Raw genomic sequence first — 69,741 nt, 5'->3', positions numbered from 1 at the left:
TCGCAGTCAGACGTGACTCTCAGCCAGCCAGTAAAACAGAAGGTTTATTAGACTACAGGAACATGGTCTAAAACAGAGCTTGCAGGTGCAGAGAACGGGACCCCTCAGCTGGGTCCATTCTGGGGGGCAGTGAGCCAGACAACCACGTCTGCACTTCACTCCATGTCCCAGCCAGCCCCAAACTGAAAACCCCTCCAGCCCCTCCTCCTCTGGGCTTTGTTCCTTTCCCGGGCCAGGTGGTCACCTGATTCCTTTGTTCTCCAACCCTTCAGCTCTCACCTTGCAGGGGGGGAAGGGCCCAGGCCATCAGTTGCCAGGAAACAGGGTGTCGGCCATTCTCTGTGTCCAGACTCCTGCACACACATGCCCTCTAGGGCACTGCAATGATCATACACCCTTACCCCACCCCCTAGATACTTAAGAACTGCCTAGGGGAAACTGAGGCACCCCCACACTATTCAGAGGAAACATTAAGAACAGTCCCACTTCGTCACACCTGTGAAACCTCAATTCCACCTCCTTGCGCCTGAGCGTCAGGAGAGTCACTAATCGCTCCCCGGCGCAGGTGCAAACTGAAATTTGCAGTCTTAGAAGGTGCCCAAATGTGGGCAGATTTTCCCAAGGCTCAGCCCTGAGCCCAGGCGAGCTCCCTGTAAAACTGCAAGTCCCCGCTCCAGGCAGGCATTAGAGCTTCCCTGTGGAATGGTTTGAAAGCTTTAAACATATCTCATCCCAAGGCAGATGGCTGGCCTGGGACATCTCAGCCCAAAGGGTTAAAGCCCGGTAAAGTTATAAACAGCTGAAAACTAGGGGCTTATAATGGAAAGGGTTGGGGGACCAAAGCTCCAGGGGGTGCTCCCATCTCTGCCTGTAGAACCAGGGCACTCTGGGGCTGTTTGGACAAGACCCTGTGCTGTGAGTCTGTGCTAGACACAGGGGCACTCATTCATTTTGACATTCCCTTTTTATCCACAGACCACAAGAGTGGCCAGACTGGGTCAGACCAATGGTCCATCTAGCTCAGTGTCCTGTCTCTGACAGTGGCCAGTGCCAGGTGCCCCAGAGGAAATGAACAGACCACGGCAATTATCGAGTGATCCATCCCCTGTCGTCCAGTCCCAGATTCTGTCAGTCAGAGGTTTAGGGACACCCAGAGCATGGGGTTGTGCCCTTGGCCATCTTGGCTAATAGCCATCAATGGCCCTATCTGTCTTGAACTTATCTCATGCTTTTTTGAGCCCAGTTATGCTTTTGGCCCTCACAACATCCCCTGGCAGTGAGTTCCACAGGATGACTGAGCGTTGGTTGCAGAATTACTTCCTTGTGTTTGTTTTAAACCTGCTGCATCTGCCCCGGCACTGCAGGATACCTCCCTCGCCCTGACTGCCTGAGCCCACTCCTAGCTGTAAGAGCAGGATGAGTCTCCATGGGGGAAGATTGTGGAATGTCCCCCACCCCTTTCCCCAGAGGCCAGCAAAGTGCTGCTGATGAGAGGGCTCCGCCGGGGGAGCTAGAAGTTGGTGGCTGGGGTTTCCCAGGTGACTGGGTCCCAGTCTGGAACCAGCGAAGGGCCTGATTCTCAGAGGGCGTGTTCCGAGCCAGGCCCCTTCGAGGTGTGTCAAGTGGGGCCCCAGAATCTTTGGGGAGTCTTGGCCCACGGTCCCGTTGGTCCCGTTTCCAGCTCCCCAAGGCCCCCAGCTGTGTGGCTGCAGAGACCCTTTGTGCTGTTGTGGCAAGTTCATGGAACTGATTGCGGCCTGGCTCTGGTGTGTTTCATAGTAGCCAAGGAATACATCCAGCCCCTCGCCATAGATTCCCCCGACCCCACCCTCTGTCACCGTAGGTCCTGTGTCACCTGCCAACCGTCTCCAGGAGTGGGGGGATCTGGAGCCTGCTGGCTGTGACGAACAGCTCCTGGGCTCGCTCGGCCGTCAGCACCAGCTCCTCCGTGTACAGATAGCGCAGGATGCTCTGGAGGACAGAGGGCGACACATCCTGCAGCTGAACCTCCCCACCCCGGGACTCCGTGGAAGCCATCCGGTCCCGTAAGTAAGGGCTGACTGAGCCCAACACCAGCCTGCAGGGAGAGAGGCAAGGGGTACTCCACCAGCTCCTGGCATGGCACCATCCAGAGCCTCCATGTGCTGGTCACCGCACATGCCGGCAGGCATGGTGTCCCCCGGAGAGCCTGCAATCCCACTGGGGCAGCCGGGGTGTGGCTGCGGGACAGGGATAAAGGGCCAGCTAGTGCGTAGTGTGACGGGTTCAAATCATCTCACAAAAATACACCAACGTCCCCTTATCTCCCCAGTCGCAGCGCCTTGATCAGTGCCGTGATCCCGATGCACTCCTGGCCCAGGCAGCACCGGGAGGGCCCTATGGAGTCATTCTGGGAGCGGCATCCCATACAGCGGTCGGGACCAGTCTCAGCTAAAGTCACTGTTGGATGGGAGACGGTCAAAGGAAAGCCCGGGGCTGTGGAGAGCGGGGCGGCTCTCCCCTCGCCGTCACTGCCCAGCACTGTACTGCAAGGAACCAGGTTCTCTGGGGAGACGGCCAAAGCCCTGACTGGTTGTGGGCTCCACAGGCTCCAGCCAGCAGGAACCAGCTTCGCTCTCTGACCCCAGTGCAGTTTGTGGCACGGGCAGATGGGGGGAAACGCTCCATGTTTTCCCTTGTAAATGGGGCAGATCTCACCAGCAGAGAGCCAGAATTCCTGGGGCCCCACAGGGCCAGCACGGCAAGTACTTTTCAGAAGCAAAATTTTGCTTTAAAAGCTAAAGCCCCTTGTCTGCCTTGCACAGACATCACAGATCCCAGGGGTCAGAAGGAACATTTTGCCAAAGACAGAGACAATCTGCTGTGGCAGCGCTGAGTGCTTGGCACCCATCAGCTGCTGCCCTCCACCCCAGAGGTGGCTGCATTTCAGCTCCAGGTGAAACAATCCCTGCAGAACCCTTGGGCCCTCCCGTGCTGCTCTGGGCTCTCTGCACCAGGCCAGGCAGTGTCACCTTCCCAGGCAAAGAGTCCCTGCAGCCCCACAGCTGACATGGGGTGTCTGGTCCTTCTAGCAAGGGGGAGCGCAGAGCAGAAACCTATCTGTGAGAGGGGAAGCGCTGTCCTGCAGCCACCAAGGCAACGTCGCAGAGCTGCTGGGCCTGGTACAGCTCCTGGAAACCTGCAGGGATGGGGAGACAGAGCCCAGGCTCCTGTTAGACCTGGGGGGCAGGAAGCAGGGAGACAGTGCCATCAATGGGGTGGGGGCGTTGTCTCAGGGAGAGGGATGGATGGTGCTGTCACCACCCCAGAGGAGCCAGGGGTGGTTGTTCCCGTCCAAAGGGCTATGTGTATGATGAGTTTGGGAGGCCAGGCCAGGAGAGGGTCACGTGGCTCATGCTGGTCCTCTCCACAGAGCCCTCCAGACTCCCGGGCCACCAGCCCAGCTCCGGCACCAGTTCCAGGGGAGAAACAACCCCTGAAAATGCCTTTTCCCTCCCAGCAGCTCCCGGGGTGCTGGTTGCAGCTCCAGCCTCTCCCCTCCTACGAAGGAGCCCACGGGGTGCTCCTGCAATGCTCCAGAGCAGGGACCCATCCCCATTCCCATCGCCCTGGACAGCAGCCGACCTACCCTGCCGCATGCAGCTCCCCAGGGACACAGGTGTCGCTCTGGGGTCAGCCTCGGGCCCAGCCATCGGGAATCCAGGATCCCAGCCACGGAACCAGGCTTCAGAGTTTCCAGGAACGAGATCAGCCTCAGGGGGACCCTCCGAATTGGGGCCAATCCTACAGGAGAGTCCAGTCACCCTGCCTGGCCCCAGGACAGACAGCTCCTTTGACTCCCCCCTGAGGGCAGGGGAACATGGCAGCAGGTGCCCTCAATCTCTCCCCTCCTTCCTCGGTCCCATCAACATGCTCCCCGCGCCCGCCCAGGGGCTCAGCCCCCGCCTCTCCCCAGGGATCCTGCAGCGTAACGGGCAGCTCCTTTGATTCAGGACCGGACGTCAACTCGCAGAGCAACCAGCCTGGGCCTGGGCCTTGCTCAGGTCAATCCCCGGCTACACAGCACTGTCGCCCAGTAGCCGTCCAGACCCCGCTCCCTCACTCAGGTGGCCGAGCAGAGTTAGGCGCTCTGGGTTTGGCCCCGGGGCACTGGCGTCTGTGCCCACATCGCCCCTCGGGGCCAATCGAGTGATTGATTCTGGAGGTTGGGGTGAATTTGCCGGGCACCCGCCGCCTGTTCCCTTTGCACCCACGCTTGCGCCATCCCTGCTCGCTGGCACGAGGGCGTTGGGAGCCCGGGCTGAATTCGCTTTCCGACGCTCCTCCCCCATCCTGCGGCAGGGTCATTCCCAAAGCTGGTGACCCTGCACCCTGTCTGGACCCCTGCGTCAGGAATGGGGGTGACGGGTGCTAGGCCTGACACCCCCCCTAACCCCAGCCCTCACCCAGCCCCTGCAGTCGCCTGTTTCTGCTGGGCCCCTGCACCACCTCCCTCTAGTGCAGGAGGGGACGTAACTGCCCGTCGCAGGCAGGTTCCAACTGCCCCCAATGGAGCCCCCAGCCTCACGCTGCCTGGGTAGCTCTTAAAGTGACAGGGCCTCCCCCCGACCCCCCACTGAGCTCACCAGGCACTGCCCGACCATCACAAGAGATGTCCCTGCACCATACAGCCTGGACAGACACGGCAGAGAGAAGCGGGGAGCATGGTCACCCCCTTTCCTCAGAGCCCTCAGTGAAAGGGATTGGGGGCCCTGAGGAGGGGATTGCTGCAGGGTGGGGTGGCCCCAGGGCTCAGGCCCCCACAACTCTATGCACCTGCTGCTCCCCCCAGGGGAGCTTTTAATTCATGTTATCCCCCAGACATGGGTCCATGGCCACATGCCAGCCACTGGGTTGAAGCGGTCGTGGCGGGGCGGCCCAGCAGATGCCCTGCCCCCGAGGAGGAGGAGAGCAAGGAGGGTGTGGCAGAGGGGGAGAAAGAGGGGAGATGTCTCCCTTACTCTGCCCAGTGCAGGGGCGTGAGGGGAGCTGACCCCCCACCCATAGCAGGCCCAGCTGGGGGATGGGGAGGAAGGGAGCTGACCCCCACCCATAGCAGGCCTAAATGATATCAAGTTAGTTTGACAGGCTCTATTTACCATAAACCTCTGCTGATTGGCATTGATTATATCACCCTCCTTTAGTTCTTGATTAACCAAGTCCTGCATCAGCTGCTCCATTATCTTGCTCGGGATCAATGCCAGGCTGTGTCAGGGTTCCCTCCCCATTCTGAACTCTGGGGTACAGATGTGGGGACCCGCATGAAAGACCCCCTAAGCTTAATTCTATCAGCTTAGGTTAAAAACTTCCCCAAGGCACAAATTCTTCCTTGTCCTTGGATGGTATCGCTGTCACCACCAAGTGAGTTAGACAAAAATTCAGGAAAAGGACCACTTGGAATTCCTGTTTCCCCAAAATATCCTCCCAAGCTCCTTCACCCCCTTTCCTGGGGAGCCTTGAGAATAATATACCAACCAAATACGTAAACAAGGTGCGCACCGACCAGACCCTTGGGTTTTTAGGACACTAAAAACTAATCAGATTCTTAAAAACAGAACTTTATTATAAAGAAAAAAGTAAAAGAAGCACCTCTGTAAAATCAGGATGGAAGATAATTTTACAGGGTAATCAGATTTAACACACAGAGGACTCCCCTCTAGGCAAAACTTTAAAGTTACAAAAAACAGGAATAAATCTCCCTCTTAGCATAGGAAAAATTCACACGCTGAAACAAAAGATAATCTAACGCCTTTCCTTGTTATTACTTACAATTTGTAATCTTAGATGCTTATTTCAGGTAGGATTTTAGGAGATGTGTTTTTCCTGCCCTGGTCTCTTTTTGTCCCTGAGAGAGCAACAAAAGACCACACAAACAAAGCCTCCCCCCACAGATTTGAAAGGATCTTCTTCCCTTATTGGTCCTTTTGGTCAGGTGCCAGACAGGTTATTTGAACTTCTTAACCCCTTACAGGTAAAGGAGGGATTTTATGCTACCCTTAGCTATATGTTTATGACAGGCTGACAGGCCTATAACTACGCAGGTCACCCCATCTGCCCTTTCTAAATATTGGCACAAGATCCACTTTCTTCCAATCTCCTGGAACTTCCCAGTGCTCCAAGACTCACTGCAAATCCACATTACTGGTCCAGGGAGCTCCTCAGCCAATTCTTTTAAACCTCTTGAATGTAAGTTATCTGGACCTTTTGATTTAAAAATGCCTAGTTCGAGTAGCTGCTGTTTAACACCCTCCAGAGATACGAGTGGAATGATGAGACTGTATCATCTGTTCCCCCCCAATACAGAACAGAAACATTGATTGAACATGGGGTCTGCCTTTTCCGCATTATTATTGATATTTCTACCAGGTTCCCTCAGTATTCCCCACCTCTCTCCCCGGTCTCACCATCTCACTCACCACTCCCTGCTCCCCTCCCCCTGAGTGGCTCAGTCCAGGAGTTGCAGCCACCTGGGCTAAAAACTCACTTCGTTTTACTAAACAAGAGCCAAGAATCCCAAGCCTGCGTGCGCTGCAGGTACCACATAATTACAAAGCTGTTTGCTTCGTCAATATCTTGGTACAAAACTTCAAAGTGCAGTTCTGATTTTAGAAGTTTATTGGCAGGAGACACCTGTTGCACCATCTGTGTGGGAATTAAATATTATAAATAAAACCCTGCCTTCTAGGTTGGCTTTTTTTAGGTCCACAGCATCACCAGAACCTTGAACAGCGCTGCATGATAATTATAGAACAAATATGGTTTCAACTCCATCCTTAATAGCATGTTTTAATGAGAAGGTTAAGAGGTAACTTAAGTACGTGGGGAGAAAAATTCTGACAGTTGAAGACTCTTTAATCTGCAAGACAAAGATATAATGAGATCCAATGGCTGGAAGCAAAAGCAAAACAATTCAGATGAGGAATAAAGGCCTTTTTTAAAGCGAGGGTAATTACAGAACAACTTTCCAAGGGGTGTAATTCTCCATCACTTGTAATGTTAAAGTCAGGGTTGGGCTCCATTTCAATCCGAAGTTAAAGACTTGGTGCAGGAATAAAGGTGAAATCCTACAGACTGCCCTGCAGTAGGTCAGATTAGATGGCCATATACTCCCTTCCGGTGTTCGAATCTACGAAAAATACTATGAAAATCAGCTGTTGCGAGACTCACAGGACCACAGGGGGTGGCAGTGTGACACCCCCAGCGGTCATGGGCAGGGCTGGGACTAGCCCCTTGCCCCAGAGGCAGATTGCTCCAAGAGAGTTGTGAAGCCAGGCACCAGCATTGGGTAGGGGGGTAGCAGCCGGGGGTTACTGCTGTTCTTTGGCTGCAAAGGGCTGAGGGGCCATGGGAGACCTCTGGGTCGGCCAGGCCCTGTCCGACTGGTCTCAGCCCCAGCCCCCCAGCTTTGAGTTCTGCGTTTTGAGGCAGTGACGGTTCATGAGGAGGCCTGGATGTGCTACCTTAACACCAGAACTGCTGCTGCCATGGCTCTGCGGGGACAGGCCTCTCCTGGACAAGGGCCAGTATCACCCAGTCGGGTTTGTAACTGGTTATTTGCACACGTCCCATTAACGCCAATGTCACAACTACCCGCCCCCCGGCCAAGGGCTCAGCCTGGGAGCCGAGTCCGGCCTGTGGCATCGGTGGAGGCCTCTGCGGGGGCTATAATCAGGATTTACCTGGGATTGCTCCAACAAAAGCTGTGTCCAGCCAGCCAGCTCCTGTCCTCTGGAGTCAACCCAGCAGGGAAGGCCTGATCCCCCCACAGCCGGGGAGGGGCCTTATATAGCAGCGTTAGGAGGTGGAGTTGGGAGGAAAGGGAAGGAGTCACCTGAGGGGGCAGAGCTACAACAGGCTCATGATGGGACCTGGCTAGGGGGAAGCTTGGAGCCCAGAGGTAGCAGTGGGGGGAGGCCCAGCGTCGGGCCCATCACGTCACTCGCACTCGAGCCCCGTGCGCAAAGGTCTCTCCGCAGCCCCGAGAGCGAGGAGCCCCTTGTAACTAGAAGCAGAGATGCTGGAGCGTCTGAGCATGGGAGGCAGGGCACCGCGCAGGGCAGGTCCGGCCCCAGGCTACGTGTCCCATCCCTGCCGGAGGGGGGGGGCCGCTGTCACAGGGGCTACCTCACCAGCCCAACCCGAACTGTGCCAGGAACGTCCCTGCCCCCGCAGGGACACACACGGGACCCTCTGCTCACCCTCAGCCTCTGTGCTCTGAGCTCCCCCACCCAGACCCGCCCCCCCTTGGGTGACGCCACCCCTTTCCTTCCAGCTCCACCTCTTCCCTCTCCTTTATAAGTGCAGAGTGGGCCCCTTCCTCCCCTATTAGGGGAGTCTGTCTGTCCGTCCTGGTTGGGAAGGGCAAAGCCTGTATCCAAAGGAGACCGTCTCGCAGGTAGGAGTTGGCCTAGGGTGCCCCAGAGATTTCCCCTGGCCCTGCCACAATGGCCTCTCTGTGGGATGGTCTGTGTCAATTATTTGATAGGTGTATTTGCATAGAGACATAAACCGCAGCTTCTGGTCAATACAATCTGGCCCCAAGCTGGGTGGTGGGGGGCAGGGTAGAACTGGTCTCTCCCCTTGCTGCTGCCTGCTCTGACTATCATGGCCAGGGAACCAGTGAGGTGGGAGCCGGGACGGCTACCCGCTCAGCAGCGGCCCCCCTAGCTAACAGAATGCTGGGAAGGAACCAGGCGGAAAGGGGCAGCTAAGACAGTAAATATCATAATGCCGGGGTGGCAGGTTTGTATAATTTCTGGGGGTGCCCAGTCCTTCCTCCGCCATATCTGCCTAAGGCTCTGGGAAGGGGTTTGGGTGTGGGCTCTAGGAGGGAATTTGGGTGCTGGGTGTGGGCTCTAGACAGGGACAGGGGGTTGGGGTGCAGGAGGGGATTTGGGATGCTGGGTGCGGGAGGGAGTTTGGGTACTGGGTGCGGGCTCTGGGAGGGGGTTTGGGTGCTGGGTGCAGACTCTGGGCTGGGACAGAGGGTTGGGGAGTGCAGGGGGGTGTGCGGAGCATGGGGTTGGGCCGTGGATGAGGAGTTTGGGGTGCAGTAGGCAGGCTGCTCTGGGGCTGGGGTGGGGGGCCAGAGAGGAGGACTCCCCCCAGCCCTCTCCCTGCCAGCAGCAGAGAGCTCCGAGGGGGAAGGGGGCATTTCCCAGGTTACTGGGTGCGGGCTCGAGCCAGTTCTGTGTTGAATCAATGGAAAGGAACCCCTAGATACTGAACCTGGCCCTGGCTGCTGCTGGTTCCACCCTGCAGAAGGGTTACACGCGTGAGGAGAGATTAGAAAGACTGGGGCTGTTCAGTTTGGAAAAGAGATGACTAAGAGGGGATATGATGGAGGTCTATAAAATCATGCCTGGGGTGAAGAATGTGACTAGGGAAGTGTCATGTCCTCCTTCACATACCACGAGAACCGGGAAATTATTAGGCAGCGGGTTTAAAACAAAGAGAAGGAAGTACGTCTCCACCCAAAGCACAGTCAACCTGTGAAACTTGATGCCAGAGGATGGTCAAAAGTATAACTGGGTTCAAAAAGGCACGAGATAAGTTCCTAAGGACAGGTCCATCGATGGCTATTCGCCAAGATGCTCATGGATGCAACCCCATGCTCTGGGTGTCCCCAAACCTCTGACTGCCAGACACTGGGACTGGACAACAGGGGATGGATCACTCACTAATTGCCCTGTTTTGTTCATTCCCTCTGAAGTATCTGGCACTGGCTACTGTCAGAAGACCGGACACTGGGCTAGCTGGACCATTGGTCTGACCCAGTCTGGCCACTCTTATGTTCTTAAAAAGAAAAGGAGTACTTGTGGCACCTTAGAGACTAACCAATTTATTTGAGCATAAGGTTTCGTGAGTTACAGCTCACTTCATCGGAAGTAATTGTTGGCATTCCCATGGCCCTGCTGGATGCTTGAGCTCTTGGCTGGCCTGGGGGATCTGACAGTACTGCCAAGCACATGCACTTGGGGCTGCTGGATGCTTGGCGGCCCTGGGTCACGCCCAGTGGAATCCACTGTTTGGGATGGGTTGACTGGGTGCCTGGGATGGACCAGACTGAGAATGCCACACACAGGACAGCTGTGTATCTTGGGCGAAGGTCCCGAATATGGAGCCATTCGCTCTGCCTATGGCTGACACAGGAGGGGTCGGGGTGGCTGGAGCTGGCGTTCTCCAGGATATCAGCTTTGATGTCCCTTTGAGACAGGATCCAGCCCCTGCGTCTGTAACAGCCAAGGATTTGAATCCAGGGAGCTGAGGCTGAGGATACCAGGTAGTGTCAGGCTGGCGAGAAGGGGACAATTTTCCCCCTGGCTGGTACCTAAAGGAAGAGCTGCTAAGCTGAAGCTCAAGACACCTGACACACCAGAGCCCCAGAGATATGGCCCCGTTAAGATCCTACACGGAAGGGAATCACCCCCTATTCTAACCTGGGGTGAGGATACCCCAGGCTGCGGCAGGATCATTAACACAGGAAGGGATGTGGGCTCGCTGCCCTACCCACTCGCTGGCAGACAAGAGAGAGGAGGCTGTGGCAAGACCCTATCCCAGTTTGAAAACCAAAGGTTTTGGGGTGGCAATAGGGCACGGGGCCTCAAAAAAGCTCCCCATGTGCCCCCTGCGAGTGTCATCACTGGTGGACCAGACCTAAGGGAGGATGTGCAGCTGCTCTGAACTGTGTATGGTAAACTGGAATTGTAACTGCAAAGGTGCTGAGGAAATCTTGAAAGGGCCTGATATAACAATTGCCAAGGGAATGGGAAAGGTGCTGTGGCATCTATGGGTAACATTGGTGGGTTTGAACTTCTTCAGGTCACTGGCTAAAGTGACCCTGCTCAGTTCAGTCTCAAAGGGGGGAGGGCTGCGAGAAAGTGGGATATTTTCAGAATATTTTGTATGAATATTGTGTGTGCCTCAGTTTCCCCTATGTGTTGCATGATTAACTAGGGGTGTAGGAGGGAGGTGTTTTCTTTGCAGAAGAAACCAGAGGTCCAGTAGGGCCTGGGCCCAGACAATGGCCGGGGGATTTGTTACTTTGAAACTCTGCGAGAAGCCAACCAGTTTGAGCAGCTAGAGAACAAAAAGCAAGTCAGGAGGCGACCAGGTGACCCTGTTTGCCCAGGAAGAGGAAGTAAAGGCTGAGCAAGAGCCAGGGGGTGGCGATGTATGGGCTATGGGCTGCTGGAGACACACTTCTGGACTGGGGGAAAAAAGAGGGGTCTGAGTACATCTGGACTCTGGACCCACCAGATGGACTTTGCTGTAACTTTTCCGTTCTCTGTGCTAACCATTATCAGGAGCTACATGGAGGAACAGATCGGACCAGGACAACCTCTGCAGGGTGAGACCAGCAGAACAAGCCCAGAGCTGCTGATCCTGGAGCTGCTGCTGTGGCTGTTTGCTGGCAGGAACCAGGGGCGAAACCCGTAACAAATTCTCTGATTCCATTTACGGGGAGCCTGGAGCCTCCAGCTGGATGCAGTGCCAGGCAACCCTCCAATGGCCTGCCGGGACATATTCACAGGCATGCAACTGTACATTTTGCATGCAAAATAGCGTCCTCCGCACACCATGACCTCACATTCCCCATGCAGAGATGTCCCAAAGGGGTGCAATCCAGCGCAGCGAGGATTGTGTCACTGCCTGCCCTGCAACCCTGGGTGCCTTAAATTGCTCTAATGGTGCAGCGCCCTGTCCGGATGCTCCCAGTCAGCAGACAAGCATGCACCGAGTGTCTGGGTGATAAGTAAACTGGGCCCGGCAACTCTGATACCAGCAGCCTGCTTGCTGCACCCCAGCCACACTCTGGTATCCACCAGCTTTTTGGTTATACCCGGCAAGGTGACCCCAGCACCGCCTAGTCCCCAATGTTCCCCAAACCCTGTGCTCTACAATGCCCAGCCCTCTCCTGGACTAATCAGAGGAATAATTCATTTTGTTTGCTCCTCTAAAGAGACAAAATGCACAGCTTAGCACTGGAACTGGAGTTCGCCATCATTCGGTTCAAACCCAGCACCGGGCTGCTTTAGATTAAAAATAAGACAGGGTGTGAAGCGAGTTCAGGTATGAAGGACAGAGTTAGAAATGGTCAGGAGCACCATAAAAGTAAAAAAACACTTTCTAGAGACTAAGACATAACAAAACCACAGTCCTGGTTCAAGGTAAGATTCTTACCACACCTCCAGCAAGATGGCTGATCACCCCCACAAAGTGCTCAGTTCCTTTGTCGTCTGAGGTGAAAGATAATTGTGGGGGTTTGCCCCTCTCTTTTAGGTTCCAGGGAAGCTTTGGAGTGGATTCTTTGGAAGGTTACCCCTACACAAGAGTAAAGTTAATTGAAGCTGTGAGGAAGGAGACATAGTCTCCGGGTGAAGGAAGTTCCAGACTGGTTTCTTTCTCGCTGGTGTTTGCTAAAATGCAAAATGATTTGTTCCTGTAGTCTCCCACTGCTGCCATGAAATTGACTGGTGATCTCCTCCCCTTGTTAGCTTGATGGTTTTGTTTGCCTTTTATGTAAATGCATTCCCATTGCCTCTTACTGTATCTTAAAAGGTACCTTCAAAGGGGCAGAAGCAGAACCAAAAATTCTTTGTCTAGGGTGGGGTAACTTCAGCCCTGCCTAGTAGACTCACTTTAAGAACATAATTTCCACTATGTTTGTAATTTTGAATTGTGGTGCACACACCACACAAGAATAGTAATGATCAGTGTGATATTAGCTTGTTACCCGCACAAAATTCTCTGTTACTCACACACTCTAGGGGTACCTACCTTTACCCAGTTCCTAGGGCTCAAGGTGTAACCCTCTAAATTTAGGCACCCACCCTTCCTCTTCTGTGGGCTCAGGCATAACCTTACACTCTAGGGCACCCACCCTTACCCCGTTGCTAGGGCTCCGACGTAACCCTGTCAATTTAGGCACCCATTCCCTCCGGGCAAACACCCATTCCCTCCAGGCTCCGGGCTTAATCTTTTGCAGATTTACGGGGTCTTTTACCAGTGAAAGAGCCTTACACAGTAATATCTGTCTTAACCTCTATTTATTAACAATCACCAAAACAGAATGCACATGCTACACATACAGTGCTCACCACTCCCAATAAGGCAGATGAACTTTTCTTCATGGCCAGTCAGGATCAGGTCCATCTGGGGGACTCCAGTTTCTGCACGGTGTCATTGGCAGTGTTGAGGTCTGGCAGCTCTGTTCTTGGGGCTGTGTCCTGGAGTTGGTTCCCCAAGAACTTCCTTTTGGACCCCAGTTTCTATAGTGAAACTTGAGTCCTGCTTAGCTCTACCTTAACCAATCGTTATACTAACCGATCCTAACATAGTGTAACAAAATTCTCTAACCAATCCTACCCCACCACCTTAATTCATTTACACCTAGCACAATTAATTGTGTAACAGACAGAAACAATCAAAGAACCAGACAGAGACCATACAGTCAAACAATAGACTGTATTTCTGTATTTCTGGCTGTATTTCAAGGAATCCCTGTTGAGGTTACAGGGACAAACCATCCCGATGAGTCGAAAGAATAGTAAATATGGCAGGCGACCAGCTTGGCTTAATGGTGAAATCCTAGCGGATCTTAAACATAAAAAAGAGGCTTACAAGAAGTGGAAGGTTGGACATATGACCAGGGAAGAGTATAAAAATATTGCTCGGGCATGTAGGAATGATATCAGGAGGGCCAAATCGCACCTAGAGCTGCAGCTAGCCAGAGATGTCAAGAGTAACAAGAAGGGTTTCTTCAGGTATGTTGGCAACAAGAAGAAAGCCAAGGAAAGTGTGGGCCCCTTACTGAATGAGGGAGGCAACCTAGTGACAGAGGATGTGGAAAAAGCTAATGTACTCAATGCTTTTTTTGCCTCTGTTTTCACTAACAAGGTCAGCTCCCAGACTGCTGCGCTGGGCATCGCAAAATGGGGAAGAGATGGCCAGCCCTCTGTGGAGATAGAGGTGGTTAGGGACTATTTAGAAAAGCTGGACGTGCACAAGTCCATGGGGCCGGACGAGTTGCATCCGAGAGTGCTGAAGGAATTGGCGGCTGTGATTGCAGAGCCATTGGCCATTATCTTTGAAAACTCGTGGCGAACGGGGGAAGTCCCGGATGACTGGAAAAAGGCTAATGTAGTGCCAATCTTTAAAAAAGGGAAGAAGGAGGATTCTGGGAACTACAGGCCAGTCAGCCTCACCTCAGTCCCTGGAAAAATCATGGAGCAGGTCCTCAAAGAATCAATCCTGAAGCACTTGCATGAGAGGAAAGTGATCAGGAACAGCCAGCATGGATTCACCAAGGGAAGGTCATGCCTGACTAATCTAATCGCCTTTTATGATGAGATTACTGGTTCTGTGGATGAAGGGAAAGCAGTGGATGTATTGTTTCTTGACTTTAGCAAAGCTTTTGACACGGTCTCCCACAGTATTCTTGTCAGCAAGTTAAGGAAGTATGGGCTGGATGAATGCACTATAAGGTGGGTAGAAAGCTGGCTAGATTGTCGGGCTCAACGGGTAGTGATCAATGGCTCCATGTCTAGTTGGCAGCCGGTATCAAGTGGAGTGCCCCAAGGGTCGGTCCTGGGGCCGGTTTTGTTCAATATCTTCATAAATGATCTGGAGGATGGTGTGGATTGCACTCTCAGCAAATTTGCGGATGATACTAAACTGGGAGGAGTGGTAGATACGCTGGAGGGGAGGGATAGGATACAGAAGGACCTAGACAAATTGGAGGATTGGGCCAAAAGAAATCTGATGAGGTTCAATAAGGATAAGTGCAGGGTCCTGCACTTAGGACGGAAGAACCCAATGCACAGCTACAGACTAGGGACCGAATGGCTAGGCAGCAGTTCTGCGGAAAAGGACCTAGGGGTGACAGTGGACGAGAAGCTGGATATGAGTCAGCAGTGTGCCCTTGTTGCCAAGAAGGCCAATGGCATTTTGGGATGTATAAGTAGGGGCATAGCGAGCAGATCGAGGGACGTGATCGTTCCCCTCTATTCGACATTGGTGAGGCCTCATCTGGAGTACTGTGTCCAGTTTTGGGCCCCACACTTCAAGAAGGATGTGGATAAATTGGAGAGAGTCCAGCGAAGGGCAACAAAAATGATTAGGGGTCTGGAACACATGAGTTATGAGGAGAGGCTGAGGGAGCTGGGATTGTTTAGCCTGCAGAAGAGAAGAATGAGGGGGGATTTGATAGCTGCTTTCAACTACCTGAAAGGGGGTTCCAAAGAGGATGGCTCTAGACTGTTCTCAATGGTAGCAGATGACAGAACGAGGAGTAATGGTCTCAAGCTGCAGTGGGGGAGGTTTAGATTGGATATTAGGAAAAACTTTTTCACTAAGAGGGTGGTGAAACACTGGAATGCGTTACCTAGGGAGGTGGTAGAATCTCCTTCCTTAGAGGTTTTTAAGGTCAGGCTTGACAAAGCCCTGGCTGGGATGATTTAACTGGGAATTGGTCCTGCTTCGAGCAGGGGGTTGGACTAGATGACCTTCTGGGGTCCCTTCCAACCCTTATATTCTATGATTCTATGATTCTATGAATAGGGAAGTGGGGACCATAAACACAAAACAATAAAGAAATGAGAATTTCACAACCACAACTATAAGTGATTGCTTGCCAGACAGGATGCTGTCAAACTAAGTTTTCTTTAACCATCTTAAGATCTGTTTCTTTACCTGGTGATAGTGGGAGCCATTAGGACGGGGATTCCTTCTTAACAGCCTGATATTACATTGTTTTAATGCAATTTAGATGGAATGTGAGGGTGTGACTTCCTGCTTCTCAGCTAATGGCTGCTGCTCTTGTAAACTGGCTGGAGACAAAGGCCTTACAATATGGCTACAGGAAAAGGCCTTATCCTTCCAAGTTTTCTATTGATTTTCTTATGTGATACCTTTTAGATCAGGTTATGACATTAAGTTGGGGTACACTGGTCAGGCTAGTTGAAACTCACTAGCCAATAGCAGTGAGCCCAATGCCCTCTTGCATTAGGATCCTGCTAGGGTCACAAGAGGACGCCATTTTGTTCGTGCATTGAGGGGCCGGACAGAATCGTCCTGTGGGCATGACCAGTCCTGGAGCGTGCAATGCATGCCTTGCATACGACAGCATCCCTGTTGTAGTTGAGGGCTCCGACACAGCTGGGGCCACTGACAGGTTTGAGTGAGAGGCAGCGTGCAGAACCCAAAAGCACATCCCCGCCCCTCTCCAAAGGCTGCCTGTAGCTGTTGTGGCTCCCAACGTGGCAGAGAGCTTGCTGCGCTCCAGCAACACTCGCAGCCAGCACTGAAACGCCTTCCTGGAGATAATCCCTTCCTGTAGAAAATATCTGCCCTTCCTACCATGGGCCCGTTCCCCTGGGAGCCAGAGGCTGCATTTGAAAGGGAGATACGGCCCATTGCATCAGCCAAGGATAAACCCATCCCCATGTTTGGACAGTGGCTTTATCTCCTCTAAACCCATTAATTAAAGGATCCAGGTTTGGTCTCCCTCTTCCAACCTCCCTGTCTTTTTCCATTCTCCCTCCCCCCATTTGAAAGGACAAGGGTTACTGCATCAAATCCTCTCTGGTATAACGGCTGTGAATCACCAGAGGTGAACGTGGCCCAGTGTCCCCTGGGGCATAGCTTTGCTCCCCCATATCAATGTAATTCTATCTCTTGAAATGATTCCCGATCGAATCTGCCGGCTGCTCCCTGTTGGACCTTGTAGCTCTTGGGCCAAGGCAATCATAGAATCATAGAATATAAGGGTTGGAAGGGACCCCAGAAGGTCATCTAGTCCAACCCCCTGCTCGAAGCAGGACCAATTCCCAGTTAAATCATCCCAGCCAGGGCTTTGTCAAGCCTGACCTTAAAAACCTCTAAGGAAGGAGATTCTACCACCTCCCTAGGTAACGCATTCCAGTGTTTCACCACCCTCTTAGTGAAAAAGTTTTTCCTAATATCCAATCTAAACCTCCCCCACTGCAGCTTGAGACCATTACTCCTCGTTCTGTCATCTGCTACCATTGAGAACAGTCTAGAGCCATCCTCTTTGGAACCCCCTTTCAGGTAGTTGAAAGCAGCTATCAAATCCCCCTCATTCTTCTCTTCTGCAGGCTAAACAATCCCAGCTCCCTCAGCCTCTCCTCATAACTCATGTGTTCCAGACCCCTAATCATTTTTGTTGCCCTTCGCTGGACTCTCTCCAATTTATCCACATCCTTCTTGAAGTGTGGGGCCCAAAACTGGACACAGTACTCCAGATGAGGCCTCACCAATGTCGAATAGAGGGGAACGATCACGTCCCTCGATCTGCTCGCTATGCCCCTACTTATGCATCCCAAAATGCCATTGGCCTTCTTGGCAACAAGGGCACACTGCTGACTCATATCCAGCTTCTCGTCCACTGTCACCCCTAGGTCCTTTTCCGCAGAACTGCTGCCTAGCCATTCGGTCCCTAGTCTGTAGCTGTGCATTGGGTTCTTCCGTCCTAAGTGCAGGACCCTGCACTTATCCTTATTGAACCTCATCAGATTTCTTTTGGCCCAATCCTCCAATTTGTCTAGGTCCTTCTGTATCCTATCCCTCCCCTCCAGCGTATCTACCACTCCTCCCAGTTTAGTATCATCCGCAAATTTGCTGAGAGTGCAATCCACACCATCCTCCAGATCATTTATGAAGATATTGAACAAAACTGGCCCCAGGACCGACCCTTGGGGCACTCCACTTGATACCGGCTGCCAACTAGACATGGAGCCATTGATAACTACCCGTTGAGCCCGACAATCTAGCCAGCTTTCTACCCACCTTGTAGTGCATTCATCCAGCCCATACTTCCTTAACTTGCTGACAAGAATACTGTGGGAGACCGTGTCAAAAGCTTTGCTAAAGTCAAGAAACATTGACTTTATGTCCGCTCCCATGTGCTGTTGGGGTTTCTGCTGCCCTGAGATACAAACGTCCTGCCTCATAATGGTCAGAAATAAGAGTCTGGCCGGAGCTGCTGCTGCTGCTGCTGCAAGGGTGCAGCTGAATAAAGAACATTATTGAACAAATCGAAAGGCGGTGTCTCTTTACTTAAATCACGGCACTTTGGGAACAGGAGTTGGAGCCCTGCAGGACCTGCTTCCCCTGTGTGCATGAACCACAAGGCCTGAACTGGTCACAGAGGCCAAAACCTCTTTCCTGGCCTCTGCTGCATGTCCTGCGCATGGGAATAGGGGATCCACCAAGCAACAGCACACCCCACATTGGGATAAGGGGGACGGCCCGTGGTTGTAGGGCCACGCCAACACAGGCCCTGGGAAGAGTCCTGGCCCGTGCTGCCTACTGGGGGCTGGCCTGCAGCTTCATGGAGCACAGGGTCTGGGACGGGGGTAGGAGAGTTGGGTGCATGGGGGGAAGTTGGGGTGTATAGGAGAGTTGGGGGGGGTGCAGGGCAGTGGAACTGGCAGAGGTGTAGAAGGGAGAGTGTGTGTGGTCTTGGGGCTGTTGGGGGAAGGGTCATTTTGGGATGCTGGGGAGGAGGGGTGCTGGGGGTCTCTGGGGTGCTGTGGGAGAAGGGCAATGTGGGGGAGGGGTGTTGGGGTCTCCAGGGTGCTGTGGGGGAGGGGCAATGTGGGGGAGGGGTGTTGGGGTCTCCGGGTGCTGTGGGGGAGGGGCAATGTGGGGGAGGGGTGTTGGGGTCTCTGGGGTGCTGTGGGGGAGGGGCAATGTGGGGGAGGGGTGTTGGGGTCTCTGGGTGCTGTGGGGGAGGGGCAATGTGGGGGAGGGGTGTTGGGGTCTCCAGGGTGCTGTGGGGGAGGGGCAATGTGGGGGAGGGGTGTTGGGGTCTCTGGGGTGCTGTGGGGGAGGGGCAATGTGGGGGAGGGGTGTTGGGGTCTCTGGGTGCTGTGGGGGAGGGGCAATGTGGGGGAGGGGTGTTGGGGTCTCCAGGGTGCTGTGGGGGAGGGGCAATGTGGGGGAGGGGTGTTGGGGTCTCTGGGGTGCTGTGGGGGAGGGGCAATGGAAGGGGAGGGACTTGGCGGAGGTCTCGGATGCTCGGGGGAGGGGCAGGGGGTTCATGGTCCCACCGAAACCCCCGGAGCCTGACAGACCCACTCCGCTGCCGGGAGGGCGTCGGCCCCTTTACGAGCCGGCGCAGAGGCCGGGCTAAGCCCCGCCCCGGCTGAGCCTGACGGGCAGCGGGTCGCTCCAATCGGGAGCTGGGAGCCGAGCAACGCGTGGCCGTTGGGGCCGACGCGCCCCCCCCCCCGCCCCCCAGCATGGAGCCGGCCGCCCGCGCGGGCCCTCGCGCAGGTGAGAGAGCGGCCGGGGCTGCGGCGCGCGGCAGTGTGACGTCGCGCCCAGCGATGGAGTGACGTGGGCAGGGGCAGGCCCAGGGAGGGTAGAGACAGGTAGCGGCCCAGGGGCAGGTGGGGACAGGAATAGGGACAGGGACAGGGCCAGGGGCGGGGGCAGGGCCAGGGGTTAGGGTTAGGGCCTGGCAGGGAGTCGGCCCAGGGGCAGGTGGCGATAGGGGCTGGCAGGGAGCGGGGGCAGGGGCAGGGGTTAGGGCCTGGCAGGGAGTAGGGGCAGGTGGCGATAGGGGCTGGCAGGGAGTCGGCCCAGGGGCAGGTGGCGATAGGGGCTGGCAGGGGCAGGGGTTAGGGCCTGGCAGGGAGTAGGGGCAGGTGGCGATAGGGGCTGGCAGGGAGTCGGCCCAGGGGCAGGTGGCGATAGGGGCTGGCAGGGAGCGGGGGCAGGGGTTAGGGCCTGGCAGGGAGTAGGGGCAGGTGGCGATAGGGGCTGGCAGGGAGTCGGCCCAGGGGCAGGTGGCGATAGGGGCTGGCAGGGAGCGGGGGCAGGGGCAGGGGTTAGGGCCTGGCAGGGAGTAGGGGCAGGTGGCGATAGGGGCTGGCAGGGAGTCGGCCCAGGGGCAGGTGGCGATAGGGGCTGGCAGGGAGCGGGGGCAGGGGTTAGGGCCTGGCAGGGAGTAGGGGCAGGTGGCGATAGGGGCTGGCAGGGAGTTGGCCCAGGGGCAGGTGGCGATAGGGGCTGGCAGGGAGCGGGGGCAGGGGCAGGGGTTAGGGCCTGGCAGGGAGTAGGGGCAGGTGGCGATAGGGGCTGGCAGGGAGTCGGCCCAGGGGCAGGTGGCGATAGGGGCTGGCAGGGGCGGGGGCAGGTGGGGATAGGGGCTGGCAGGGAGCGGGGGCAGGGACAGGTGGGGTTGGGGCAGGCAGGGGCATGTGGGGATTGGGTATAGGCGCTGGCAGGGGCCCAGGAGTAGGAGCAGGTGGGGATAGGGGCAGGCAGGAGATGGGGTTGGGGTAGGGACATGTGGGGATAAAGGCTGGCAGGGGCTCTGGGGTAGGAGCAGGTATGGATAGGGGCAGGTGGTGGCATGTGGGGATAGGGACTGGCAGGGGGGTGGGAGTAGGGGCAGGGGCATGTGGGGATAGGGTACAGGGGCTAGTAGGGGCTATGGGATAGGAGTCGGTGGAGATAGGCGCAGGCAGGGCCCAGGAATAGGGACAGGTGGGGATAGTGGCAGGCAGGGGTTGGGGTAGGGGCATGTGGGGATAGGGTATAGGGGCTGGCAGGGGCTCTGGGGTAGGAGCAGGTGGGGATAGGAGCAGGCAGGAGATGGGGTTAGGGGTAGGGACATGTAGGAATTAGGGCTGGCAGGGGCTCAGGGGTAGGAGCAATAGGGGTGGGTAGGGGCAGGCAGGAGATGGGGTTGGGGCAGATGGTGGCATGTGGGGATAGGGGTTAGTAGGGGCTCAAGGGTAGGAGCAGGTGCAGATAGGGACTGGCAGAGAGTCGGGGCAGGGGGGTGGGATTAGGGAAAGGTAAGGGCATGTGGGGTTAGGGTATAGGGGCTGGTAGGGACTATAGGGTAGGAGCAGGTGGGGATAGTGGCAGGCAGGGGGTGGGGTTAGGGGCAGGTAGGGGCACGTGGGGATAGGGGTTGGCAGGGGCTCCAGGGTAGGAGCAGGTGGGGATAGGGCCAGGCAGGGGCAGAGGCAGAAGGGATAGGGGCTGGAAAGGGCCCGGCCGAGGGGTAGGCGGGCAGGGCCCAGGGGGACACTGGCGGTCTCTGTGGTGGCTGTGCAGTGACCGAGGGGCGGCACAGGGCTCCCTGCCAAGGACCCCAGGGATGGTGCTGCTCCCTGGGCTGAGTCTGCTCCCCTTGGAACACCAGCTCAGCACCGGTCTGAGTGTGGAGCCCCCCCAATGCAAGCTCGGAATCTCTTGGACAGCAGCATCTGTAGGGGTTGCACATGCACTGTGCACTTGTGAGATCATAAAGGGTAAAGTGGCTACAATCGTTCCTCAGTTTTCTCTTCCCATCTGTGGCAGCGAGAAAGCTGTTGAGTTCGCCTCCTACCCTGTAACAGTTTTTCTCTGAGCTCTCTTTGGATCAAGACCTATCCTGTATTTTGTCTTATGTTAACAATTTTGAATTTCTGATAATTTTAAAAACAAAACAAAAAATCCATTTTTGTTTTGTGCCCTGTCCACATGTAATGGCAGACTTGCAGGCTTTGGGCTACAAGGCCTGTCCATCCTGTGATGGATTCATCCTGTTAGCTGTCAGCCACAGCTGGTCTTTTTTGCCTCAGGGAAATACATATACCTGGCCGGTGCTCAGTGTGAACACGAAAATCCCATGATACCTGCCTCAAGTTTTACCTGCTGGAGAAATCCATGTGGATCATCTCCATTCCAGAAGAGAGAGGATCTTCCTCTAGATTGGACCAGGCTCCCATGAAGTCATCCTCTGATAGTGCCCATACTTGCTGGCGCACCACTCCTATAACCACTGTGGACAAGAAGTTGATACCAGAGAGAGACTCCGCACTAGTGACGTCTGCGTTTGTAACCCTGGTTTCAAATCCGGCACCAAGAGACGAAGGAAGTCGGAGTACAGAGGCAGACATGGATCCAGGAACCACTCAGTGTCCTTCCATAAGGAGAGGTGGAGACAAGGATCAGCCCTCCAGGGACAAGACTACTAAGCTCTCTACAATTGCAAAGGCTAGTGAACCTCTCTCAGTCATAAGCTTGGCTCTGGAGAAACATGTCCCAGTACCCGATCTTAACACCATCCATAGGACTGGTACTGACATCAGCAACACAGTTGTGAATGGAACCTGCGGACTCCTTATTAGAGGAACCAGTACTGACAATGTCCTAGGTACCACTGCCTCAGTTGGCACCAATGCATGCTCCCATCACAGCACTGAAATCGCTGTACAAGTTGGCACCAATCATTGAGGACATTTCTTCATCATCCCTATCTCCAGGGCACTCATGCTTGCTGATCTCATAGAGAACCCTTCCCTCTGAAAACCAGGGAAGGCTCTATAGAATGGTCTAGAGGCTTGTCCCTCCAACCCCTCTATGGGTGGCACTAGACTGGCCAACCACAAGCAAGCTAACCATATCGATATAACATACCACCATGGACATGCTGGGGACTCCCATGCCATGCCTCCGGGAGCGGTTCTTCCCAACCTAGAAAGAGGAGGTTAAGGTCTGCCTGTGCACCCATAGTCAGGTTGCTATCATCTTTCTTGGGAGAACAGAAGCAGGGAGTTGAGGTGAGTGCATCTGAATGGGGGCACCCTCTCTTCGTGTCCAGATGAAGCTGTCATCTCTGCCAACATCAGCTCTGGACAGCTTCAGGGCTTTCCAGGAGCTGCTTTCCAGAATTGCAGAGACCCTGGATATAGAAACCTCTTTAGAGGTTTGACAACCTGTGCTCAGCTATACCAAGCAGAGTCACCCTTCCGATTAACAAGAGTATCCTAATAGTCACAAAGTCACTGCGGCAAACGCCTACCACCGTACCCCGCCCACAGCCAAACAAGCAGAAAGGCACTGTGTGGTGCCACAAGAGGGTTTTGAACAGTACTTTATGCACCCAGTGCAGTGACCCAGGCCTCAGCTAGTCTATGCCTACTGTGAGGTGAGCAGAGGCAAACCAACACACTGGAGGGTTACCTTAAATTTTAAACTGTCCAACTGAAAAATCCCAGAAATTTGGCAGGAACAGTAATAGAATATAAATAATAGAATATAATATAAATAATGTAAAGTAGCATCAAATACTTGCTCAGGAAAATAATAAACTTTAAATTACCATCACAATAAGTTTTTTTTTTTACAACACGCTGTGTCACCCCAAGAGGGAATTGACGACTCCTCTCCCTGGCTGCAAAGTCCAGCTTCACCCCAGCTGTCCCATCTTTTCCTCTCTCTGGCTTTTGATGCTCCATTACTTCAATGCTACAATGACAGCAGCTCTTTCCAACAGATGCACCCGCGAACAACAGCTCCTCAGCTGGAGGGCCATACAGCTTCCCAGGCACCCAAACTGTATTCCTCTGTCAGCGTCTCAATGGTTACCTCACTGGCCATACGCTCTGTGCCCCTTGTGGCCAGGCTACTTGTACACTGCCTTTCATGGTCCAACGTCCTCTCCCCAGCTTCCTCAGCAAATCCCCTGTTTGCCTCAGTGCAGTTTCTTTTTACCTCCTTCTTCTTGAACTGCCTTCCCATTGCCAATTCTGCGGCAGATTCCAAGCCCCTTCTCCAGCTTGAGCAGCCCTCTTGTCGACTGTCTCTTCCCCCCAGGACAGCACTCTATGCTGCTTCGTGACATATGCAGGCCCTAACATTGCCCTGTTGGTCAAAACTGCAGCAGGTGCTAGTGCCAAGGCCAGGATTATTACATCCAGCACTAGGCTCATTGGTAGTATCTGCTGTTTGTGAAAAATCAAAACAAACAAAAAGTAGCCCCCAAGATGAGGATCCAAAACAGCTGGACCTTTTTGGGAGGAAGGTGCATAGCTCTGCCTCACTCCAACTTCATATTTCAAACTGCCACTCCACACTTGGTACGAGGCAACAGGTTTGAAACGAGAGTTGAATGCCACATTCACACCAGTGGAGAGTTGACCCTTCCTTTGGATGTCACTTTTCCCCATTCCATTGAATATGGGCCGTCATAGCAACAGACGGATGGATGCCAGACATAGTTGCCTGTGGCCACTCTGTCCAATTCCAACCTCTGCCCCTTTCTCATAAGAATACTGGGGGTGGGGGGGGGAACCCAACGTTGCCTCCTGCTTTGTCTAGAAGCCATAGATGAAGTACCTCGGGAGTACAGGGGAAGAAGCTGCTATTCCTTGTATTTTCTTATCCTGAAGAAGAAAGGGGAGGTCTGTGTCCTATCCTAGACCAGAGAAGATTGGGGATGGTAACACTTGCCTTCCTTGGCCCATCCCTTCAGGCTCAAGATTGGTTTGTGGCTCTATTACAGTGTGGTCTTGGTCCATGACTAGGGCATCTAGGTGCTACCATAAAACAAATTATAATAATACTTACAAAGACACCATAATAGAGGCTCAACTTAAATGTATGCCTAAAATTAAAAAAACACAGTAAAAGAACTAAAAAAGAGCCACCATGGCTTAACAACCATGTAAAAGAAGCAGTGAGAGATAAAAAGGCATCTTTTAAAAAATGGAAGTCAAATCCTAGTGAGGTAAATAGAAAGGAGCATAAACACTGCCAAATTAAATGTAAAAAATGTAATAAGAAAAGCCAAAAAGGAGTTTGAAGAACAGCTAGCCAAAAACTCAAAAGGTAATAACAAAATGTTTTTTAAGTACATCAGAAGCAGGAAGCCTGCTAAACAACCAGTGGGGCCCCTGGACGATGGAGATACAAAAGGAGCACTTAGACGATAAAGTCATAGCAGAGAAACTAAATTAATTCTTTGTTTCAGTCTTCATGGCTGAGGATGTTAGGGAGATTCCCAAACCTGAGCCGTCTTTTGTAGGTGACAAACCTGAGGAATTGTCACAGATTGACATGTCAGTAGAGGAGGTTTTGGAATTAACTGAGAAACTTAACAGTAACAAGTCACCGGGACCAGATGGCATTCACCCAGGAGTTCTGAAAGAACTCAAATGTGAAATTGCGGAACTATTAACTATGGTTTGTAACCTGTCCTTTAAATCAGCTACTGTACCCAGTGACTGGAAGATAACTAATGTAACGCCAGTATTTAAGAAGGGCTCAAGAGGTGATCCTGGCAATTAGTGACCGGTCAGTCTAACGTCAGTACTGGGCAAATCAGTTGAGACAATAGTAAAGAATAAAATTGTCAGACACATAGAAGAACATAAATTGTTGTGCAAAAGTCAACATGGCTTCTGTAAAGGGAGATCGTGTCTTACTAATTTATTAAAGTTCTTTGTGGGGGTCAACAAATGTGGACAAGGGGGATCCAGTGGACATAGTGTACTTAGATTTCCAGAACGCCTTTGACAAGGTCCCTCACCAAAGGCTCTTATGTAAATTAAGTTGTCATGGGATAAGAGGGAAGATCCTTTCATGGATTGAGAACTTGTTAAAAGACAGGGAACAAAGGGTAGGAATAAATGGTAAATTTTCAGAATGGGGAAGGGTAACTAGTGGTGTTCCCCAAGGTTCAGGCCTAGGACCAATCCTATTCAACTTATTCATAAATGATCTGGAGAAAGGGGTAAACAGTGAGGTGGCAAAGTTTGCAGATGATACTAAACTGCTCAAGATAGTTAAGACCAAAGCAGACTGTGAAGAACTTCAAAAAGATCTCACAAAACTCAGTGATTGGGCAACAAAATGGCAAATGAAATTTAATGTGGATAAATGTAAAGTAATGCACAATGGAAAAAATAACCCCAACTATATATACAATATGATGGGGGCTAATTTAGCTACAACTAATCAGGAGAAAGATCTTGGAGTCATGGTGGATAGTTCTTTGAAGACGTCCACGCAGTGTGCAGCAGCAGTCAAAAAAGCAAAGGGGATGTTAGGAATAATTAAAAAAGGGATAGAGAATAAGACAGAGAATATCTTATTGCCCTTATATAAATCCATGGTGCGCCCACATCTTGAATACTGCATGCAGGTGTGGTCTCCTCATCTCAAAAAAGATATACTGGCATTAGAAAAGGTTCAGAAAAAGGCAACTAAAATGATTAGGGGTCCCATATGAGGAGAGATTAAAGAGGCTAGGACTTTTCGGCTTGGCAAAGAGGAGACTAAGGGGGAATATGATAGAGGTCTATAAAATCATGAGTGGTGGGGAGAAAGTGAATAAGGAAAAGTTATTTACTTGTTCCCATAATATAAGAACTAGGGGCCACCAAATGAAATTAATGGGTAGCAGGTTTAAAACAAATAAAAGGAAGTTCTTCTTCACTCAGTGCACAGTCACCCTGTGGAACTCCTTGCCTGAGGAGGTTGTGAAGGCTAGGACTATAGCAGGGTTTAAAAGAGAACTGGATAAATTCATGGAGGCTAAGTCCATTAATGGCTATTAGCCAGGATGGGTAAGGAATGGTGTCTCTAGCCTCTGTTTGTCAGAGGGTGCAGATGGATGGCAGGAGAGAGATCACTTGATCATTACCTGTTAGGTTCACTCCCTCTGGGGCACCTGGCATTGGCCACTGTCCATAGACAGGATACTGGGCTGCATGGACCTTTGGTCTGGCCTTTCTTATGTTCTTATGCTACCATCCACCTGGATCACAGGAAGTACCTAGGGAGCTCAGTCATTACATGTGAAAGGGGCCAATTTTATGGCTTTGCCGAAGTGGCAGGTAGATGTTAAAGCTGAAACCTAACAAATTAGATTTGCCAATTTGATAAATATTATAGCCAATATTTTAATGGAATCTAATAATGATAACCCCTTTTCATTGAGTCTGGGGTTTACTAATTTTAACATTGGATTTTTCTCAGGTCTGTATTTACCTTGTACAGTACTTTTCAAGTCAGGACATTTAGTTATTCTTAACCAATCAACAAGTTCATTAATTCATCAACAACCACATAGATATGCAATCAGTAGTTTTATAGATTAAGTTCAGATATCAGAGGTTCTAGGCATGTACTGAATAAAACAGACTCTCCTGCAAATATTTTATATAAACAGCATTGAGGCCATGCAGTTATAGTAGAGAACAACACAAATCACTAAGATTTCTTATTACATTTATTTATCAGCAATCAGTTCTTTAGTATCTCTAATATGTTTATCACACTTTAAGTAGTTCTCCAAGGAGTAAGGATGCACTTAGGGCACGCTTATGGTGAGGTCCTTGCTATTTCTAGTGTTTGGTTTGGACTAGTATAAAACATTAAAAGCAATTACTTAAAGTTAAAGGGCCAATTTACTCGGTCTTACAAAGAAGAAACATGTATAGCATTACTTAATTAAAATCCAACATATGGTTCTTTAGGGTCTTACTTGAAAGAGAACATATGGCAGCCTGCATATATGTGATGCTGCTTGGCAGACTTCACTTGAGGCCATTGCAGGCCTGGCTGAGATCTGCCTATTTTACTGAACACTGCATGAGCAAAGGGTGTTCCCCCACCTGTCCTGTCAGCTTTCCCCAAATAATTCCTAGAGGAGCTCTTTTAGAACAACATCCAATCTTGATTATAAAATTGCCAGTGATGGAGAATCCACCATGATCTTTTGGTGAATTGTTCCAGTGGTTAATTATCCTCACTGTTAAAAAAAAAAATAAAAAAAATTATACCTTATTTCCAGTCTGAATTTGTCTGGCTTCAACTTCCAGCCCTTGAATTGTGTTATAGATAGGGCCCTACCAAATTCACAGCCATGAAAAACGTGTCACGGACCGTGAAATCTGGTCTTTCGTGCAGGGCTGTGGAGCAGAGCCCGGAGCTGGAGCGCAGAGCAGCTCCGGAGCAGTGGAGCTGCAGGTTTTTGCCTGGAGCTGGAGTGGAGCCGGAGCACAGCTCCAAAGCTTTTGTATGCTTTTACCCTATTCTATACAGATTTCATGGGGAAGACCAGTGTTTCTCAGACTGGGGTTCCTGACCCAAAAATGGGGTTGTGGGGGGTTGCAAGGTTATTTGGGGGGGGGGGAGGTCATGGTATTGCTACCCTTACTTCTGCCAGCAGCAGTGCAGACGTACGGGTGGGCAATACCATATCATGTGACCCTTACTTCTGTGCTGCTGTCTGCAGAGCTGGGTGGCCGGGGAGTGGCGGCTGCTGACGAAGGGCCCAGCTCTGAATGCAGCGGCGCAGAAGGGTGGCAATACCACACCAGGCCATCCTTACTCCCGGCCAGCAGCCGCTGCTCTCCGGCTGCCCCGCTCTGAAGGCAGCACCGCCGCCAGCAGCAGCGCAGAAGTGAGGGTAGCAGTACCGCAGCCCCCCTGCAATAACCTTGCGATGCCCCTTGACTCCTTTTTGGGTCAGGGCCCCCTGTAATTACACCACCATGAAATTTCAGATTTAAATATCTGAAATAATGAAATTTATGATTTTTTAAATCCTATGACTGTGAAATTGACCAAAATGGACATGAATTTGGTAGGGCCCTAGTTATAGAATCAGGATTAGAAGAGACCGCAAGGGTCATCAAGTCTAACTCCCTGCCAAGATGCAGGATTTCTGATGTCTAAACCATCCTATCCAGCCTCTTTTTGAAAACCTCCAGTGAAGGAGCTTCCACGACTTTCCTAGGCAGTCAGTTCTGTTGTCCTACTGTTCCTACAGTTAGGAAGTTTTGCAGCTGGAGCCGTGAAATTGACAAGAATGACAGCCAACAACCCATGTAAGTAACGCAGTGTCTACACCGACACTGCATCGCCCTAACTACGCTGATAGAACCCCTACGGCTCTCGTGGAAGTGAAGTTATGAAGTCAGTGGAGTAGGGCACTTGCATCAGCAGGAGCAGGCTGTAGTGTGGGCACTGATATAATTAGGTCAATGTAAACTGCCTTACGTCAGCCTAACTCCATAGTGTAGACCCAGTCTAAGTCTTAAACTGCTGTGCTGTAGTTTGAACCCATTGACTCGTCCTGCCCTCTAGCAAGAGAGAATAATTTTTCTGCATCTTTTTTATTGCAGCCTTTCAGATACTTGAAGGCTGCTATCATGTCCCCTCTTAATCTCCTCTTTTCCAGACTAAACATACCCAGTTCCTTCAGCCTTTGCTCATATGCCTTGAATTTCATCCCTTTGATCATCTTTGTCGCTCGCTTCTGGAGCCTTTCCAATTTCTCTGCATCCTTTCTATGCATTGGTGACCAAAACTGGATACAGTACTTCAGCCGAGGCCTAACCAGCACCTAGTAGAAAGATTATATCACCTCCCGTGACTTGCATGCTATGCCTCTGTTAATGCAATCCAAAATTGCATTTGCTTTTTTTGCAACAGCACAGCTCCACCACAACTCCTAGATTCTTCTCAGCAGTGCTGCTGCCAAGCCAGTTATCCCCTATTCTGTATTTGTGCATTTGGTTTTTCTTCCCTAAGCGTAGCACCTTACAATTGTCTTTGTTGAATTTCACTGTGTTGTCTATAGCCCAGTTTGCCAATTTATCAAGATCCCTTTGAATTTTAGCTCTATTCTCCAAAGTGTTTGCAGCTCCCCTTAGCTTTGTGTCATCTGCAGATTTGATGAGTATGCTCTTTAGCTCTACATCCAGGTCATTAATAAACATGTTAAACAACATCAGACCCAGAACAGATTCCTGTGGAACCCCACTTGAGACCTCCTTCCAGTCTGATATCACTCCTTTATAGTTACTCTTTGTTTGTGATTGTTTAACCAATTATGTATCCACTTAATGGTAGTTCCACCGAGCCCGCATTTCTCCAGTTTACTTATCAGAATGTCATGTGGGATTGTGTCAAAAGCGTTGCTAAAGTCCATTAATAATATATCCACTGCATTCCCCCTGTCCTCCAAACCAGTTACACTGTCAAAGAAGGAAATTAAGCTGGTTTGGCATGATTTGTTCTTAGTAAATCCATGCTGGCTGCTAGTCATCACCCCTTCATCCTCCAGGTATTTGCCAATGGAATGTTTTAACATTGCTCTAGTAGATCCCAGGTATTGTGGTCAGGCTGACTGGTCTGTAGTTCCCTGGCTCCTCCTTTCCCCCCTTTTTAAAGATGGGCACCACTTTAGCCCTTCTTCTGTTTTCAGGACCTCTGCTGTCATCCATGAGTTTACAAATATTATTGCCAGTGGCTCCGAGATTTCTTCAGCTCTTTCCTTCAGCACCCTCAGGTGAATAGCCTCAGGCCCTGCTGCCTTGAGTTCATTCAGATGAGTCAGAAGATCTCTGCCGTGTTCTTATCCCAATCTGCATCCCTTTCCCTTTATTGTCTGTGATAACTTCACTAGTCATCCGTTCACATTATTTTTTGTGTGACGACTGAAGAAAAGTAGGCATTGAGCAGCTCTGCCTTCCTATCGTCTTCCATTACCAGCTCACCTTCTCCATTGAGGAGTGGGCCCACACCATCCCTGATCTTTCTTTTCATCTGACATATTTGTAGAATCCCTTCTTGTTGTCTCTAACATTCCTTGCCAGCTGTAACTCATTCTTTGCCTTGGCTTTCCTGATTTTGTCCTTATATGCTCATGCTATTCCCATATATGCTTCCTTGGTGACATGCCCCTCCCTTTCCTGTAAGCATCCGTTTTGGATTTTAGATCGCTAAAAAGCTCCTTGTCCAGCCACATTTGTCTCCTGTGGCTCTTCTTATCTTTCCTTTGCATTGGAATAGCTTGCTGTTGAGCCTTCAGTTTTACATCTTTTAGGAACTGCCAGCCCCCGTTTGACTCCTTTTCTTCCTAATTGATCTTTCCTATTTCTCTCAGTTAGTTGAAATCTGCCTTTCTGAAGTCCAGTATCCTTGTTTTGCTGTTTTCATGTCTTCCTTTCCTTAGGATCTTGAATTCTATCAGATCATGGTCACTTCCTCCCAAGTTCCCAACCACCTTCGTGTTCACAACTAATTCATCAATGTTGGTCAAAACCAGATCCAAAATGGATGACTCCCTAGTTGTTTCCTCAACTTTCTGAATGAGAAAGTTATCCCCTTTCTTTCTCTGCTAGATTGAAGAGCCCATTATCAAATACTCATTCCCTGCTAGTTCTCTCGTACTTTTGTTCCAGGGACTCAGTGGTTTTTACTGCTCAATATGAGATCAACATAGATTAGTTATGTTGCTGTCATATTATCACATAATATAATTGAAATATTCTTGTTTATTTTAATTTTATTTTTTTCAATTGTTACGGGCAACTCCTACTTATTACTGCCTGAAATGTTGTATCTTTTTTAAATCAAAAGGCTTCCTGTTTGTGTTATAATGAAATAGTTTTATACTTAGACACAAATCCAACACAATTGCAATAGATCTTCTACAAAGTATGCCTTGTAAGGTATCAATGGGAATGTTATAGTCTGCTAAATATTATTACCCTGCTTATATGAGTGTATTATCATTGTATATGAAGTTATGAATCTTTGCTGTGTGTTTGTGTCTCAAACATGTTGTGTTCTTGGGTAACACCCGCAAGGCAGATTTACATCAAGACCAGCCATCCATGGTTCATGGGCCATCAAGGAGAATCAGCTCTTCCAATGGGCTCCTCCTGAAGATGTCTCAGAGAGGACATAGACAATGGAGGCCCAGTGTCTCAGCAGGGCACATAGGACGTGTGATCCATGACTCCATGTTGGAGAGAGTAACTTTCCATGCGCATGTGCTGAAGGTATAAATGGAGACTTTTTCCTGCTCCACGTCTCTGGACTATGGTTTCTAACAAGGCAGCTTTGAACAATGGGCTGAGAACCCCCAGTCTTTTGGGTGATCTAGAGAGACTTACTGCAAGCTAGCAGATTTAACATCACTGCTGTTATCCTGATCTACAAACTCTGAAATCAACTGTAATGTATATGATGCATTTGAATCTTTTAATAACTCTCTTCTTTTATTATATGAATAAATGTTTAGTTTTTAATTTACTAAAGGATTGGCTATCAGCGTGGTTTTTGGGTAAGATCTGAAATATATTGTGACCGGGGGTGAGTGTCTGGTTTTTTGGAACTGGAAGAATCTAATACATGTGATTTCTGGTTTTAATCATCATTTATCACAGAAGTCTGGTTTATCTGGTAGTGCATGAGGGCTAGAGGGCCTGAAGGGGACTGTCTGTGGCTCCATAATAACTAGTACAGTATTTGGAAGCACACATTTTTTACGGCCTTGGTGACATCTTATGATAGAGTATCCACCAGTCTGGGCTCTGTGCCCTGGATTCCAGCAGTCTGACCTGAGATAGGCACTCTTAGCTGTGTCCCATGCCAGGCAGCATGACGATGGGTTTGTGTCAAAGAGTAAAACTATTGAATTACAACACAAAGAGGAGACATGTTGATTATGCACTACTTCTGTAGGGGAAATAATGTAAACATTAAAAAAAATGAAATTTCCCCAAACAAATTTTCAGAAACGAAAAAAAAATTGTATTGAAATTCTTTCCCTTGGGACGTTGAGTTGAAATTGACATGCTTTAGCATAAATAAAATTGTTGAAATAACTTTTTCTGGCAAAAAACTGACAAATGTTGAGCCAGCTCTTGTCTTCTGTGCCGTACGAGCGAACAGTCCTGACTAATAAACAGATGTGTCACTCCGGCCCTGTAACGTTGTGTGTCTTACAATGCTTTGCTGAAGTAGCCCCTACCTGGGCCGCTCTCAAACAGCCTTCCAGATTGCAAGCCACACCCCTGGTTCTCACCAGCTTTGGTTATACTGTAGGGTGACCCCAACACACCCCCAGTCTTAAATTTCCCCCCAGAAATATATGTCCTGTACTGCCCTGCCTTCTCCTGGACAATACAAATTATATTAAGTCTGCTATTTCTTTAATAGAAATAATATGCGCATAACTTGCCACCCCAAATGCAGGCTCCCAGACACTTCAGTTTAAACACACTGGATTAGATACAATGATAAAGCAAGTTTATTAACTACAAAGAATATAAATAATGAGGCATAAAAGTCAGAAATGGTTATAAGAAAAATAAAGATAAAACGTTTACTAATATCTAATTTAATGAACTATCAAATTCAAGCAGTTTCTCACCATAGGCTGTCAGCAAGCTTACTGACCAAATTCTGCAGGTTAGAACCCCTCCCCCAGATTCCAACAAAGGCTTCCTTTGTTGTTACAGGTGCATTGAATGTGATGGGAAGGGAGAGAGAAAGGGGGGTGCCTTGGGGTATTTGTCCCTCCCTTTTATAGTTGCAGTCCCTCTTTTGGGAGTCATTTCTAGCTGGGCACCAGGAGCAGTGTTCCCTCAAAGCTGCGCAGCCGCCCAAGAATCAATCAAGTGCCGCACACTGATTAGCAGAGCCGCGCACATCCGGCACGTGTGTTCAGGTGCCCCTCCCCCCGCTGCTCTGCAGCTGCGCTGCTCCTGCCCTCTGCCTTGGAGCCATCTGATCCACCAGCTGATTCCAGGACCCTGCTGCTGGCTGTGCAGAGCGGGGGGGAGGGAGGCGCTGACGTCAGGGTTTTCCCCTCCCCTCACTTCCCTCTGCCTGTGTACCCCATCTCTGCACAGCGGGGGAGGAGGGACAGGGCTCAGGAGCAGGACGGAGCTGCTGTGGTCTGAACGAGGCTTCTGGTGAGTGCCTCTGTGCTTAAAGACAGTGCATGGTCTCTCATATACTTCCCCAGCAGCCAGCACACACACACTGTCTCTGTCACACACACACAGTCTCTGTGTCTATGTCTCTCTCTCTCTCACACACACTGTCTCTGTCTCACACTCACACTTTCTGTCTGACACACTCACACAGTCTCTCACACACACACAGACACTGTCTGTCACACTCACTCTCACGCATACACACACTCACTCACACACACACACTGTCTCTTTCACACTCACCTCCCAACACATACTTGTGTTGTTGTTACTTCTTGGTACTTCCTTCAATGCACATATATTCTGTGTAATTTTATTCTTTCAAGGTGCTGATGTTTTAGTTTTTCGATTGGTCATAATTTTATTTCTCTCTAATGCTTAAATGTAATTCTTTTGAGTAGTGAATTCTAAAATGTCTACCTTGTCTTGGCTGCAGTAATTTTCCCTATTAATAACTTTTTCGAAAATATATATTATATCTAGGTTTTCTGTTTCTACTGGTGGCACACATCCGCACATTACCATTGGTGCACATAACCAAATTAATTCTGCACATGGATGGAAAAAATTAGAGGGAATATTGACCAGGAGCGAAAGAATCTATGTGGAAGGATGTTCCCTGCTGCATTTTTTCTCCTATTTGAGCTTTCTTTGTTTCCCTTCCTGCATGATGACTCTATTTACTGCTTAAATGCAAATTAAGCAGAGCACATGTTCCTGTGTTTGAGACAGACCTGTTTCACAACCTCAGTTTGGGCAGGGCTGTGGGTTTGGAACATGTGTTGTTAACACCACACAGTGGAATCTAGTAACTTCACATACAAATATTGCCACACACTTTTTATCAAGGTGATACTGACCAGCAAATTACAAGTTTTCAGATGATACCCTACCAGGCATACTTTGTACCAAGTTTATTACAATAGTATGTAGGGTACAGGGGTACATTCTGTCACACCTTTACATTGGCTAGAAGCATCAGTGAACCTCATGCTCTCATGGCTTACCCTCCTCATGCAGCCTGTCACAAGGAGCAGATGAAGCCGAGACCTCATCTGAAGTTTATCCCCAATGTAGTCTCAAAATTTCATCTGAACTAGTCTGTTGGCTTATGTGTGTCCTCTCCCAAGCCCACTCTCTGGATACTTCAGGGGACTTATAGCACTATGCTGACAGAACAAAACCGTCCATCTCCTTGTCTCTTCATAGCCATCTCTGGTGCTTTGAGAGGGCAGGCTCTTTTGCCCCAGAGGCTAGCCGCATAGATCATGCAGTGCATCTTGATGTATTGCCAGATGGCTGATGGGCCTCTCCCTCAGGCCATTTAGGCCCACTCTGCTGCAGCACAATCCACATCATCTGCTTGTATCTGAAATCTTCAAAGCACTGTGCTCTTGACCTAGCTGCAGGTCAGATGCCAAGGACTGGAGAACAATGCTACAATTTCAGTTCAGCTAGATCAGCTGCCTTCCAGATGGAACATTGCTTGCCAGCCTCTTACAGCAGGATCCACACTGATGTGTATTTGAAGCAGTGAGAACGGTCACTTACCCTATGGTAACTGATTCTCTGGGATGTTATCAGTGTGGATCACATGATCTACTCTCCATCCCTGCTTGTTTGGAGCCCTCCACCTACAGGATTCTGAATTAGGGAACTAAGGGATGGTTGCTGCCTTTCCATACTTTATGGAGCTCTCAGATTGGAGCGCAAGGAAGTGCATGGTGCATGGATGGCCCTGATGGACACGGCTGTTCAAGTCTCTTCTCCTGCACACCTGCAGTAGAACCCACATTGACAACAGCATCTCAAAGATCCACAGTTACGGTAAGGTAAGGAATGGTCCTTTGCATGGAGGGGGCCATTAGAGAATATGTTTTTTTAAAGCGTTCAAATGAGGACGCAGAGAGTAGGAGCCTCTATCCAGGCCCCTTCCTAGTGTTGTTTTCTGTCTTTGTACTATCCCCTCCCTGTACTCTCTTTCATCCAAGGAAGGATTGAGAGATTCACTGCTTTGGTTTAAACTCTTATGATTAGTGATTTATTGGTTACAAACCTTTCCCAAATGTGTGTGTCTCCAAAGCCCAGGGAATGACTTGTGTCTGGATTCTGTTTTTCTTGCAGATAAGAATGGGATGGGGGCTGACAATGAGGAGGCCGGGATAGCTCAGAACGCTCCTAAGACAGTGGATTCTCTCATGGCATTAACAGAAAGGTTCAGAGAGTGTGATTCCCAGGGTCCTGGCAAAGAGGATTCCTCTGGGAGTCCGAGCGGGACACAGTGGCAGCAGCAGGGGGACACTGTAGGGAAGAGACAGAGTAAATCTGACTGGGGCCAGCCAAAGAGCCAACCAAGAGAGAAGCCCCATCAGTGTCCTCAGTGTGGGAAAAGATTTGGACACAGTTCACACCTTATTACCCACTGGAGAGTCCATACAGGAGAGACGCCCCATCAATGTGCTGAATGTGGGAAGAGGTTCAAGCACCGGTCCTCCCTCAATACACACCAGAGAGTGCACACAGGAGAGCGGCCCCACCATTGTCTTGAGTGTGGGAAGAGCTTCCGGCACAGCTCCCACCTGATCACGCACCGGAGAGTCCACACAGGAGAGAAGCCCCATCAATGTGCTGAGTGTGGAAGGAGATTCCGACACAGCTCTTCCCTTAACACGCACCGGAGAGTGCACATGGGAGAGAAACCCCATCAGTGTGCTGAGTGCGGGAGGCGATTCCGGCAGAGCTCGCACCTGATCACCCACCAGCGGGTCCACACTGGAGAGAGACCCTACCAGTGCGCTGAATGTGGGAAAACCTTTGCTGGCCACTCCGCGTTTGCCACCCACCAGTGGATCCACACTGGAGAGAAGTCCCACACGTGCGCCGAGTGTGGGAAGAGGTTCCGGCACAGCTCCTCCCTCCATGCCCATCGCAGAGTGCACACTGGAGAGAAACCCCATCAATGCACTGAGTGCGGGAGGCGATTCCGGCAGAACTCACACCTGATCGCGCACCGGAGGGTCCACGTAGGAGAGAGCCCCTTCCGCTGCCCTGGGTGTGGGAAAAGGTTCAGCCACGGCACAGACCTCATTCGACACTGCAGGAAGGTGAGTCCCCAAGCTGCCAGGGCAGGGGCGGGATACAGGGACACGCTGTGACGTTACCCAGGGTACAATCTGGACTGATGAACAGCTGTGTCATTTCAGTGCTCCAACCTGGGGAGCCTTTTACACTCTTTGACAGCTAGCACTCCTGGTCCGCTCACACAGAGCCTGCAGCATGTAAGTTACTCCCACTTATAGTGTCTGAGTGCTGCAGCTAGCCACTTTTGATTTACACTGCAGAGCAACACCAGCAAACTCCCAGACCTGGACCGTCCCCAGAAATGTATGCCTTGGACTCCCCAGCCCACTCCTGCACAATACAAGCTCATACAAAGCCCTCATTTTATTAATAGAAAATGATAGGCACAAATCCTGTTATCCCAAATGGAGTTTCCCCAGCACCTCAGTTCAAACACACTGTTTTAGATAAAACAATGAACAAGTTTATTAACTGCAAAAAGATTTTAAGTGAATATAAGTCATGAGGCATGAAGGTCAGAATTGGTTACAAGAAAATAAAAGCTTATGCTCAAATACATTTGTTAGTCTCTAAGGTGCCACAAGTACTCCTTTTCTTTTAAGAAAATAAAAGTAAAACACAACTAATGCCTAATTAAACAAGTGAATTTAAAGCAGTCTCTTTCACCACGTTACAGCGGTCTTACTCACTGAATTTCTTCCCGTCAGGGTCCCTCCTCCAGTCCAAAGCTGTTTCCTTTGTTCTTCAGATGTTGTGGATGCCATGGGTAGAGAGAAAGGGAGGAATAATTTGGGACATCCACTCTCCCTTCTTATAGTTCTTTTTCTTCTTTGAGAATCATCTCCAGCTGAGGTTCAGAACAGAAAGTCTGTGTGGATGGAACCCCTAGCTGTTTCTTTATCAAGAGGTAGATTTTCCCCCCACACCCTCTTTCGTGCCAAAGAATGGTGACTTTACCAGGTGATGGTCTATATGATTTTTTTGACACCTGGCTGAAGCGTTGGCTAGCCTTTTCTCTCTGGGGAACTGGTTTGTGACTGCTCCGCAGACTTCAAACATGTCTTAGTAACATCTTATAACTTTATATGCACACACATTTTACTAGGACAATAATTATCAGCAAATTATGAGTTTTCAAATGATATCTCACAAGGCATACTTTGTACAAAATTTATCGTAGCCCTGTAAAAGGGGTGAACGTAGTGGTACGGACTGTCACACGCTGTCCTCCCCCAAGTGGTACAACCTGTTCCTGAGCCTTAGGGCTTGTCTACACATAAATGTTAATCCATAATACAGTAGGGTGTGAATGTAAATGGATTAACTATCTCAGATTAACTTGACGTGTGGATACGCTTATTCTGGGATAAATGTGCTTTATTCCAAATTAGCTTAATCCAAAAGTGAATTAAACTAATTTGGAATAAGGCATGCTTATTCTGGAATAAGAGCCGGAATAGTCTAAGCCCTTAGAAAGGCAGCTTTCTCTCTTGTAATAGAACGGTTTCTCTGCCTGTCTTGTCCACTTACTGTAATAAAGTTTTAAAACGAAACCCGGGTTTGGACAGGGCCAGAATCATCCTGTCTCAGGGCATGAACTACCCGCTAACTACTGGGGGAGAGGAGAAATTTCCCTGGGGGCAGGGCTCCCATATCTGCCTTCTGCAGGGTTTGGGGCACCTTCTTCCAGGCTGTCATCAGAGACTGGATACCAGGCACCAGGCTAGAAGGAGCCCCAGGTGCCTTGAATCCAAGGCCAGAGCCACACAGGCATCACTGCCTCTTGCCTTTTTCCTCTCAACAGAAAGCAAAGCTGCACAGAACACGCAGTGCAAGCCCCTGCTGCTCCGTGCGTGGATGAGCAGTGGGACAGGCCCGGGAGAGGCAGGCACTGAGGAGGAGGCGTTTGTTGTTCCAGGTGCCACTGACGTTTGCGGATGTAGCTGTGCATTTCACAGCGGCAGAGTGGGCCCTTCTGGGTGAGAGGCAGCGGGAGCTCTACCGAGACACGATGATGGAGAACTATGGGAACGTGGCCTCTCTGGGTAAGGGATTTGCTTCTCCACATGTATTAGAGTCCAGGCCTTGCCTCAGGGTTTCTCGTCATCCCTTAGCATTCCTAGGGCTCAGCTTCTGTAGTTCCCAGAATCTGTGTGAGAAGCTGTCATCCTCCACTCCCAGAGTCACACCAGCAGGAGATGGGACAGACCAGCTTTCCTAGGTTCATAGCGTTTAAGCACAGATGGGTTCATTAGATCATCCAGTCTGACTTTCTGCATGTCACAGGCCCTGACATGTCACCCCAATACCCCTATTTTGAACCCTGTGACTTCAGTTAAATTAAAGCCCTTGAGACACTCCACCATTGTGAATCACAGGCAGAGAACAGGAGAGATCCAGGCATCACTAGCACCTGAGGCCCCTGCAATGGCAGGGAATTGGTTAGTGGTGATCCGAGCAGGCGACCCTCGTCCTATGCTGCAGTGAAAGGTGAAAACCCCCTGTGGTCGCTGCCAATCTGACCAAGGGGAAGATTCCTTCCCAACCCCAAATCCAGCATCAGTATGACCCCAGACATGTGAGTGAGGGACCAGCCGGGCATCTAGAGAGAGGATTCTCTGCACCATGTCAAACCACCAGCCCACCCCAACCAAGATCCTGTCTCTAGCTATGGCCAGAACGCTGATGCTTCAGAGAAAGATGGAAAAATTCCCTAGATTACAGTTGAACATCAGTGGGGGGAAAATCCTTCCTGACCCCTTCAGCTGCCTGTCTGAAGCCACGCATCTTGAGGGTGGATTATAGTCATTAGATCTCCAGTACGTGTCCCCAGAGCACAGCACTGTGCTTGGAAGAGGAGGCTTCTGGGTGTCTTGCCTACTGCCCGTATTGAGAAAGTCTCTAGCTGTGTTTTCGGGTGGGGTGGGGAGCTAGGGGATAAACACTTGCTCTGTGCCAGAATCATAAAGCCTCTCGGGGGAGAGTGGGGATACCCTGGCCCTCAAACAGGGGCCAGTCACAAAGAAAAGTGCCTTGTAGCCTGGGACCGGGATTTCTCAACATCCCGGTGGGCAGTGGCTGCCATGGAAACCCAAGGAGAATGTTTCGGGTTGCAGTGTAAAGCTGTGAGTTGGAGGGGAAGCGCTCACTCTGGGTTGGATGGATGGATGGATGGTTGGATAGGGGAATTCTGGTTAATTCCTGCAGAAAACGGCCCTTAGCACCTGGGGCCTGTTTAACTCTGAGATCCTCTTTTCTCCGGTCTCACTTGCCTCTGGTTTCAGCCTCCAGTCTAGCGATGGGGCGACCCTGAACTCCTGGCCTGTGTCTCTTTACACCGACTGAATGAGTCTCTCTGCTACAGGGAGGCAGTATACACACTGCAGTGCTAATCGCTTTGGGTTAACCCCGTTGTGTTTGGTTGCCATGCAGCCAGGTTGGCTCTCGATTCCAAGGGCCTCCCAGAGATGATGCGTGGGGAGGGGACATGGGGAGGTCAAGTGCCCCCCCAGATTGGCCTGCCGTGAGCGAGGAGGGAGAGGGGCTCTACCTTCACTCCCTGATCTTTTCCCCCTGTACCTTTGGCTGAATTGGCTGTGCTCCCTGGCAGCCGGGCAGGGAGCAGGACAGAGCCACATCTTCCTGAGACAGCCTGGCTGGGAGGCAGGGCGGCCCACTCCCTGCCTGGGCTTGGCTGCGGTGCAGGGGGGAGCCCCTCACCGCAGGTAACATGGGGCAGGGAGAACATGGCAGCCCCGGACTCTGCCAGGGGGTTGTCACTCGACAGGAGAGACACGTGTGACGGTCACATGTCCTCCCCTTTAGCTTGTGCCCCCTCAGTCATAACTTGCCCCGAGAGGGGGAGGGATTGGATTTAGCCCTCTGAGTTGGAGATAGAGGGTCCATTGGCATTTAGCAGAGGCCCTGGTGTCTTAACAGGGGCACATCAACTCCCCTCGCAGACACTTCGCCTCCGCAGAAGGCTTCTGTGATGTTTCCCCAGCTGTGCGGATCCCGCCTCCTTGTGAGCACGGGAAGGCTGGCTGGGGTTAAAATAATGGAACAATAAATGCTGAGACGTTTGGCTTGCTGGGACCTTACCTTTGGACTTTCCCATGAGCAGGGATTCCCGTTCACAAGCCTGACATCATCTCCTGCCTGGAGCGGGGGGAGGAGCCCTTTGTCCCAGCTACCCAGGGCCTTGAGGAACCAGAGATCCTGAGAGGCATCTACACAGGTGAGGGATGGGATAAAGCACCTCCGAACCCATGGACGAGTGAAATGAAATGTTGGGACCCTGGCAAAGCAGCGTGAGCGCCCCCAGCTCTGCCTCCTCCGGTGAGCTCTGCGGAGGCAGGTCTTGGGCGGAGATGTGCAGTGTTTGTCGTGGCTCTGAGCAGCCTCTTTCTGCCTGGGGGGATTTGCCCCCCGAGTACCAGAGAGTTCTGGAGCTGTACTACAAAATGTAAACATAGAGTCCTGAGGCCAGAAGGGACCATTAGCCCCATCCAGTCTGGTGTCCTCAATCACCCAGGCCAGAGAACCTCCCTTGGAGAATCCTGCATCCAGCCCCTGGCGAGTGACTGAGCCAGAAAGGATCCTAGGGATCCAAAGAGAGAGACCCCTGCAGCCCCCCTGCTCTGTCGCCTTCCCTTCACTATTCCCTTTCCTAGCTGTCCTCGCGCATCTCCTCCCCTCGGCAGATGGATGTTGTGCATTCAGCTCTGGGGTTCCTGCCCTGGGAGTAGTGGTTATCGGTGACACACCTGTGTGCGGTTCCTATTCACAAGGTTCCCTGTCTCCCACTCTCAGGGGACGGCTCATACCCAGATGGCCTCTTTATCCCAGATAATGACAGGATTGTGTCTCCGACTCGAGAGTCCTCACCTGGGAATCCCGACTGGGGAGCGAGCGAAGCAGTGGGCACCCTTTGGAGCTGCACAGAGACAAACCCGCTCCATGCACTGACTGTGGGGGGTGTCACAGCTCGTGTTGCATCAGAGACACCCCGCCGGATAGAAACCAGCGGGGCTGCGTCCCCTGGGCCCAGGGGGCCCCGTCCCACCAGACACATTCTGCATCACACACCATTCGAGGCTTGTGGGGTCAGCCGTGAGTTGTGGTCTCAGGGGAAGGGAGCACATTCCTGGGGTGATTAATTGCTTGGGAATCACGTAATGGGGGTGCATTAGGGTAGAAACCAGAGGGGAAGGATTCCTGGCTGTATCACTGGCCTGCTGGGTGACCTTGGGCAAGTCACTGTCCTGCTCTCTGCCTCCATTTCCCTATCAGTAAAATGGGGATAATGTTACTGACCTTTGTCAAACACTTTGGCATCTAGTGAAAAAAAAACACTAGACAAGAGCTGGGTTTTATTATTTTATTTTATTTTATTATTAAGGAGCATCTTGGGCTTATTGATCATTGCTTAGGTGCCAGTGATCATGACTTGATTACATTTGTCATGTGCAAACAGAACAATGTCCAAACCAGTATAATTATATCTACACTTGTACTTTAAAAGGGCCAGTTTCACAAAGCTGAAAAAAGTGACGAGTCAAATGAGCTGGGAGAAAGCATTTAATCAGAAAATTGTGAATGCTGTTTTGGAGTTGTATAAGAACATTGTACTAGATGCCTAAAAAACCCAAATTCCCCAAGAAAGAAATAAAGGCTATTCATGTGGAAAAAAACCAACAACCTGGCTTAGAGACGTGAAAGCAGCTATAAAAAAATACAATATGTAACATCTGGGGGAAAATGTAGAAAATTGCTAAGGGAAGCGAAAGGACACAAGGAGATTATCTAAGGCCAGCCAAGTTAAGGACAATAAAAACTCATTTTAAGAATATTCAGAACAAAAGGAAACCTAATAATAGTATTTGTCCATTACTGAGGCGGGATACTTGGCTAGCAGGACCATTGCTCTGACCTAGTATGACCGGCCTTATCATAGAATATCAGGGTTAGAAGGGACCTCAGGAGGTCATCTAGTCCAACCCCCTGCTCAAAGCAGGACCAATCCCCAACTAAATCATCCCAGCCAGGGCTTTGTCAAGCCTGACCTTAAAAACTTCTATGGAAGGAGATTCCACCACCTCCCAGTCTACACCCCCTATCTGGCCTCCTGCATGTTCCCACCCCCCTTACTCCGGGGTGACTTGGGGAAGAACAGGTGTTACCTAGCAGCTCTGTTCTTGGGGAACCAGGGCGCAGTACCCAGACTGTCTGACTCATGAAAGACACCCCTCCTGCCTTATAGAATATTCAGGTTGGAAGAGACCTCAGGAAGTCATCAAGTCCAATCCCCTGCTCAAAGCAGGACCAACCCCAACTAAATCATCCCAGCCAGGGCTTTGTCAAGCCTGACCTTAAAAACCTCTAAGAATGGAGATTCCCCCACCTCCCTAGGTAACCCATTCCAGTGCTTCACCACCCTCCTAGTGAAATAGTGTTTCCTAATATCCAACCTAGACCTCCCCCACTGCAACTTGAGACAACTGCTTCTTGTTCTGCCTCTGCTTAAACCAAATCTGCATCAGAAGAAAGACTTACAAAAAGCAATGAAAAGGCAGTGTGAGACGCACCTAAACCTCTCTGGACAAGGATGACAGGATTCAGGAAACTCCCCGAGCCTTATTTGCATGGACAATGAGACAAGGAGGCATCTCTATTAGCATACAGAATGGAGAACAGAGATTTCAAGGCAAGAACTGCACAGAACTCTGGGACCAGGGAAGCACTGAATGATGGGGGATCTCTGCTCCAGATGTTAATGAACCCATACCTGCACACACCGAGCTCAGTAGTTATCAGACCAATTCTATTAATAAATCCTTTATTGGGATCCAAAATAGTGAAGCTCTCTAAGTGCATTGTGAGCTCCCACCAAGGAACACCGCCCATAGCCAGGAATGATCAGCTCCCCTGTCTAGCCTGAACAAAACAACTTTGGTAGTGTCCCTTGTTTACACATAAGCAAATCTAGCCTTCTCCCTTGAACCATTGTTGTTTCTCTACAAAAAAATCCTGCTCATGCTCAAGGAAGTGTTCTGATGCCTGGATCCAAAATCTGCATCCGTTCCATTGGGACTTTATGTTCTCCTGACTGATCATGCTGTGGGCTCTGCCTGTCCCCAGCACTACGGACCCTCACCTACCCACCACCACCTGGGACCCCGGATCGATTCACGCTTCATGGAGTGGTGAGAACTCAGTGTGGTCTCTCTCCCCCTACCTCGTGGGTGCTTTTTGGTTTCCTCATTTGCTCTGCAGCAGCGCTCCTCGTACCTAAGCTAAAAGATCCCTGCAGCACCCAAAAATCCTGAGGGGTTTGCTCATCAAGTGGGTCACTACCAGAACAATTGTAACGTGAAAGTGGGGGTAGAGACGTGCTGAACCAGAGACATATGAGGGTGACAGCTTGGAGGTGCTGTTTGACCCACTCTGCTGAGTCCAGGGACATATAAAGTGTCAGCTGGGGAGTGCTGATTAACCCGGTGCTCTCAGATGCGCTCTATTAGTGTGTGCATGGAGGAACCCAGCCCCAGGGAACCTGCGTCCTGCCGGATAGCTCCACTGGAAGGGAACTTGCAGCAGGGAGAAGTAGAGCTCTGTATGAGAACAAGTGATACAAGCAGGACATTGATAGAAGTACAGAACCCCGCCCCCCGCTCCGAAGAGTTACCCTAATAAATGAGCATACCCCAAAGCTGGTAACACAGGGGACATTCTGCTCCAGCACGTGACATGGGGGAGAGCTTTCCCTAGACTCTCAGGCTGAGTGGCTGCAAATGGCTCTGAGGACAAACTGCCCAGCCCTGAGGGGGCAGCAAGATGGCATCACACCGTAGCACCAGGCCTGTGCTGGGGTCAAGCCAGAGCCCACGCCACGGGCTGTACTGCGTGGACCACACCTGCCTCCGCCGGCCAAGTCCTGTCCTGTCCTTCGACAACACAAGTAGCGTGTGCTGAGCCAGTAATGGTCGGTACATTTGGGGGGGTGCGCATGTGCATGTCCCTCCACCTGCGTCCCTTTGTGTGGATCACGTGAGTGTGTCCCTCCCTGTCCACGTCCGTTCCTCCTCCATGTCCCTCTGCATGTATTTATCTGTGTGTGTGTCTCTCTCTCTCTTTGTGTATCCACTTGGGCGTCCCGCTCCATCTGTCCCCCTCCCTGTGGCCTGGTCTACACTGAAAAATGAGACTGACCTAAATCACTCTGGCCTGTGAAAAACGTCATGCCCTGAGCACCATCGTTAGGGCGATGAACCTCCCGTGTAGCCGTGGCTAAGCACAGGAAAGGAGTCTTCTAGCGACCTGGCTACAGCGACGCACAAACCCCTTCCGTCAGGGTCGGCACTTCAGCGCTACCGCGGCAGCCTGGCTGCGGTGCTGGGCAGGCAGCCGCAGCGTGGTGTGCGTGTCTGTCCCTCCGTCCGCTCAGGCCTCGGCTGCACCGTCCCAGGCGCCGCCCGAACGAGCCGCGCACTCCGGCCTGCACAGCCCCGGGCACCATTTCAGCTGGGTCAAAATGCCCCAGTCATCCCCCTGCCCCCGGAGGCCAGTGTGGTGGGGCAGGGCCACGATCCGCCCCCGCCACTGCTCGGGGGGGAACGTTCTGCAGCTTGCTCTGGCACAGCACGGCGCAACCCCAGCAGCTCCACCTGGAACAAAGCAGGCGGAGGGGGGACAGGATCCTTCCCCCACCCCCTGCATCCTCCCCTCCTCCCCCCGGAGTGGGTGCAATGGGCTGGTGCTGGGACCAGATCAGCTGTCTGCGCTGCCCCGTCTGTCTGTGTGGGCCAGGCTCAGAGGCTGGCAGGCTGAGCCTGCTGGTTCTCAGGGCACAGGAGCTGGGTTGGGGGAGACCAGGAAGGGATTGAACCCCAAAGCTGAGGCCATGCTGTGCCCCCTGCAGGGCTCCCCACCAGCACTGAGCCCATCACGCTACGGGAGGGTGACACGGATGACTGTACAGATGGGGGCAGGGCGGTCCCGTGCCATGAGGGGCGTTTAATAAATGCCCTTGGGGTATGAAACCAGGGAACCCACGTCTGTGCCAACACAGCCTAGCAGCCCAACCCGGAGTCCCCAACAGCCTCCACCTTCCCCCCCATGACAGAGCAACTACCTCTTCTTCCCCTCGCCCAGCCTGCTGCCAGGGGCTGTGGGTCACACCACCCACCCACAGGGCCCCTGGCATCGTGTCACAGGTGTGCTCGTTCTGGGGGTCTCTGGGCTACCCCCCCAGCCCATCATGCACTGGTGGGGCTGGGGCATCAATCAGGCGAGGAGACACTCACGACAGGGCAGGGAGGAGATGGGGTTTATTGTGGGTTCAGTATCTGTGCACGGGTTATACACGAGCTCTCTGCAGTCTAAGAACGGGGGAGGCCAGGCCGGGCGTCGCAGTCCCCCAGATTTCACCGGCTCAGGAGCTGAGCAGACGTGGCCCAGGAATGCGCTGCCCAGAGCATCTCGCTACGGGCGGCTCCTGTGCCCATGCGGGGGGACCTGGCTCCTATCTGGGGGAGGCTCCTGAAGCTGGGGTGGGGGAAGGGGGCTGGCTCCTGGGCTCCCATTGCTGGAAAGGGGGACCAAACCCCCATCTACCCACCATCCGCTCCTGGCCCTGGGGCACCTGGCCTGAAGCTCCCTTTGCCAGAAGTTCAAGTCCTCAATTCCCCATCCTGCCTACCCCCCAACGTCAACCTGGGAGCCCCTGGCCACCCTGGGCAGAACTCCCTGAAACAGCAGCCTCTTGAGAGCGAGTCCCCTCCCGCCACTGCCCTAGAGGCATCACCCCTTGCCCCTCTCATGTGGGGGTCACCAGCCTCCCAGCCTGGGTGCTGCATGTGGGCTCGTTCACTGGGTGCTGGAGGTGGTCCCAGCTCCAGTCTGCATTGAGGGATGCACCCTGTACCCCCACCTGGGCGCAGGACCGGTTCCTTCACCCCGGGCCTCGGCCTCAGCTCCTTGGCTCCCTCTGCAGTGGGGGCTGCCACCTGTGGGGGAAACACACACAATGGCCTCATACAGCAGACCCGGACCAGTGGGAAGAGGGGAGGGTGGAGCGTGACTAGGACAAGGCCTCCCTGGGGTCCATCACCCCCACCACCCGCCCCTGCCCTGTGCCCACCCCCCACTGGAGAAACGGCCCCCCTCTCTCCTGATCCGCTCACCCCGATTCCCGAGCCGGCTGGGACTCACCTGGAGAAGCTGAGAGCCCCAGAGTGCAGGGCCCGGGGAGAGAGGCTGGGCGCCGTGGCTGGTGTCCGCCCACGCTGGCCAGACTCCGTGGGAGGGAGGGAGAGTGGGCCAGGGCCATGGGAGCTGGAGCCCAACCCCCCTGAGACCACAGCAGTCTCTTCCCCTCCCCCCAACTCCCAGCAGCCTCTGCATTCCAAGGTGCCCCCACCTGCCCACACCATCGCCCCCCACATCAGCCCCTCTGTCCCCCATGCCCTGGTGTGTACATACAGAGGGGTGGGGAGGGGCATAGGGCCCGGCTCCCGAGGTCTCCTCCTGGGCCCTCTCTTGCTGTCTCTGGAAGAGGTGGGGGGAGTTACTTTGCATGCCAGGCCCCCTGCCCCGCTCTGAGGGCTCCCTTCCCTCACCCCACATCCTGTAGCTCTGCCATGCCCCCCCTCCCCCAGATTTGGGGCACCAGCCCAGGGAACTTAGGGCCCAGAGGGGGGATGGCACCCTGCACCCCAAACCTACAGATCACTGCACCCACTTGGCACCAGCCAGAGCCCTGAGGTCCCAGACATGGCCCCAGCCCTGCACCAGAGACCCCAGCCATGCTAAAGCAGAGGGTGGGGGGAGGGGGATCCCCCTCCCTGCTATTTCCTGACTTGTGCTCACCCCCCCCCCACCGTGTCTGTCCATCTCTCCCCTCCCCCCATGCGGCTGGGGGTCTCTCCCCCAATTCATCAAATTTTCTAGGGAATCTCCCCATCACCAGAGAGCCCAGTCCCCCCTGCTTCCCTCCCCAGCCCCCCAAGGAATCTGCTGAACCCCCCCTGCTTCCCTACTCAGCCCCCCAATGAACCCCGTGCACCACAGGGAGCCCCCCCCGTTTCCCTTCCCAACCCTCCCAAGGAACCCCCAGCACCCCAGGGACACCCCCCCCCCCCGGGCTCTTCCACCCCAAGCCAGCACCTACCTCTCACTTTTCAATCGTTTCCTCCGAGGCCTGAAAGCAGAGACATGCCGATAAGAGGGGTGCGGGGGTTGAGTCCAGCCAGGGACATGTCTCCCTGTGGGGGATGGTGCGCAGGGTATGGAACCCCCACCCCCAGGGTCCTGGGGCTGGGACCCCGACTGAGCTCTGGTGGGGCTCAGGGCCAGTCTGGGAACCAACAGCGAGTCCCTGAGGGGGGGCTGAATGAACAGGGCAGCTGCCCTCTACACCCACAGGCCACCTTCCCCCCCACTAGCCACAACCCACCCCCAGCACATGCATCGGCCCCCTCTCCCTCACACAGGCACTGGCCCCCACTGGCCACACCATCCCCCCCCGACAGAGAATCATAGAAGATCTGGATTGGAAGGGGCCTCAGGAGGTCACCTAGTCCAACCCCCTGCTCAAAGCAGGCACCAGCCACGTGCCTCTACCCCCCCACAAGCTGCACCCCCCCCCCGCCATCTATCTGTGTTTCACCTGTGCTTGTACCCGGCCACAGGGCCCCCCTCACCTGCACGCACCGGCCGCGCCCCCCCACCTGCACGCGCCGGCCATGCCCCCCCCCTCACCTGCAAGCTCTGGCCATACCCCCCCACACCTGCATGCGCCGGCCGCGCCCCCCCACCTGCACGCGCCGGCCGCACCCCCCCCCCACCTGCACACGCCGGCCATGCGCTCCCCCTCACCTGCAAGCACTGGCCATACCCCCCCCACCTGCATGCGCCGGCTGTGCCCCCCCACCTGCACGCGCTGGCCATACCCCCCCACCTGCACGCGCTGGCCACGCGCCCCCCCTCACCTGCATGTGCCGGCCATGCCCCCCTCACCTGCATGCGCAGCGGCTGTGCTCTGTGAACCTCATCTCCTCCTGCTGACTCTTCCCCTGGATCGGGCTGAGGCGGACGACCTGGCGGGAGGATGCAGCTCACTGGTACCCTGTCGCCCAGCCTGCCCCGGGCCGGTGCTCAGCTGCCCAAACTCAGTTCTCCTGGGCAGCAGCAAGGCCAAGTACTGGCCAGGCTGGGGGGGCTACCAGGGACAGGGAGCTTGTGGGGGAAGTGCCCCAAGGAGTCTGCCCACGGCCCCTAGGCCCTACCATCATACAGAGAATACATACAGTAACTCCGCACTTAAAGTCCTCCAGGTCAACGTTGTTTCGTTACTGATCAGTTAGGGAACAGGCTCGTTTACAGTTGTGCAATGGTCATTTGGCAGCCGCCTGCTTTGGCCACTGCTTGCAGAAAGAGCAGCCCCTTGGAGCGAGCTGGTGGGGGGCTTGGAACCAGGGTGGGCCAGCAACCCCCGCATCAGCTCCCCGCTCCCCTAAGTTCCCTGTGCGCAATTGCTGGGCAGTTCAGCTGTCCCTCCCCGCACTGCCGTGTGCTGCTCCTGCCCTTGGCCTGGGAGCCGCTCCGGGAGCCTCCGGCTTGCTGTGCAGAGGTGGGGGGAAGAGGGGTACTAATGTCAGGGTGTCCCCCTCCGCCCCTCCTGTACTCATCTCCATAGAGCAGTGGAGGGGGGAACGAGGGACACAGTCACAACAGGGCTCAGGAGGGAGGGAGCTTGCAGGCAGCAGCTGCTGTCTCAACTTGCTGATCTACTTAAAAGGGCAATGTACTTAGAGTGCGGCCAGCGTCCTTAAAGGGGCAATGCCATCTCTCTCTCTCACGCAGGGTGTCTGTCTCTCTCTGCCATGCCGTCTCCCGCCCCTCCATTTGTGCCCCCTTGTAGCATGTGAGGATCCATTAACAACAATGTGTTAACCCTGGAGGGCTCAGCCGAGTTAGTGGTAAGCTAAATGCCCAAATAAATGTGTGTTAGTCTCGAAGGTGCCTCAAGGACGCCTCATTGTTTTTATTTAGCAGGAAGGCATTCCTGGGAACTATCCCACCCTCTGACTTCAGCACTGCACCCAAGCTTCACAGTCATCCTTGCTGTGTACAGGATTAAATTGTTTGTTTAAAACTTATACTGTGTATATGTGTGTGTATATATATAGAGAGAGAAAGTGTCTTTTTTTCTAGCAAAAAAATTTCCCTGGTACCTAACCCCCCCCATTTACATTAATCCTTATGGGGAAATTGGATTTGCTTAACATCATTTTGCTTAAAGTAGCATTTTTCAGGAGGATAACTACAGCGTTAAGCGAGGAGTTACTGTCCCATGCTAGGGCACCAGCAGCCTGTAGAACTCACTGCCACAAGGTCTCAGCCAGGCCAAGAGCCGAGCAGGATCCTGAGCTGGCCAGACGTGCCTCTGGACCAGGGAACAGCCGGTTACACTCCACAGGGCCAGAGGGCGAGCCGCCCCCATCCCCGCCCTTCATCCCTGGCCAGATTATTCCAGAGTTAACCACCAGGGGGCTCTGTGCACCTTCCCCCAAGGCAGCTGGGACTAGTCACTGCAGGAGGCCAGATACCGGGCTAGATGGGCCTGGCAGAGCCAAGGTCTTCTGTCCTGTCAGCACTGGGTGCCAGCACTTCCCCTGTGGCTGGGAGAGCCATGGCAGGAGCACAGGGGGCCATTTGCCAGCCGCAGCCCTACACAGGACAGGGCCGGAGTCCGGGGGTCCGAGTGCCCCCCACCCCCAGGCCCACCTGCATGGCCACGGGGCGGGTCTCCACAGCGACGCACTCCAGGTCCTCGTCGCCGCAGCAGCCCACGCAGCGCCGCAGCGGGACACAGGACGGCTTGAACACGTGCTCAGCCTCTTGCGGGAACTCGCCCAGCACGTCCACCAGGGTCTCCAGGGCACGGCAGTAACTGCGGCTCCACACCTCCTCGAAGGGGACCACTGCGGGGAGCGGGGGGTTACCAGCACTGGGCTGCAACTCAGCCTTCCCCCACTGAGCCACAGGACCCCACTCCCACCTCCCACTCGCCCTCAGCCCCTCCTCAACCCCCCCCACTGCCCTGTCCTCCCCCAGCCCCTCCTCAAAATCCCCCACCGCTGCCCTGTCCTCCCCCAGCCCCTCCTCAAAACCCCACAGCACTGACCTGTCCTCCTCCAGCCCCTCCTCGACCCTGAGTCCCCTGCCCCTCCCAAAAACCTTGCACAGCTCTTTCTCCACCGTCCCCTCTGCTGCCCCAGCCTTGCTGCCCCCCCAGGGCACTCTGAGTGTGGGGGCAGCAGAGCTGGGACCAGGCAGGGAGCCAAGAGCTGCAGCCGAGGGGCTGGGACACTCACCTGCTGCCGTCTGGCCCAGTGAGGGCGCCACCTGCAACACAGAGACCGGTTAGAAACCAGCACCCCAAAGCAGCCCTATTCCTGCCCCTCCCCCAGCCACCCCTAGCTCTGGCCTCCCAGTCACTGCCCCAGCCCCCAGTCATCCCCCCCCCCCGCATTACAGCCACCCCCAGCTCCAGGCCCCAGTCCCAGTCCCTGCCCCTAGCTCCGCCTCACCACAGTGACCCCAGTGCCTGCCCCTCCCTCCCCCCAGTCCCTAGCTCCCCCTCACCACAGTCAGCTCCAGTCCCTCTGTCTCCCTAGCCCCAGCCCCTAGCTTCCCCCAGCAACCCCCAGCTCCAGCCCTCCAGTCCCTGCCCCCCAGTCCCTAGCTCACCCTCACCATAGTGACTCCCAGTCCCTGCCCCTCCCTCCCCCCAGTCCCTAGCTCCCCCTCATCACAGCCACCCCCAGCTCGGGCCCCCCAGTCCCTGCACCTAGCTCACCGCTTACCACAGCCCCCAGCTCTAGCCGAGTGGCTCCCAAACTTTAACAACCTGTGAACCCCTTTCACTAAAAGGTCAAGTCTCACGAACCCCCTCCTAAAAATGCATATCTCCAGGGATTTTCTCCTTTATCATTTATAAATGATAAAAGCCGTAACCTTGGAAATATAAAATGTGTTTTTATGACATGCTTATTACACACTATTTATTACTAATTCTTATTTATCATGACAGTGTTTTTATTACATTATGAAAATGGCAACACTCTTCCAAGATCTCACGTTCGTAGCTTGTATCACTTTGAGTAAGCCTGTTATAAGCCAAGACTCCTACATGTCATCAGGGAGTATCAGATGTGAAACAGCAGGAAGGGATTTAAGAAGCCAACTCAAAGGGTTCCTCCAACACAAGCATTCAGGTCCTGAGCAGTCCAGGCAAACAACGCACATTACAACAAAGCTCAGACTTGTTCTTCATAATAATTTTAAAAACAGCAAAAAAATATCCACCTCCCTTTCCATTTCTTATAAGGAGTCTAAATCTGCTCCGAGTGATAGAGATGCTTGCTTTGATCTGCTTAGCTCCTGGAAGTCCAGGGGCTCCTTCACACCCTAGTTATCCCACCTTCCAGCTCTGGAGGGGGGCAAGCAGAGGTCTGCCCCTCTCCATCACTAGATGTTGCCCCAGGGGTCAGAGTTAAGGCTGCTGGTCCCTTAGGTCCCTGTGTCCTGGCTCCTGCCATGGGATGTGGGGGGGAAGGGGCATGTATGGCTTCTGCCCCACCCCTCCCAGCTGCAGCCCCAGGCTCTGTCACTAGCAGAGCAAGCTGCAGCTGCAGAGAAGCCCTGGGAGAGGGGACAGGCCAAGGGAGCAGCACCCAGAGGGGTCATGGTGAAAACTTGGGGGCCTGCTGTTCCCAGTCAGCCACCAGAGGGCGCCCCAGCTCCATGAGAGCAGGTGGGTGCCCAGCCTGGGGCCTTGGGGGTCACCCAGAGCAGCGGGCATACCCTGAAGCTCCTGACTTGGGGCTCTGGGTTCTAACCCCAGACCAGGCGGCCCCAGCTGCCTCTTCCCAGAGGGCCTGATTCCTAAAAACAGGGCTTCCAGGCCTATCCCGCTGTGCCAAAGAGCAGCCGTCTCTGGGGTGGGTGGGGGGCGAAGGAGGTGGCAGCAACAGATTAGGACAAGAAGTGAGGAAGAATCTGGGGTTTGGAGATTAGCAGAGTGGGAATGGGGCAGATGACTGGGGCTACACCCCACCCTCTCCATCACAAGCACCTCACCCACTCCCCCTCCCCTCTCAAACACCCCACCCTCCCACACACACCATCCACTCCCCCTCCCCTCACACCACACAACCCTCCCTATCACAAACACTCCACCCTCCCACACACACAATCCATTCCCCCCCAACACCACACCACCCTCTCCCTCCCAAACACACAACCTCTTCCCCCTGCCCCCATATCATCCCCCACTCCCCATCCCATCATCCCAGCCACACCACCCACTCCCCCTCCCCAATACCACCCCTCGCCCCCCACTCATCTCTCCCCCTCACACGCCGCATCCCACCACCCATTCCCCCCGCCCCCCCCACACCTTCCCTCGCTCCAAGGGCCAGGGGAGCTTTAATGATCTCAATGTACTCATCTCGTCCCGCCGGGGGGGGGGGGGGGGTCACGACTGGCGGCGCTATAACCCAGACCAGTGGCTGGAGGGGGCGAGGTCTTTTGAGTCTCCGAAGCATCCCGGTGGCTCGCCGGGGGGAAGGGGACGCGGGTCTAAAGGCAGACGGGCTGCGGTCGGGGGGAGGGGGGCATCTGAGCATCTGCCCCAGAGCCCGGACTTATGGGGGAGGGGGGAGCCGCTCGACTGAACCCGCGGGGCATCGGGCTTTGGGGGGGGGGCGGGGTACCACACACGTCCCGCACCTCCGGGAGTGGGGGCTCAGGGCCAGCGCCGGGAGCGCAGGGAAGGGGGGACACGGGGGTGCCGTCCGGGCTGGTGTAGCTGGAGCTGGAAGCCCCGGGGTAGGGACGCGCCACAAGCAGGGCGGCTGGAGCAGGCTGCTGGGGGGGACTGGATGGGGGCGGCTGGAGCAGGCTGTGGGAACGGGGCTGGATCGGGGCGGGGGGGCTGCAGCAGGCTTTTGGGAGGGGGCTGGAGCAGGCTGCGGGGAGGGGGCTGGATCCTGGGGGTCTGGTGCAGGCTGTGGGGAGGGGGCTGGATGCGGGGGGTCTGGAGCAGGCTGCGGGGAGGGGGCTGGATCCTGGGGGTCTGGTGCAGGCTGTGGGGAGGGGGCTGGATCGGGTGTGTGTGTGTGGGAGGGGGGGGGCTGCAGCAGGCTTTCGGGAGGGGGCTGGATGCGGGGGGTCTGGAGCAGGCTGTGGGAGGGGGCTGGATGCGGGGGGTCTGGAGCAGGCTGCGGGGTGGGGGCTGGATCCTGGGGGTCTGGTGCAGGCTGTGGGAAGGGGGCTGGATGCGGGGGGTCTGGAGCAGGCTGCGGGGAGGGGGCTGGATCGGGTGTGGGGGGGGGGGCTGCAGCAGGCTTTCGGGAGGGGGCTGGATCCGGAGGGTCTGGAGCAGGCTGCGGGGAGGGCTCCTCTGCCTGCGGGACCGTGTCCCACGGAGCCGGGCTGGGCGCGACCCCCGAGCAAGGCCTGGCTCAGCAGCGCGGCGGGATAATGGCCTCAGGGGCGACCCCAAGCGGAGGGGCCTTGGCTCCATGTACCCGGGGAACCGCGGCCACTTCAAACCAGGTCCGCCCAGTCTCCAGCGGGCTCAGCCCGGCCCGGCTCCGAGCCGGGACCTAGGGGGCTGGGCACCGGCCGCGCCCCCCGCCGCGGGGCAGCCGGTGCCCGGTGAGCAGAGCGCAGCTGGCCAGGCTGGGAAAGGCCGGGGCCGCCCGCTCCCCTCCGACCCAGCCGCTGGCAGGAAGCAGGGGGGAGCCGAGCCGGGCACAAACCGGCCCGGGGCAGGGCGCTGCACCCCAGCTCCGCTATCCAGCCCTCCGGGCGCGGTGCCTGGCCCGGAGCGCTGGGCACAGGGCTGCGCCGCTCCCGGCGGGCGCCCCGTCCACCCAGGGCAGCAGGCGGGCCGAGCCCACCCCGCAGCCCTTACCTGGCAGCGGGCTCCCCAACACAGCAGGGCGGCCGCCAGCAGCCACCGGCTTCCCGGCCCCATCCCGGGGGCGGCTGCGGGGGAGCAGGGCAGAGCGCTGTGGCCCGGCCCGGCCCGGCCCGGCCCGGAGTTTCTGCCCCCGGGCGCGCCGCGAGCTCCGCCTGCAGCCCGGACCGGAGCCCGGCAGCGTCTGACGCTGGGACTGGGCTGAGCCGCGGGCTCCGGGCTGGGGTGGGGGGAGCGATGGGCAGAGACAGGAACCAAGGAGGTTCCAGAGGGAGGATCCAGCCCCAGAACCGGACCTGCGCTCCCGCCCCAGCCGCCAGGAAGGGGGAACCGGGGAGGGGTTATTTCCAATATAACCCCCTCATTTCCCCCCCAGCGCCCCATGCATTGCCCCCAGCCCCCCTCCCCTTGCACCACCCCATCCCCCATGCATCACCCCCAGCGCCCCATGCATCACCCCAGCGCTCCCACCCCCTGCATCACCCAGCCCCCATGTATAACGCCCAGCGCCCCTTCCTCCTCCATCACCCCAGCCCGCCATGTACCCCCAGCGCCCCCTCTCCCTGCATCACCCAGCCCCCCCATGTACAACTCCCAGCGCCCCCCTCCTTGCAACACCCCCAGCCCCGCCTGCACCACCCCGCCCCCTGCATCACCCAGCCCCCATGTATAACCCCCAGCCCCCCCTTCACTAGGAAGCCCCCTTCTGGAGCCCCTGGAATAGATCCCCAGCTCTCTCTCCCTCCCGCCCCATGCTCCTCCTGCCCGCAGGCCACTCCGGGCCCCCCGCACACAGCCCCGGACCCCCCACCTCCCGATTCCCGGGGAACCTCGTAAAGGGGCAACTGGTGGGGGAGAGAAAGAGCAAAGTTGGTGGCGAGCGAGCGCTGGAAAGTGGGTCCCGCAGGCTGCCCATGGCCCGAGCCAGGGGGTCCCCTGCTGGGGACAGCAGGCCAGGGGCGCTCCCGACCTCTTAAAGTGGCATCTGCTCCCAAGGTGGAGGCAGGGGGTTGAGTGGGGAAAGGTGCAGGGTTTGCCCTCTGCCTCCCCCTCGCCACGCCCAGGTGGGAGCTGGAGGGTCCGTGACTCAGTCAGGGGCTAACAGGGGGTGGGGACGCTTCCACGAGGCAAGGCAGGGAGCATGTGGGGGGCTCAGCAGGGTGCAGTCACTGCTTACACCAATGCCCCTGTGCAGGGATAGGGGGGCGCTGGAGCAGGGAGGGGGCGGGGGCTCAGCAGGGGGCAGTCAGGGCTGACCCAAGGCCCCAGCACGACACTAGGGGAGATGCTGCCATTCAGCTGTGGTCTAGCCCCTGGGGGTTGGTACGGATCCAGTGGCCCTGAGGTGACCCACCTCCAGCCAAACTGATGACAGGCTGAGTTTCAGTTGGATACGGGCCGGGCCTTTGCTTCCTTTCCCACGCTGTGGCCAGGCTGGGGGCTGTCACAGCCATTGTGTTCCACCTCAGAGGTGGCTGCATTTCCGTGGCAAACGATTGGCTCCCCAGCGCTTTGGTGTCCTGGCTCTGCGGTGGTGACTCAGGGCTGGTCTACACTGGCAATGTACAGTGCTGCAACTTTCTGGCTCAGGGGTGTGAAAAAACACACACACCCCAGCTCAGCAAGTGTAAACAGTGCCCCTGCGCTCCCAGCTACACCCCAGCGGTTATTTTATTATCCCGCCACTGCGTTACTGCCCTGCCTGGGGTCTGTCTGGGGGCCTTCGGGATGTCTAACGCCCTCAGCCCAGCCCCTGGGAGCGAACAGCTCTTGCTGAGCAGCCGCTGGGCTCCTTTTCACGGCTTGGTCGGATGGACGCGGGTGGGATCGTCCCCGCTGCGGCTGATAAACATGGCGGAGCTCCAGCAGAAGTGTGCGTGGGGCCTGCCTCTACGGCGATTAGTTTATATCCTCACTCGGGCCCGTCTACACACAAGAGCTAGTCCCGATCAAGGGGTGAATGTAAAGTGGCAGCAGCCCATGGGGACTCACAAACTCTACGGATCGCTGCTGGGAGTTCACTGGCCGCCCCCTTTTCCGGGGCAAGGCAGAGTCGGGAATCGAACCCAGACCTCCGGAGAGCCAGCCCCAACGCCGAACTGCCCTTTCCCCCATGACTGTAGTGAGACGCTTCCTGCCTCGCCTCTCTTGGAAGCTGTGGCTGGTTCCCGGGGTGATGAATCCTGGCCCTGGGGCTGGGGGGAGGGTCTGGGAAGGACGGGAAGGCTGGGGTGTTCGGGGTGGAAACGGGGAGGGGAGGGGTTGCACCTGCAGGGGTGGACTATGGGCCTGGAGAGTGGCTGGTTGCCTGGGGGCAGGGAGAGGGGGGTGGAGAGCGACTGAGGGGTTGGGATGGAGGAAGAGTCTGGCTGGGGAGGTGGGGTGGGGTATGGAGGGGGGCTGCAGTGGGATATGGGGCTGGCAGTGAATGGTTGCCAGACGGGGAGTTGAGGAGGTGGGGAGGAGGTGGGGCAGTGGGGCGCTGGGGTGGGGGCTGCGGCGGGCTATGGGGCTGGGAGTGGATGGTTCCCTGAGGCCAGCGGGGGGGCTGAGGGGCATTGTGGGGGCTGGGACCTGGGACCTGCAGTCTCTGGCTCACTCAGCGCCCAGCCCAGGCTGCAGCTTCTGGGCTGGATCCTGCCCGGCTGCTCCCCAGGACAGAGGCCACCGAACAGGAGGAAGAGCCGAGCCGCAGGCAGCCTGCAGGTGGCCGGGCATGCAGCGTTGCCCCGTTAAGGGCACGATTGCATCAGCAAGCTCAATTCCTGGATGCAGCTGCTGTGACGCTTGGCAAGGAAACGGCGGAGCTCCTGGGTCATCGCCTGCCGTGTGCAGTGCAGAGAGCCCCAGCATGAAGATCAACTGCATGTCAGCTCCTGGGATCCCAAAGCACCACAGGCCAACGGACAGGCCATGTTCTACGCAGAGCCCCCTCTCCTGGAGCTGAGATGCAGCCACCTCTGGGGTGGGGCGCAGGGGCTGCTCATACATGGACCCCTGGCCCAATGCTGAGATCATAGAATAGCAGGGTTGGAAGGGACCTCAGTCCAACCCCCTGCTCAAAGCAGGACCAATCCCCAATTTTTGCCCCAGATCTCTAAATGGCCCCCTCAAGGATTGAACTCACAACCCTGGGTTTAACAACGCTCGAACCACTGAGCTATCCCCACCCCCCATGCAGGTGCCTCCTTAGATTCCTGGAGTGTAAGGCCAGAAGGGCCCATTAGATCATAGGCTGCCATCCTGTGTAATAATGCAGGGCAACACCGCTCACCCGGCCCCTCTGTCTGTCAGAGCCCAGTCAGTGTGTTTGGCTGAAGCCTCTTCCCCAAAGGGAGCCTTGTCCCACCAGTTAATCCCCCTCCCTGGTGAAGGTTTAGGCCTTATTCCCAGCTGGAAAGTGTCCAGCTACAGCTCCCGTCCCTGGGCTCGCTTCCTGCCTGTCTCCGGGAGATTGAAGAGCCCGGTATCACCTGGATGTTCTCCCCTGGAAAGGGGGTAGACACTGGGATTGTCACCCCCCACCTGCAGGCTGAGCTCGGCCTGCCCCAGCCTGGCAGCCATTTCTCCAGCCTTTGAATCAGTTTTGCGGCTCTTTTCTGCCCCCTCGACCATTTTTCAACATCCTTTTAACACGTGGCCCCCCAGAGCTGGGTGCAGGATCCGGCATCGGCCTCAGCACTGCCAGGGACAGAGGGAAAAATCCTCTCCCAGCTCTAGCCCCCGGCTCCCCTGTTTATCCAGCCCAGGATCCCATTAGCCTGTCGGAACCCAGTGTCACCCTGGGAGCTCGGGTGTGGCTTGTCCACACTGACCCCTCGATCCTGTCCAGAGCCCGGCTCTCTGTGGTCCTTCCCTGGCTGGAGGTGGGGCCTGCTCAGTTTGGACGGGCCCAGCTCCCCTCGCGCCCCAGCTCGCGCTGACGGACAATCCTGCCATCAAATGGTAGCCACAGCGATTTTATCTTTACTGCCAGATCATGGGTGAGAACGTCGAAGGGCGTCGCGCCCAGAACCGAGCCCAGCAGCACGTACTAGAGCTGCCCGTTCCGGGACGATTCCCCACGGTCAGTTACCCAGCCCTTAATTCCCGCGCTGGTGTTGGCGAGGGCGAAGTGTTCAATCAGGCTGCCGGGCGGCTCTAAGCCAAACGCTGGGCAAAAGTCTAAGTCTGTTATCACATCTACAGTTACCTTTATCAGCCAGACACCATCTCCTCAAAGACTGAAATCAGCTTCGTCTGACGAGACCTATGTTCCAGCAAGCTAACTTTGGGTGGGAAGCACGGGCTGCGTATAAAGGGATCTCTCACCTGGCGCTGAGATGCAGCTGCCTCTGGGTGAGACATGGGAGCTGTTTGTACAGGAATCTCTCACCCAGCGCTGAGAGGCAGCCACCTCTGGGGTGAGACGTGGGAGCTGTTTGTACAGGAATCTCTCACCCAGCGCTGAGAGGCAGCCACCTCTGGGGTGAGACGTGGGAGCTGTTTGTACAGGGATTCCCTCACCCGGCGCTGAGATGCAGCCACCTTTGGGGTGGGGCAGAGGGATGTTTAACAGCTGCACAATTGCATTGCACAACAGGCTAGGAAGGGAAGGGGAATCCTGTACCCAAATGACATACAGTGGGGAGTTGACGGGGGAGTGTGCCATGCTGGAATAGGGCCAGGGCCTGAGGGGCTCAGTGCTGTCCTTCCACTGGGCTCAGTTTGACTCTGTGTAGGGGCCCTTTGCAGTGAGAGGCCCTTAGCTCTTGCTGGGAGGGTGGCACGACCCAGCCACGTGGCTCACGTCCCAGGATGCCCTTGCTTGATACCATCATAGCTGGCATGCAGGGCACAAGTCCCCTGTGTCCATCACCATTCGCTGCCCTGGCCTTTCAGAACTGCACCTGCTCTGCCTACTGGCATCGCCAGAGCAAGAAGGCGAGACAGTTACTGAGGGGATACATCCCCCCCCTCACAGTCCAAAATCTCGGGCACCAGGTGCTTGTGCCAGTCACTGCCCAGGCCAAGGGCGATGCTAGTTACCAGGCAGTGCGGCCAGAGCTCCCAGGGCTTCAGGGCCCAGCCCCATTTGATGAGATCTGGAGGGGTTTGTGGACTAGGCAAGGCAGCCCTGGTCCACCCAGGACACCTGGGTTCTCAAGGTTCTGGCACTGCCATGGGCCAAGGTTTACCAAAATGGCCACTGGTTTGGGGAGCCCCATTGACCCCCTCCTCACCTCACCCCACCCCAAGACCTGCCTGCCAGAGCCACGAGCATCTGCAGCTCCCACATTGGGCCCCAGGAACAGGCACCTGAAATCAACAGCCATTGGCCTGGGGTGTGACCAGGGATGGTGGGTGTAGGCCTCCTGTCTTGGTGCCTCAGTCTCCCCATGAGGGGGGTGCTGTAGGCGCTCAGATAACAGTGCTTAATGTGTGCTGTGGTGAGCAGACACGGCAGGGTGCGGGCAGAGCTGTAGGGGAGCGGCGAGTGTACCCCCTCCCCCCCCTCCCCAATACGCTGGAGGGGACTGCAGGCTGTTCTGGGTGAGTCCCAGGCCAGTCCATGCTCTGTGAGATTGAGACATCAGGGAAGAGGGGGGGCTGGGCTCAGGGCTGGGTGCACCCAGGACAGGGAGGCTGGGGCTGGCAGCAAAAGGCAGCCCAGCAGGGGGGAGGGGACGGGGATGGGACGACAGCAGGGCAGCACAGGGGGGCCCTCGAAAGACCCCAGACTATGGAACTGAGCTCTGCCATGAGGCCAGCGTGCATTCACCCTGGCACAGAGGCTGGGGGGGGGGAAGGGCAGAGGGGCACCAGGGCTGAGGTGCCCCAGGGGGGCAGTTCCCTGTGCGCCTCTAGTGGGCACCCCCTGGGGCTGAGTTCAGAGCGGCCTTGCTTGGAGGACACACCCCGGAGAGATCCCTGCCATGCTGACATCCTGTGGGAGCGTCTGGTGGGTGCCAGGCCCAGAGTCTGCAGACCCCAGGGACTCTGCAGGGCTGGCCTCCATGTGGGTGGTGCCCAGCGCAGGGATTGAGGGGTCTCACCAGCCCCACCTGATGGCTGGGGTTGCCCCTGCCACTGTGAGCAGCCCAGCCAGGGCTTGGTCCTGGTTCTCTGGTGCCACCTGCCCATTCCCTGCCGCCCACCCGCAGGGGCTGGTGATCTGGGGTGGGTCCCTGAGGCTCACACCATCTTTGTCCGGCCAGAGACAGGAGCTGAACCCAGGTGTGCAGAGGTGGGTGGGCGGGTGCTGCTGGGAGCCGGCCTGGCCTGTGCTGGGCACAGCCCCTGCGGGAGACGGCTGGGGCAATGCTGCACCCTGGGTCCTTTGCACACAACGCGCGATGCCTTGCGTCGCGGGCCAGCCGGAGGATCCGCTCCTGCAGCCTCAGGCCTCGCTGGCCGGGACACATGCTGGGGCAAGGGCAATCAGTCCCGGGTCCTCGCTGCATGGATCTGCTAGCCCCGGGCATGTGCCCTGCATCCCTCTCTGGTCCCAATGTCGCTGCTACGCAGGGCCTGCAGAGCGCCCCAGGAACGGCTCCTTTCCCAGCTGGCTCCAGGACGGCCTGTTGTCCCTGAGGCACACGGGTGGAGCAAACTCAGGTCAGGAGACGGGGACATGCCCGGCAGGGACAGCCTGGGGCTTCTGCAGCCTCTGCTCTGCCACTGGCCACTCATCCAGCCCAGCTGGGTCCAGTGCCAGGCCTGACATCCCCGCCCCGATCTCAGCCTCCAGCTGCATCTGTCCCACAGCCCAGCCCAACGGTGAGGGGTGGGATGAGTGTCATATCCCCAGTTGGGCTGGGGGGAGAATCACCCATGCGCTGGGGGAAGCTGATGGGGGAGCGTCGAAGGCTCGGTTGCTGGAAAAGGAGGGATGGGCTGAGGCCCCTGGGATCCTTTGAGGACACCCTCCACAGAGTGAATCCGCCCCACAAGCTTGGCCTCTGGGGGGCACCCCTTGCAGGAGATGGTGCTGTGGCGCATTTACAGAGGGCCGCTCCCCTCCCGTCCTGCAGGCTGGCCCCTGTGGAGCGGGGCCGGCGTGGGAATGGCTGGGGAGAGCAGGGCTATTCCCCTGGGGGGCCGCACGGCTCTGAGAAATGCCAGAGGCAAAGGCTGATCTGACGTTAATGCGAAGGATTGGGGTCACACGCAGTGTAAACACGGCGCAGGGTTATTCCTGGACGTCCTGATCCCTCCCTGGGCCTGGGAGTCCAGCCCAGCCCTCCCCCAGTCCAGGCCCCAGGGAGCCCAGGGGGCCGTGCTGGGACCAAGGAGCCAACGATGGCAAGGGGCCCCGAGTACGAGGCCAGCAGCCGGGCCATGCAGCAAGTGCAGAGCCAGGGGGTCCCCCAGCTTTGGTCAGGGTCACGCAGAGTCGGCCTTGTGACGGGTTGGGTCACAGAAACCCCCTTGGGAGCTGCCACCTGATGTGCTGAGTCTACCTCTGAGCCCGTTTTCCCTGCCAGCTTGGGCCTCCAGAACCCTGCCTGGTTGAGCCAGACACGCTTTCCTGCTGCAAACACAGATCCAGGTCTGAACCAAACCCCCCAAAGCTGCAGGCTTAACTGAAAACCACTTAGCAGGTACTCCTGTCTCCAGCACCCAGTTCCCAATGGGATCCAACTCCAAATAAATCCCTTTTACTCTGTATAAAGCTTATACAGGGTAAACTCATAAATTATCCACATCTATAACACTGATAGAGAGATATGCACAGCTGCTTGCTCCCCCAGGTGTTAATTATTTACTCTGGGTCAATTAATAAGCAAAAGTGATTTTATTAAGTATAAAAAGTAGGATTTAAGTGGTTCCAAGTAATAACAGACAGAACAAAGTAAGTTGCCAAGCAAAATAAAACAAAACCACGCAAGTCTAAGCCTAATACATTAAGAAACTGATTACAGATGAAATCTCACCCTCAGAGATGTTCCAATAAGCTTCTTTCACAGACTAGACTCCTTCCTAGTCTGGGCACAATCCTTTCCCTGGTACAGCCCTTGTTCCAGCTTAGGTGGTAGCTAGGGGATTTCTCATGACTGCAGCCCCCTTTTTTCTGGTCCATCCCCTTATATAGCTTTGACACAAGGCGGGAATCTTTTGTCTCTCTGGGACCCCACCCCTCCTTCTAAATGGAAAAGCACCAGGCTTAAGATGGATTCCAGTACCAGGTGACATGGTCACATGTCCTGGGAGACCCCCAACCCTCCATTCTTCCTGACATGGCTCATAGAAGGCTTGAAAGTAAACAGAGCCATATACAACCAATTGTCCTAGTTGATGGGAGCCATCAGGATTCCAAACCACCATTAATGGCCCACACTTTGCATAACTACAATAGGACTTCAGGTTTCAGAGTAGCAGCCGTGTTAGTCTGTATCCGCAAAAAGAACAGGAGTACTTGTGGCACCTTAGAGACTAACACATTTATTAGAGCATAAGCTTTCGTGGGCTACAGTCCACTTCATCAGATGCATAGAATGGAACATATAGTAAGAAGATTATATATATATATATATATACATACAGAGAAGTTGGAAGTTTCCATACAAACTGTAAGAGGCTAATTAGTTAAGATGAGCTATTATCAGCAGGAGAAAAGAACTTTTGTAGTGATAATCAAGATGGCCCATTTAGGCAGTTGACAAGAAGGTGTGAGGATACTTAACTTAGGGAATAGATTCAATAACTCCTGCTGATAGCTCATCTTAACTAATTAGCCTCTTACAGTTTGTATTGAAACTTCCACCTTCTCTGTACGTGTATATATATATCTATCTTCTTAGTATATGTTCCATTCTATGCATCTGATGAAGTGAGCTGTAGCCCACGAAAGCTTATGCTCAAATAAATTTGTTAGTCTCTAAGGTGCCACAAGTCCTCCTGTTCTTAATAGGCCCTCAGAGTTATATTTCATATTTCTAGTTTCAGATACAAGAATGATACATTTATACAAACAGGATGACCACACTCAGTAGATTATAAGCTTTGTAATGATACCTTACAAGGGACCTTTTGCATGAAGCATATTCCAGTTACATTATAATCAAACTCATTAGCATATTTTCATAGAATCATATGGAGCGCAATGTCACAGGCCTCAGCAGCGCCTCCCCCTGGGGCGGCTGGGGCTGGGCTGAGCAGCTGGCCTGCCCCTGTGTGAACGGATGGGAGCCAACACCCAACCCCGGGCTGATCTAAATGGCAGGCTGGGGAGTGGATGGGGCGGGATGGGATTGGCCCTTCACCCCCACGCCCCCAGCCCCTCGCCCTGGCAACTGGCTGCTTTGCCCAGAGGGGAAGCAGCTTCTCTCCTCGAAGTGGCCTCCTCATGAGGGGTGGGAGGGGGGCATTTCCCCTGGCCTGACCCCACACCAGGCTCACCCCTGGCCGGGGAGCGGAAGGGCAGCCAGAGACCTGGGCCCCCCTCGCTTCCTCTCTGGCCTCAGTCCAGCTGTTTACAGGGGAAGTGGTTCCCTCCAGGGAGGCTGCGGTTTGCTCCAGGGCTACGCAGAGGGTAGTGGCAGGGGAGAGGGGGGGAAGAGAGAGAGAGAGAGAGGAGAAGGAGGTGTATGGGGATAGATAGATAGATGTGTACAGGGATGGATGGATGGAGGGACAGATGGATGGAGGGATGGATGGAGGGGTGTGTGGCGGGATGGATGGAGGGGTGTGTGGCAGGATGGATGGAGGGGTGTGTATGGGGATGGATGGATAGATGGAAGGGTGTGTATGGGGAAGGATGAATGGATAGAGGAGTGATACAGGTATGGAAGGAAGGAGGGGTGTGTACAGGGATGGAGGGATGGATGGAGGGGTGTGTACAGGGATAGATGGGTGGATGGAGGGGTGTGTATGGGGATGGAGGGAGGGAGGGAGGGGCATGGGTGGGGATGGATGGATGGATGGATGGATGGACGGATAGGTAGAGGGGTGTATACAGGGATGGATGGGTGGATGGAGGGGTGTGTATGGGGACGGGAGTTTGGGGATGGGGTGGGGCCCTAGGAATCGCTGAGCTAGTGTGGATCTGGGGTGGGGAAGGGGGCCCCCGGCGCAGTCCAAGCCCCCTGATAGTGATACCCGGGCACCTGGGGACTGGAGCTCTGCACCCCAGCTCCGTGCCAATGGCTCGGTGTGGGCAGCTTTGCTAGTCCACACCCCACCCCCGTGACAGCCAGCTTTGACAGCCCCAGATGGGTTCCTGGGCTGGGGGTGGCAGCACCCCCTGCTTCCCGGGGAGCCGAGCCCTGAGCCGCCCCCACAGCCCTGCTGTGTCTGTGTCTCCCTGCCCATTGTGGGCACTGTGCCCGCTGCCTGGGACAGCCACACCACAGGCTCCAGCCTGGCTTCCTTCTGGGTAAACAACCCGCTGGGAGCCAGGGCAGCCTGGAGCCTGCAAGGCCCCCTGAGGCAGGCCTGGGACTGGGTGTGTGTGTCGGGGGGCACCCCAGACACCTGGGTCCCCCTGGGACAGGCTTCCCATGCTGGGACTGCAGGGGAACACCCTGGACACCTGGGTCCCCATGGAGCAGGCCTCGCACACTGGGACGGGGCGGGGGACACCCCGGACACCTGGGTCCCCCTGGGACAGGACAGAAGCCCTGCGACTGGGAGGTGGGGAAACAGAGCCACCACCCAGCAGACCCCCTGCTCACCCAAGGCTGTTTCAGGTGCTTTTCGCCCAGTTAAGCTCTAAGGGTGTTAACCCTTCACTTGCCAGGTTCCATCCCAGCCCGCAGCCCCTCCCCCATGGGCTCCTGAAGGCCTGGCTCTGTGCCCCTCAGAGGCTGGGTGCTGGGCCTGGCACAGGGGTGGGTGGGGGGACCCAGCACGTTCATGTCACACGCACCCCCCATGCCACTCACAACGATCTCCTCGCCCCCAGCCAGGCCTCTGCCACTGGAGCTGCAGGAGGGACTCCACCCAGCAGGAGCAGTAGTAGGCTCTTATCCTCCCCGTGCACCAGGCATTAGTGTCAGGCCTGGCTAGCATGTGCTGGGTGCATGACAGGAGCAAAGGGAGTGGGGGCAGGGCAGGAGTGAGGCAGGCAGAGAAGCAGGAGCCAGCGGCAGTCGGCTTCTCAGGACTGAAAGTTCCTGGTCCAAGGCCAGGCCACCTGCAGAGAGCACCTGGCACAGCAGCAGAGGGTGCTTATGGGTCGTTCACTCTGAACCCTAACAATGACAGACTGTCCTCAGTGTTCCTCCAGGGCCAGGTGTTGGGGATGGGGCTTGTAGCTGTGGCCAGAGCTAAAGTACCACCCTCTCATCCGGACCCTGTGTCACTGCGAGCCAGTGACTGTGTGAAGGGGCCGCACACTGGGTCTAGCCCTGCCCCTTTCCCCTGTCGGGGCCAGGGCACGTGCTGCGGGCCTGACACCACCAAAGGCAGCAGGAGTTCTGGCAAGGGTGCTAGCATGGAGCCAAGGGCTCTTCACCCCGAGCCAGTGAATGGGAGCATGTCAAGGGCTCCTGTCCACAGCCTCCTGTCGGCTTCACTGGGCACGAGCTGCAGCGGTGGGGCCCTGGCACTGGCCCAGCCCAGCATGGGCTGGAGCAGCAGGCCAGCTCCTGCCACAGGAGTAGTGGGGGGGGCTGTTTTCTGTCCTTGTCTGCCCCCGCCCCTTGCTGAGGCGGCTCAGAAATGGGGGGAGCCCAGCTGCTCTCCCCCCAGCTGCAGAACAGCGTGTGTGTGTGGGGGAGACCTTCATTAGCAACCCCCCAGGGACTCACAGCCTGGGGTGCTCCCCTCCAGCACAGGCACAGACCGAAGGGCGATGGGAGCCCAGGGGGTGGGAGGCGGGAGGGGCCGGGGGAGCAGAACGGGTGGGTGCCGCAGCATTTTGCCCTGGAGAGCTGGGTGAGACTCAGGTCATAGATGGTTGTTTGCAAAGAACACAAAACCACAGAACAAACTGGCATTTGTGTCCAGCTGCGCTCAGGAGAGACACCGGGGCTGGGCTAGCGGGGGGCAGCAGGTCAGGACTGAGGGGCCCTGGCAGAGCTGCGGCATGGGGGAGTCCAAGCCTCAGAGAGGGGGCTGCGGGTTGGGAGTGAGGGGCACCGGCAGAGCCAGGGTGGAGGCTGGAGCCTGTTGTTTTGCTCTGGTCTCTGGCTGCTGCTCCCTGCCTCTCCCATAACTAGGCTCCCAGCCTGGCACCGCCCTCAGCCAGGCCCCCTGGCCTAGCACGGCCTGGTTCCGGCAGGACCATGCACCAGGGTTCATTCGGGTCCCGGGGCGGGGGACAAGTTCGGGCGCCGTGCTCCTGACCTGCGGAGCAGAGCCCTGGGGCGGCACGAGGAGGGTGGCACAGGGAGTGGGATCAGCTCTGGCCTGTGCCCAGTGCCCAGCCAGTCGGGCGCTTCTCCAGCTGGGTCTGTCCAGACTGCCTGGAGCCGCTGCAGGCTGGGATCCCCAGAACTCCCCCTCCAGCACCCCCTCCTTCCCCCAAACCGGGATCCCCAGAACCCCCCCTCCAGCACCCCCTCCTCCCCCCAAACCGGGATCCCCAGAGCCCCCCTCCAGCACCAACAGGTTGGGATCCCAGCAGGCCCAGCAGCAGCCCAGCAGGGCCCCTGTACCATGGCGGTCTTGGCCCAGCGGGGGCCGGGGATTTGGGGTTGCCCCTCCCCAGGGACCTGCAGGTCTCTGCTGCCCTCTAGTGTTCAGGGCGGAGCAGTGCCGGCTGCTGCAGCCTCCCTGTGAGCTGGGGTGGGGACAAGGGCTGGGTCTGGGAGGTCGCACAATTGTGGGCCTCTGTCTGGGGGGGGTGTGCACACCTGCGGGGTCTATGTCTGGGGGTACACACCTGCAAGCTTGTGTCTGGGCGGGGCGCGCACCTGCGGGCCTGTGTCTGGGGGGGCACAGCTGCCGGCCTGTGTTGGGGGGGGGGGAAACACCTGATGCCCCGTGTCTGGGGACATACACCTGTGGGCCTGTGTTGTGGGGGGGCACACACCACGTTTGCCCCTGTGTGGGGGTGGGGGTTGTTGCACAGATGGGGCCATGTCATCATCCTGCATCTCTTCACCCCCCACCCCGATCCTGTCCTGCCTGGTGGAGCCAGCCCGTGTCTCTTACAAGCGATGTCCCCTCTCCAGCTAAGGCCCTCGTGCGGGGACCCCACAGCCCTGAGCTGCCAGGGCCCCTCGCCCTGTCTTGGGTCGGGGTCTGTCTGGTGTTGGCTCTAGCCTTCTGCTCTCAGAAATGGAGCGAACCCCGCCCCACCCTGGCCCTTTCCAGCCCTAGCACCGTCCTCCCACCCCATCGCTCTGTCCCCCCCCCGCACCCCACACACTCAAGCCATACAGGAGACAGCAGCGCCCTCTAGTGGCCAATGTCCCAGCATAGGGCAGGAATCAGGGGTCCTTTAACTGGGTCCCCTAGTGCAGTGGTTCTCAACGAAGGGTCCAGGGCCCCCTAGGGGGCCACGAGCAGGTTTCGGGGGGGCGCCAAGAAAGGCCAGTGTTAGACTTGCTGGGGCCCAGGGCAGAAAGCTGAAGGCTTGCGGTGTGGGGCTGAAGTCCAGGGCTCCCAGCCCTGCCACCTGGGGCTGAAGCCGAAGCCTGAGCAACTTCGCTTTGTGGGGATCCCTGTCGCGTGGGGCCCAGGGCAGTTGCCCATCTTGCTACCCCCTAACGCCGGCCCTGGCTTTTCTATGCAGAAACCAGTTGGTGCGGCACTGGTGGGCCGTGGAGTTTTTATAGAGTGTTGTGGGGGCTGCAGAAGGAAAAAAGGTAGAGGACCCCTGCCCTAGTGAGTGTCCCGCTGCGCTCTGGCCCCCTGCCCCCGGATCCCTGCTCGGCCACTTGGCCTCCAGAGCCGGAGCCCTGCCGCCCTGGGATGGGCCGTCCCCAAGTCGGTCTGTGTCCTGGGCCGATGCGTTAGAAAAACATCCCGTCCTCATTTGCAATCTGCCAGCGACGGAGAATCCAGCCCGCCACTGGCTGTTTTCCCAACTGTTCCCTGTTCTAAACCCGCCCACGCTGCTCCCGGCACAGACACCTGCGTCTCCTGGAGCGTGCTGGGGCAAACCCAAAGGGCAGCCGGGCACCTGGTAGCTGCAGACACCCTCGGCGGGGGAGGCGGCTGAGCCGGCGGGGACCAGCAGCCCCTTTCAGGCAGGCTGGGCAGGTCAGGGAAGGGCCCGCGGCTCGGGTGTTCTGGGGCAGTGAGATCACGCCCACGGTGAAGGGTGAGGCAGAGGGACACCTGCCTGGGGGCTGAATTGGTGCCGGTTCAGTGCAGCCGGGATGGACACACACTGTCTCCGTGCAGGGCTCCTACCTCCCCTGGGCTCCCTTGTGGCCACAGCTCACACTTTAGGAGCCTACGTCCAACACCGAAGCGCCGCTGGGCACCCACAAAACCCCTGCTCGGGTGCCGCTGAGCGCTGGAGGAGTCCCCCTGGCCCCGAACTTTCCACCATTAACGTCCCCACGGTGCCTAAATTGCAGAGGGGGGACAGAGGCTCAGCTGGGTAAGTTCTAGCAGCCTGACGCACCCCTGGGGGCTTCAACCCCCTAGATGTTGCCCTGCCGGCCTCACCTGGGGGCCCGAGTGGGCTCAGGGCACGTCTGAACCTGCCCCACGCAGCTGGAGGAGGAGGAAGAGGGGATGGTGCCATGTGACCCAGGGGTTGGGGTGATTCACCCAGTGGGAGGGAGGTCCAGGGCCAATCCCTTGCCTGGCCTGGGTGGGAAGCAGGGCTTGCAGGAGAGTGCTGGGCTCAGGGTACAGCAGGCCTTCAGTCTCTCCCGTGCCAGGAGCGGGCGAGTGCCGGACCACGGGCGAAAAGCATTGCGGGGTGGGGGGGGAGCACTGGCTCCACTTGGAGGGCAGGGCTTAGGCCACACCGCCTCTCCTGGGCCTCTCCCATTGGCTGGCATTTCTCTCCCCATGGATTGCACCTGGCAGCAGGGCACCCACGGCCCCCTGGCCAGTCCCACCCAAAGGAGCCTGGGAGCTGAGCCCGGCCCGTTGCTCGGCAGCTGCTAACCCAGACAACAATCAGCTGGGGGGGAAAGAGCTGCTGCGTTTAAACACATCAACAGGAAGCCGAGGCACTTGCAGCTGTTG

The 69,741-nt window shown here is 55.1% G+C and overlaps 2 protein-coding genes across 3 annotated transcripts; one reads left to right on the top strand and one right to left on the bottom strand.

Moving 5' to 3' along the window:
- The first annotated feature begins 19,293 nt into the window (after positions 1-19,293).
- On the top strand, positions 19,294-42,371 carry LOC125629085 (uncharacterized). 2 transcript variants are annotated; one of them, XM_048834359.2, is made up of 5 exons: positions 19,294-19,338; positions 35,715-36,694; positions 38,590-38,716; positions 40,795-40,908; positions 41,484-42,371. In XM_048834359.2, the coding sequence occupies exons 1-5, from the start codon at positions 19,305-19,307 to the stop codon at positions 41,828-41,830; spliced, it is 1,602 nt and encodes a 533-aa protein (XP_048690316.1). In that variant the 5' UTR covers positions 19,294-19,304; the 3' UTR covers positions 41,831-42,371. The 2 variants fall into 2 exon arrangements, with proteins under 2 accessions (XP_048690316.1, XP_074978457.1); XM_075122356.1 differs by lacking the exon at positions 19,294-19,338 and adding an exon at positions 21,087-21,332.
- A 3,612-nt stretch (positions 42,372-45,983) lies between these two features.
- LOC125629104 (snake venom vascular endothelial growth factor toxin ICPP-like) lies at positions 45,984-54,865 on the bottom strand. Its single transcript, XM_048834392.2, has 7 exons — positions 54,658-54,865; positions 51,050-51,080; positions 50,460-50,656; positions 48,690-48,769; positions 47,842-47,871; positions 47,154-47,219; positions 45,984-46,678 (listed from the first exon to the last, which is right to left on the bottom strand). Exons 1-7 carry the CDS (start codon positions 54,718-54,720, stop codon positions 46,642-46,644), a joined length of 504 nt encoding a protein of 167 aa, XP_048690349.1. The 5' UTR covers positions 54,721-54,865; the 3' UTR covers positions 45,984-46,641.
- Between the last annotated feature and the right edge of the window lie 14,876 nt (positions 54,866-69,741).

Source organism: Caretta caretta, chromosome 23, assembly GCF_965140235.1.
Source record: "Caretta caretta isolate rCarCar2 chromosome 23, rCarCar1.hap1, whole genome shotgun sequence".
Lineage (NCBI taxonomy): Eukaryota > Metazoa > Chordata > Testudines > Cheloniidae > Caretta > Caretta caretta.
The sequence above is the reverse complement of the archived record's forward strand: the minus strand, read 5'-3'. Positions and strand labels throughout refer to the sequence as shown.

Coding starts and splice junctions, on each gene's coding strand:
- LOC125629085 (XM_075122356.1), top strand. CDS start 21,179: ATGGTGCTGCTCCCTGGGCTGAGTCTGCTCCCCTTGGAACACCAGCTC. Junction 36,695..38,589: donor TCATTCGACACTGCAGGAAG/GTGAGTCCCCAA, acceptor TTGTTGTTCCAG/GTGCCACTGACGTTTGCGGA. Junction 40,909..41,483: donor CCTGAGAGGCATCTACACAG/GTGAGGGATGGG, acceptor TCCCACTCTCAG/GGGACGGCTCATACCCAGAT.
- LOC125629104 (XM_048834392.2), bottom strand. CDS start 54,720: ATGGGGCCGGGAAGCCGGTGGCTGCTGGCGGCCGCCCTGCTGTGTTGG. Junction 48,770..50,459: donor CCCGCCCCGTGGCCATGCAG/GTGGGCCTGGGG, acceptor TCCTCCCGCCAG/GTCGTCCGCCTCAGCCCGAT. Junction 47,872..48,689: donor CACAGCCGCTGCGCATGCAG/GTGAGGGGGGCA, acceptor CTCTGCTTTCAG/GCCTCGGAGGAAACGATTGA.